At 38.9% G+C, this 53,390-nt stretch overlaps 1 protein-coding gene across 1 annotated transcript; it reads left to right on the top strand.

The window, feature by feature from the left end:
* The first annotated feature begins 7,399 nt into the window (after positions 1-7,399).
* Positions 7,400-37,324, top strand: LRIG2 (leucine-rich repeats and immunoglobulin-like domains 2). The gene is made up of 17 exons (XM_008577969.1): positions 7,400-7,459; positions 9,119-9,193; positions 9,367-9,501; positions 10,074-10,217; positions 10,342-10,485; positions 10,993-11,136; positions 11,342-11,485; positions 13,624-13,704; positions 14,868-14,939; positions 15,074-15,142; positions 28,047-28,210; positions 29,883-30,203; positions 31,289-31,570; positions 33,419-33,868; positions 34,698-34,847; positions 36,921-37,211; positions 37,289-37,324. The coding sequence occupies exons 2-17, from the start codon at positions 9,123-9,125 to the stop codon at positions 37,303-37,305; spliced, it is 2,679 nt and encodes an 892-aa protein (XP_008576191.1). The 5' UTR covers positions 7,400-7,459; positions 9,119-9,122; the 3' UTR covers positions 37,306-37,324.
* The last annotated feature ends 16,066 nt before the right edge of the window (positions 37,325-53,390 follow it).

Here is a 53,390-nt window from a genome sequence, read left to right on the forward strand (position 1 = left end):
GAACCGCGGGAAGAGTGGGACTACAAGCCCCAGGATGCTCTGCGTCAAGGTAAGCAATTAGCTCGTCCCAGCGGGGAGCCACGCCAGACAGAGATGACTGGCCAGCCCTCACTATTCCGGGCTTGCCCGGCTCCACCCTAGAAAATGGAGGCAGCTTTGTTGTGGGCGCCCAGCCTGGTGTAATGGGCGGGGAATAATCGGGCTTCGCCCCGCAAGTGGGATTTTTCTGGGGGTGACTCACGGAGGACGCCGAGTGGGCCTTTTGGCGTGTTTCAGCGTGATTCAGATGCCTCTGCGCTGTTCCTCCGCTGGCTCTCCCGGCCTTTGCCGTGTGGGCTGCCAATATTGTTCCCGCAGCCGGGCCTGGGTACCCCCAGGAGTCCTTCTCCGTGTCGGCCCCAAAACCTCGAACCCGCTGCCGCTTATTTGTCGATGTAGGATCGTTGTTGAAAGATTTATTCGTCCTTTGTTGCTCTTAGAAATGCAGTCAATACTCTGGTATCACAGCACACAGCTCTCAGGATCGCGCTGTTTCCTCACACGGGTGCTCCAGACCCGTCACCATTTTTTCTCTCAAACACCCAGTGTTTTTGCCTGAAAACGTTTTGTAGGAAAAATTCTAATCTCAGAAAACTAACAGAATTAAATATTATTTCCCAGCACATTCTGGGTTAAAGATAAATTTTTTTTTGTGACTTTATTTTTAAATAATACATTCCTGTGGTAAATTATTAAAATTGTATAGAAACATTTGAAGTGGAAACATAACAAGTTTCTTTGTCCCACTGAAGGAAAACCCACTGTTACTTGTTCAGAGTGCTTTTTGAAGATTTATACCTATATCTATTCTTTTTCTTTAAAAACACACACATGCGGGCTGGCCCGGTGGCGCACTGGATAGTGCGCCGCTTGGGAAGTGCGGCGGCGCTCCCGACCGAGGGTTCGGATCCCACATACGGACCGGTTCCCGCTCACTGGCTGAGCGAGGCGCGGGAAGCAACACCGAGGGTTGCGATCCCGTTGCCGGTCCCCGGTCCGGTACGGGGGCAACACTGAGGGTTGCGATCCGTTGCCGGACACGGAAAAAGACAAAAGACAAAAAAAAAAAACAAAAAAAACACACACACACATTCACACACAAATGAAGCCATACATGTGTAAATATATTATTCTTTTTACTGGCTGCTGAGAATTCCATTGTATGGAACTTTCATGAGTATTTAACTGACCTATCTAGATAAGCATATCAGTTTCTGTTTATTTTATAATTTTGCTATCACAGTAACTTCCTGGTAGATTTTTTTTTTTCATAATTATGTGAGTATATATGTAGAGTAGATTCTTAGAAGTCATATCACTGGGTAAGTCTAAAACATCAAATATTGTGATACAAGTATGTACCCAATAATTTGACCATTGGTGATCTGTCTTGTTATTAGCATCTTCCTCATGAAATTGGAATTTAGAAGCAATATTTAGATTGCTATTTTAATAATTTAACGGAGGAAAGTAGTTCCAATTAATTAAGGTTTTACCTTGGGAAGTGGATTATACCTGCATGTCCAATAGATAAATACTCAGAAAAGGAGATAATGCTAGATCATCATCCTATTTCAAATCTGTATTACAGTAACCTACTATTTGTACATTGACCTGTGTGCTAAGCATTTTACTTATTTTTTTGTTTGTTTGTTTGTTTTGTTGGGGTTTTTTGTGGCTGGCTGGTACAGCGATTGAACCCTGGACCTTGGTGTTATCTGCACCATCTCTAACCGCCTGAGCTAATTGGCCAGCCCTGTTGTATTCTTTTAATCTTCCAAACAATTCTGTAAGGTTGGCACTGATATTCTCATTTTGCTGTAGAAGAGACTGAAGTTTAGAGAGATTAAATGACATGCCTAAGATACCAGAACTGGGCATGCAAAGACTATATCCTTTTTTTTCAAACAGAAAGTTTCGCATATTTATTATGGAATCAATCTACTTGTGCAGAGTATAGAAACAAATAATTTCCCCAATAAAACGTGCCCAGATGTTCAGATTTTCAGCTTGATACAGTAAGGTTTCAGTAACATTTGATAAATATGTGTGCTGTCTCATGTGCAATTCTTTATAAACCCAGCTTGGTTCTTCTCCAGTGTCTCCTCTTGGAGTTATACCTGATTTTATTACCAGTTTTCATCTGAATCCACTGGGGAATGGGCCAATTTTGCTTTTGTTTCTTGGCCAAGAATCGCTTGACCCTGAAAGTCTTGTGAGAAGACATGGAGAAGAAGGGAGGCCATCGCAGTTCGATGGCAGAGAAAGGGAGAGAGGGGGCGACTGTGTCCTTAAATGTATCTGTAGAGTTCGTCTTTCCAGTTTTTTTGTTGTTGTATTCCCCAACAAAGCAGTATTTTTAATCATTAAAAATCCAGGGAAAGATAATGGAAGAAAATAAAACATGCTCCTTATTCTTGAAATGAATATTCCCATTTTCCTACCACCCCCAACTTTTTGGATTCACATAAAAAGTATTATACAGTGTATTAAAAATAAGCAGTGCAAATGAAAGATAGGTAATTTAATTTGGAATAGCATTATGCGTAATGCTATAGTAAAATCTTATTTATCCTGAAGATATTTACCCAATATCTCCAGCCATTTCTAGTTCAATCACAAAGCAAAAATGCTTCCAGGAAGCATTTATTCATAGAGGGGACTCTCTCAGATCTCATTTACTCCTGATTCAGACAGTTCAAACAGTCTGTTAACAGTTCTGAGGTTTACTATCCTGTGAAAATTGAATAGAGGCAACAAATTGGAAAAGGGGTAAGAAGCCTATTACAAACAGGGAGGCTGACAGTTCCAAGAATTGAGAGCTTTTAGTGTAAAGCTGTTAGAAGTAGAAGAAAAGCAAACATAAAAGCAGAAAGAATTTTAAGAGTTGTTTTGGAATTCTTGTATTTATTTATTTATTTGTTTATTTTTTATAAAGATGACTGGTAAGGGGATCTTAACACTTGACTTGGTGTCGTCAGCACCACGTTCTCCCAAGTGAGCTAACCAGCCATCCGTATATAGGGATCCAAACCCATGGGCTTGGTGATATTGGCACCACACTCTCCCAAGTGAGCCATGGGCCAGCCCTGGAATTCTTGTATTTAGTTCACTATACTCCAAGAATATGTAAGATTATCAGTATGTTATATCACAGCATGGTAATTGATTTATAATAGTAACCTGAGTATTATTATTTTTTAATTTTATTTTGCAGCTGGCCCGTAGGGGGATCCAAACCCTTGACATTGGTGTTACAACATGGTGCTGTAACCAGCTGAGTTAACTGGCCAGCCCTTGAATATTATTATTATTATTTTTTTGTCTTTTTCCGTGTCCGGCAACGGATCGCAACCCTCAGTGTCGCCCCCGTACCGGACCGGGACGGGCAACGGGATCGCAACCCTCGGTGTTGCTCCCGCGCCTCGCTCAGCCAGTGAGCGGGAACCGGTCTGTATGTGGGATCCGAACCCTCGGGCGGGAGCGCCGCCGCGCTTCCCAAGCGGCGCACTATCCAGTGCGCCACCGGGCCGGCCCTTGAATATTATTTTTAAAAGTAAATTCTACTAGGCAAACTGTAACAAGACAGGGATTTTTATTCACAAAAGAAAGGGCAAATTATGCTGGATAAATAAGGGAAGCATTGTCATACCTTAAATATTAGATATATTTTCTTATCCTTTAACTTTTGCAAAGGGTCTGTTTATCATCAGAGGTTTTGCTGTTGCTGAAGATCACAGGTTGGCTTATTAATGCTGCAGATTCTCAAAAACAAAAAAGATCATTGATGACTCAGAAGCATACATATGTGACTGCAGAAAAAAACCCTTGCATCTCTGTTCTTGCAGGAATTCTTTGCAATTTGCTTGCAGAATTTGATTCTCCTCCTTAAACTGTTGTGATTGCTTTGTACAGCCTGTAAATAATTTACACCCTGATGGTACTAAATGACTACATTAATGGCACCTCTGTCTCCACATGATATCAAAAACTTTAATAATTCATCATTTATTACAGCTACATCCCTGTAGATTAGCATGAATGGGAGATGAGTTTACAATGCTGAAATAAAGCCTCTCTGAGACCTTTACTCTTCAATTATCATATCCCTAAATATTCAGATATTAGTGGTGTTAGAAAATAAAGGAAAGATTGTAGACTATTACAAAGCAAGACTCGTTAGGTTATGGTTATCAAGCATTAGGTTACTTCAAGTTCTGAAGTACTCTTTAGGGATATTTCAAGGAGAAAAAGCTTTGGAAGATCTCTGTTTCAGAACTCTAGCTTTAAAAAAAGCAGACAAACTATCATTAGCTTATGCAAACTAAATGGAATTAATGATTGGACATTGGGAAGAATAGAGGGACTTCAATTTAAAAATTTATCCAAAATCTTCATGTAAGAGCTTTACATTTAATAATTTGAAGTCTTCAAATTTGTCTTCTCCAGCCCTTTTGGAGTACTTTAAAAAAAGAAATAGGAAAGGCATGCTTATGGGGAACAAGAGTGTGTCTGTACACTCCTGTATGCACAAGTCATATAATTAAATTCCAGAGTAAAATTTAGGTATAAAAGTTAATTTACCCATTTCCAGTGAGGGGGAACAGTCTAGTTGATGTTGAATTTGTTTATAGTTTTGGAGTGACTCTACCTCTGAGAACTGTAAGTGTTGTTTTGGAAAAAGAAGGTTACTAAGTTGACAATGTTTGTAACCCTAGCATTTAGCAGAGGTGTCTGGCACATCTTCCAATAAACGTTTATTGTATGAATCCCTGATGATCAGATCAATCCTTGTAATGCTAGTTAGACACCTACTGTTTTGATAACTTAAGCTGTACTGGTTTATACTAGTTGCTTCCTATGATAATATTACTTTGGGAATTTATTTCAGTTCACCTTTAGTAGTTTTTAATTTCATTTGATGCGGATTTGTTTCAGGAGGGTTCAAAGAGCATGATTATGTGGGGTTCTGATCTATGAGACTGTTTCAAAGTATATATCCTTAAGACAGTATCCTGTAGAGAGGCTTCAAAGTATTTCAGGTATTCTTTGGGTTTTCCATTGAAAAGCCAATGGGTTTTCAGACATAAAGAGAAAATAACTTTTTCCCCAAATAGAGACTCTGTATAGTTTTTGCTAATAATACAAAGTTGTTTATGCCATGTATAAATTGAGTTTAATTTTATTGCTTTAGAATTCCTTAATAATGGGTTTTTTAAAAAAATGATTATCTTGTCAGTGATTATCTATGGCAATGATTGACATCTGTGGGAGAACTATAGGGGATGAGTAAAGTCAAGAGTTACACTGCCAGTGATGATTTAGGGTTTGGAAAGGCATTATGAACCCTGTTATGGTTAAAATGAAAGTCTTTAATCTGTAAGGGGGAGAAATGCTAAATCTTAGCAGTCATGAGATGTAAAATTAGATTATACTATGCTAGCCTGCTGTACAGATGATATTAGGTCTTCATTTGTCAGACCAGCCAGCTTGGGGCAGAATATGGAATCAACTTAAAGTAGAGTAGTTGAATTTCTGCTGGAATTGAAACATCACCACAAAACAACAACAAAACACATCTTTTCTCTTGTATGAAATTCTATTTGTTTAGTCACAAGTATGAGTTGGATGAAAGTTTCTGAATATAAGATTTTTATGTGGAGTGAATTCATATTTTTTCTCTCTCTCTCTTTTCTTTTTTTGGTTCCAACCATGACAATTCAGTGTTTTATTACAACCTGGTTTCCCAATGCATATGTTGGGCAATTGGGGTCTGTATTAGTCTGTTTCTGTTGCTTATAACAAAATACCTGAAACTAGGTGATTTATAAAGAAAAATGAAATGTACTGCTTACAGTTTCTGGGAAGTCTAAAGTTCATCTGGTGGTGGCGACAGTGACTCAGGGGTCTCACAGTGCAAAATGGTGGAAATAGAGAGAACAGAGCCATATTTTTATCTCTTGTATTTCCCAACACACTCCTCTACTCATGAGTGCCCTTGAGCTGATACATCATGCCAGACACCTTGAAATAAAGGCTTTAGAACTTCTGAGGAAAAGTGATAGTTTAACCTACTCTTAGTTATATAATGATGTAAATTGAACTCTTAAATGAAAGTGGCCAAGTTTTACAGATGGGCAGGCAAGAATCTAGCTGAGAACAAATTGTTCGTCGGTGATAGAGACATTATTCAAACCTGCATGTATCTGACAGCTGCCTGTGGTGGCACAGTGAGATAAAGTGATCTGTAATGTTTCTCTAGTGTGTCCCTATTGCTAGCATATTGTAATATACCGTACATCTCTTGGGCAGACAGCTTGTATGGGCTGGATTCCACTTTGGCCTTGTAAAGATGCCAGGAAACACTAAAGTGAGTTTTTTAAAGCCTATTTAAATATTTAGATTCATGGCTAATTTTTGTGAAATCCCTATCTAAAAACTACTTGCTAGAGGTAAGATGGGATTTTGACTTTATGGCTTCCCCACTTATTAGTTGTGTGACCTTGAATTGACGAGTTATTAATCTCTGTGCCAGTTTCCATATTAGGAAAGTGAGGATTGTAAAAGTATTTGCCTGGTAAGGTTGTTGTATGGATTTAACCAGTTAATATGTGTAAAGTGCATAGAAGGGTGCCTGGCACTTAATAAATGTTAGCCAAAATTATCATCACCGTCATCATCAACATAATTTGGGGTGAGATTAATTTCCCTCTCCTGAAGCTAGATTGCTTTTTTTAAGGAATACCATATCTCTGTAATGATGTGGTCAACTCCAGTTTTAATATAGAAGCTCATCATCTTGACTTGTGAAATCTATCTTCAAATTTATTTACAGCTAATTATAATATAATATTATATAATTACCACAATTATTATATATATAAACTATGCAATGTTCTAAGATGTATTGTTAAGTGAAAAAAGCAAGGCGCAAAACAGTGTGTAAATTATTCTGCCATTTGTGTAAAAATTTGCTGGTACATACATGAAATATCTGGAAGGCTGCACCAGAAATGGCATATTTTCATTTGTTGCTATTGGGAAGGGGAGTTGGGTGGCTGGGGACAAGGGTTGCAGACTTTTTTTTACAGTATATCCTTTTGTACTTTTTGATTATTGAACCCTGTGAATGTATTCCCTAATTTGTAAAAAATGAAAACAAATTTAATTGTAAAATAGCTATTTTAAAATCTAGATAAATTTTTATTCATCCTTTATAAACATTTCTTTTTGTCTGTACTATTCAAATTCACATTTAATAGGACTTTTAGTATTGCTATTTTAGTTTTGGGTTTTTTCTCTTTGCATCTACTTTCTAGCACTTAACTAAAAATGATATTTTGTCTTCTTTCAGGGATTTGAGTCATAATCGGTTGTCTAACTGGAACATCAGCCTGGAATCACAAACATTACAGGAAGTGTAAGTTATTTTTATTTATATAAAGTTATGTTAAATTCCTTGAGGTGATTTATTAAATTGTGAATTTGTAGATATTCAATCCAAAAATGCTGTCAAAAAGTTGAGGGAAAATTTTTTTTAATTAAAAGCAATTTAAAAAAAACCTGAACTGTTGCCTTTTGCTTTGTTATTATCACAGACTCTCTGGGCATTTGGTTAGTGATTTCAAGTTGCAAACTGTGTAAAAATATTATTCTACTTTCCTGGGGACAAAAGTTAGATTTCTCCCCTCTTGGGGTAAATATATTTTGTTTGGTTTTTTTGGCCAGGTTTTCAGCCAGTGAAACTCTGTGTTGTGTAAACTTTTTAAATGTCTTGACCTGTCATCTAAGATGGAAGCATTTTGTCTAAAGAAGATTAGTATGAAATAGGGTATTTTGGGTATTATTTGAGAATGTGGCAGTTAATATAATTCAATTTTCCTCTTAACTGAGGTTTTTCCTTTAATACTGTAATGTATTATGTAATTTTGGGGGGAATTTTCTAAAATATTATTAATATCAGTTATTTGCATTGTGATATTTCCAGGGGCACAACTATCAAGGTATATAAGCCTGTTTGCCTCTACACTAAAAACCCCCAGGACCCTCAGATTTCTTTTTCTTTTTTTTTTTTTTTTTGTGGCTGGCTGGAAAGGGGATCTGAACCCATGACCTTGGTGTTATGAGGCTGTGCTGTAACCAACTGAGCTAACCGACCAGCCTTATTTTTCTTTTTAATTCTTTGCTAACGGGTAACTTTTTTGTGCTCTCACTGTCCTTACATTCTCTCCTTCCTGCCCCCAAATTTACTTCTTCTAATCTGTTGAGAATAAACTGAATAAATAGTTGACAAGTTTGTTAGCTGGAAGATTAGGTAGGCACTGAGCAAAGGCCTGAAAATGCTTCAGTGGAAGGTGCATGAGCTTTATTACATGAACTTTGTAACTTAAGTTTCTTGAAGGCCTTTTACTTCTTGTATCTTTTCTGTATTATAGATTGCTGAATTGTTCAGTGATTGAAAACCAGGTTAATAAAATGTGATTATATTAGATTTGCTACTAAAACGCTTGAGGCAATCTGTTGAAGAGGCTGTTGAGATCAGATGCGATGTCATGTTATCTATAAAATTAACTATAAGTTCCATCTCGGGGTGGGCAAATTAATTTCATCTGTGGTCTCAGGTGACATTCCTTAACTTTGAATAGTTTAAAAATATATGTGTATATAAGCACATATATATGTATATATATATGGAGAGAGATCTGGATGGCCCAATTTTTCCTTCTGTGTTTAAGGACTCACATTAGCTGTCCTAAATGTAACTATTCACTCTAACGAACTGAGCTAACCGGCCAGCCTCTAATGTAACTATTCAAAGAACCTTGCTGGGACTAACAATATTTAATGTACAAAATGTTTTCTAGCCTTTCTAATATTGATATCAATAATATGTTAACACTATGAAAAGGATTTCTTATTAAAATCTCTAATTTCTCAATAAATATATTTTTATCTCAGTCTAACTCATTCTGAGTTGTAGGTTTTTTCAAACTTGTGTATTAGCCAGTAAAAAAAAACAGAATTCAAAAGATAACATTTCCCTCACTAAACTTTTAAGTCTATTTTCCCCCTTGCCTAGGAAAATGAATTACAACGAGCTAACAGAAATCCCATATTTTGGAGAACCAACATCTAATATTACTCTACTTTCATTGTAAGTAAATAGGATTTCAGATCTTTTACTTAAATTATGAGCAATACACAGTTTTTTTTTTATTTTAAATACCCAAATTAAGTACCCATTTTATTTTGAGTACTCATATTTAACATCCTTTTGGCCTGGGGTAGATAACCGGCAGCAGCTTCAATGTAATCTTTGTTTTGTAGAGTCCATAATATAATCCCAGAAATAAATGCAGAGGTGTTCCAGTTTTACCCTGCTCTTGAGAGTTTAGACCTCAGCTCAAATATTATATCAGAAATCAAGACATCTTCATTTCCGCGAATGCAGCTTAAATACCTGTAAGTAAAGTTTAAATTAGATTTACTTTAAAGTGTGTTTAATAATTTATTGATACCTGTCTTCCCCAAAATGTCTGTTATTTTTATATGCATATGTGAAACAAACCTAGAGTCAGTTTTTTGGTTTGCTGAATTTTTGTCTCCCCCTCATCTACACCCCCCAAAAAGAAAGAGTACACTATTGTCGGAAAATATTGGTAGGCATCCAGGGTAATTTTTGAGATTTAATACAGCAGTTTTTTTTTTTTTTTACCAACAGTTTTGTAAAAGGTAAATAGGAGTGGTTTGTTAAGCAGTGGCTTACCTTATATAATGATGGTAATTAACATGTGTGCCAGTGTTTTCCAGTTTACAAAGCATGTTCACACATACTGCTTCATTAACAATCTAAATGAAGTACGTATCACCCTAGTTTTGTAGATGAAGATACAAAGCACCCAAATGATTTGTGAAGTTGTATATAGTTGTTAAGTGATAGAGCTGGGGCTTAGGCAAGGACTTTGAACAGCTTCACAATGGTAGAATTTATTTTACTTAATTTTTTTCTTTTGCTGTTATCTTGCTCATTTTAGGAATTTGACTAATAACAGGATAACCATCTTGGAGGCTGGTTGTTTTGATAATTTATCGAGTTCCTTATTAGTGGTAAAGTTAAACCGGAACCGAATTAGCATGATTCCCCCTAAGATCTTCAAGCTACCTCACCTTCAGTTCTTGTGAGTAACTAAATAGATGGATTATTAAAAGATAGTTATTCCTTACAGTGTCTTTTTCTTTTTAATTATTGTTGTAAAAATTCAGCAAACCAATATTTTGACTGTAAAACTATTTTTGTTAAAGGGAACTTAAAAGGAACAGGATTAAAATTGTGGAAGGTCTTACATTCCAAGGGCTTGACTCCTTAAGATCTTTGAAAATGCAGCGGAATGGAATTAGCAAACTTAAGGATGGAGCATTTTTTGGCTTGAATAACATGGAAGAACTGTAAGTACAAGGAACTAGAATAGGGGATTATTAGGAAAAGAGTTTGTCAAGTACTTTTCAATGCCGAGTGGCTAGGATAGTTGCTTTAATTACACAGAGGTACATTAGTTATTTCTCCATTCTCTGATGTGAAATAAGTGTACACAAGACTTTTTAAGTTTTGTTAGCTAACTGGTCTTTTTATCACTATTCTTACAAACTCCTCATCTAAAAAGTTTACATTCCCTTAATGTTTTGGCTGATGAAAATTAGCAGAACTTATACAGAATACTATACCACTTAACATGTTGATTTTGTAGACCTGATATTTTAGACAGTCTTACTACCTTGTAGCACTAAATCTTAAATAAGATACAAATATTTTTTGAATAGAATTTGTCAGCTCACTTGTGTTGAACAAAAGTATGTGCCTCTCTGAGAAAGAGTTAATGAAGATTAAAACTGTACTTGTCATTGAAATGCCTTGTTTTGAAACATATTTTTTCCTCTCTTTCCTTAATACTGCAGAGAACTGGAACATAATAATCTTACACGAGTGAACAAGGGGTGGTTATATGGCTTGCGAATGTTACAACAGCTCTATGTGAGCCAGAATGCTATTGAAAGAATCAGCCCTGATGCATGGGAATTCTGCCAAAGACTATCTGAACTGTGAGTGATGGATGGCATTTCATTGGAGGCTGTGAGACTAGAGCAGGTTGGAATAAATCATTCCCACGGCCAATAATGAGATGTAACATCTCTCTTTACTAGAAGTTTGTTGAAAGCTTTGAAATTATCCTGTAAATATAATAAGAATTTGTAAGTTGAACCAAAATACAATGAATTCCTTATCTTCCATGTTTCCTATTTTTAGTGATTTGTCTTATAACCAGCTTACCCGCCTGGATGAATCTGCCTTTGTGGGTCTGAGCTTACTGGAGAGATTGAATTTAGGGGACAACAGAGTCAGTCACATTGCTGATGGTGTGTTTAGGTTTCTTTCCAATCTTCAGACACTGTAAGTACATTCACCCTTTCTGTGTGTGTGTGCATACTAGTTTTTTAATGCAATAAAGCAAATTAAAACAAGTAATCAATCTGCAAGTTTATATATGCTAATATTTTGTGATTGTTTTTGTCCTTTTCCTTGGGGCATAATAATCTTATTCATCTTTATCCCTGTAGATAAATCTTATTTATCTCAAGCCTATAGTAGGCAATTCAGTTTGTAACAAAGCCTCTCTTACTGTGCCAGTTGCTGTGGAATAAAACACAGTTTGCTAGTGTCAAGAATGCAGTCATTTTTTTGTTCCTGTGACCTTGACTATGCACCAGAACTACTAGTTCTCATTCAAAAGGATGCAGGATGCATAGTGGGAAGGACATAGGATTAGATGGTTGATAAAGGTAATTTCTTCTCTAAAATTCTGTGGTTCTGTAAGTTCAATGTTTTATCCTGATTATGGAATATAATTTTATTGAATGAAGAGGTATTTTAATGAAATACTTATAGTAATCTCAAAGATGAACAGAATAAGAGAAAGCTAAGAATAACAAATAGAATTTATAGATTCTTAAGTTCCTGAGTAGGGCACTTTGTGATGATCAGGTTCAGAGTTGATAGGTGGTTTCAGAAAAGAGGCAGACTTCCAACTTTGGGACCTTAGTATCAATGAAAAGGAAAGCATAACGATTTTGAGAAGGTGTATATACATGCACAAGTGTGTGATTTTTTTTTTTTAAACTTCAGATTTGGTCTTGAAAAATTAGAAGTTTTAATTTTTATTTCCTTTTTGTACATTATCAGAGGTGAAACTAGATTAATGCAAATTCAGAAACTTACATCAGGTGCAGCTGCAGCCTTTTAGCAATTGAAGGGATGGCAAACAAGTTCTTTCAGTATACTACTGAATATTACTTTTAGAATTAAATTTTAGGAAAGCAATTGCAGAAGTAAACGGTTGTTTAATGCCACAGAAATAATTAAGACAGAATTAGGATCAGATCTGAGAAACTCTGGCGTTAGCCCAGTGTTCTCTTGCCAGAGTAAATATATTTCTTACTCAATTTGGTGAACGATTTTTATTTGTGCTGTACTGTGAAGGAGGGGGCAAGTCCTGAAGAGTTGAGCCACTGGTTGTTTTCATGTTTATTCCTTAGTGAAATAAAATGAGCTTTGTTAGCTTTTCACTTCAAGTAAAGATAGCTAAGCAGGAAGAAGGATCTTCTATTTGCTTACTGTTAGTCACACAACTTTACCTTTGCCTTATAAAGCAAAAATCTTTGTGCTTTATTTTATTATGAGATAGCTTAGGGAAGCGAAAGTGATTGAATATTTTTAATTGGTATTTCTTCCATCAGCACATGGTGTGGTACAATTGCATTTCCTCTGAGAATGGAACAGTGGATTTTAAAAGATCCATACTTTTCCTTTTAAAGAAAATATAGTGACCACTCTAATACATGGGTATATCATACTTGCTTCCCAGGGGACACATTTAATTGCTCTTGAGCTTTGAAGCTCTGTATTGATATTACTCTTTGTCAGCCATTTTAAGTTTAAGGGCCCAGGGGAAGTCTTAGGTCACCCAGAAATCCCATTAGTCTGAGATCAGATTTGTAGGCCGTATCCCCTACATCTTGAATCCTCCTGTTTTTTACAGGACTCTGTCTATAATTTTTAACATGCTAACACAATTAAGGCTGTGAGCTAGGAAGATTAATATTCTTTTTTTTTTTTTTTTTTTAACTGACTGGTAAACGGGATCGCAACCCTCAGTGTTGTGCCTGTACCGCGCTCAGCCAGTGAGCGGGAACCGGTCTCCACATGGGATCCGAACTCTCGGCGGGAGCGCCGCCACCCTCCCAAGCGGCGCACTCTCCAGTGCGCCACCGGGCCGGCCCGGAAGATTAATATTCTTAGCAGGTTGCTTTATTTATTTATCAAGGCCAGCTCAATTCTTAGCTTATGAGAATCAGTTCTTACATGTTTATCACAGATATTCCTTAAAAAGCAGAATTGTGTCTTCATTATAAATAACTGTTAAAATAAGGACCAAAATTAGTATGTGGACCTTGACATTGCCATGCCAGGATGCTGCCCAATAGTGTGATGGTTGTTGACTAACCTAACCTGTCTCCATGACATTTTTGTAGAGACTTAAGAAACAATGAAATTTCATGGGCCATAGAAGATGCTAGTGAAGCCTTTGTTGGACTCACAAGTCTCAATAAATTGTATGTATTTATAATATTTATGTATGTCTACAAAAGTGTATTTTCAAGAAATAGTTGTAAATGTAATTGGATTATTGTTTATTTGATATGTCTGGAAAGGCTGAGCCTTCTGACCCATCTGCTGGAGGAAAGAGCTTTGTTTTTTATCATGTAGGTTGTTTTGGGTTTTTTTTTGTTGGTGGGGCACCTTTCATTGAAAAAACATTCCTATGGGCACTTAAAGAGAAGCTATTTATGAAAGTAGAATTTCTATTCAAGTAAAATAAATGCATTGAGGGGCTGGCCCATGGCTCACTTGGGAGAGTGTGGTGCTGATAACACCAAGGCCACGGGTTCAGATCCCTGTATAGGGATGGCCGGTTAGCTCACTTGGGAGAGTGTGGTGCTGACAACACCAAGTCAAGGGTTAAGATCCCCTTACTGGTCATCTTTGAAAAAAAAAAAAAAAAAAAGAAATGCATTGAGAAAGTAGAGTTGAACTGGTAATCTGAGTAATTTAGTAGAAGGAGAAGATTATCTCAGTAAGATTTTAGATCTTCTCCCATGAGACGAATTTCTCTAAAGATTGACACTTTTCTGAATTTCTTTGATGTGATGATCTTTTGCTAAGAAGGGAGAGATGGGGAATATAATCCAATTTTAGCATATAAAAACTACCAGTTTATCGTGGTGGGGATGGTTGTTCAGAGGTATGTGATTGAGCTCCAACGTGTTAATGGAACATGCTATGCTTTGCATTGGTTAATAATGAAAGTTTATAACTTTCTTAAAAATGCATGTTCTCATCAAATTTTACACATTACATATGTGTAGTTCTTTTTTTTTTTTTTTTTTTTTAAAGATGACCGGTAAGGGGATCTTAATCCTTGACTTGGTGTTGTCAGCACCATGCTCTCCCAAGTGAGCTAATCAGCTAATCAGCCATCCCCATATAGGATCTGAACCCATGGCCTTGGTGTTAGCAGCACCGCACTCTCCCAAGTGAGCCACGGGCTGGCCCTATGTATAGTTCTTTGTACGTCACTTATATCTCAAAGCTGTTAAAAAATACAAAAAAAATTCATGTTAAGCTTATTTTCACCTTTTTTAGGTAAATGTTCGATTTAATGAATTTAATTTTGCTTAGTGGAGAGCATTATTAGAAAGGTTTGTTTGTATTTCAGAATCTTACAAGGAAACCAGATTAAGTCTATTACAAGGAAAGCATTCATTGGTCTTGAATCCCTTGAGCATCTGTAAGTATTTTACACACATTTTGCTCATTATATAAATAATCTTTGCTATTAGCAGAGGTTTTCATGACCATTTGAAGTGTTTATATAACTTAATGTAGAAACGGTGACTAGTAATGTTTCATTTCTCTTTTCAGAGATTTGGACAACAATGCTATAATGTCTATCCAAGAAAATGCTTTTTCTCAAACTCACTTGAAAGAACTGTAAGTAACTTAAGTCTTTTTTTTTTTTTAATTACCAGTTATATCATTATCCATGCTTGTTGTGCTTAAAAGTGTGGTGAGAGTGACCCAGAATATTTCCAAAAGCATATAATTCAGGGAGTAAAAAAGAAGGTACTAAAACTCAGGTATTTTAGTGGCTGGATATAATTTTAAAATAACCTAACATTGAAAAGTCCATAGTGTGTGGCACCAAGACCTGTTTTGCCTGTGCTGCCAGTGCTTATAATTAGGAAACCTTAGCTCTGCTCCTTGTGCTTTATGTAAACTCCAGTGTCTTTTTTTGGTTTTTTTCTCTATTTCTTTTTGGACTACAAGAAACATGTGTTGCCAATTCTTACCCCTTGGATGGGTACAATTAAGGTATTATGTAATTTTGTTTAGTTTCTGACATAATCTACCACTTTCAGTATAATTGCCAGAGAGGATATCTCTAACCTGTTCAAACTATTAAAATGTTCAAAAACTGTTAAATAGCTGCATTAGAAAAAAACTTATTTTATACCCTCTTTTACTCATGATTTTTACAAATTGCTCTTATTGGTTTAGAGATTTTCCTGGGGGAAGGAGCTTAGCTGGACATTGGTATTAATTTTAAACTCTGGTTATTCAAATATGCAGCCAAGGGTAAGAACCACTGGACCATAACAATTCATCTCACTTTAGCTGGAAGCTACTCAAAGGATGGTATGTGGACCAGAGCTGGTTCATGACCAATAAGGATAGAAATTCAGAATAAACATTTACCTTTTAGAACAATTTGACTTTACTGTGACACTTGTTGTAGTTTATAAAAGTATTGGTCTGAGTGGACTGGAAATTTTAAAAACTGATTCTTACCACATGGTTTGAGATGTACTGGAAATGTGTGTTTTCAAACTGCCTAGGTTCAGATCCTTGCTCCATTCCTTACAGTGGGCAAATTATTTGGCCTAAGAGTTTCTCTTCTCAACAAGGAAATAGTACTTCTCTCAGGGTTATATGAAGATAAAATGAAATAATTTGTTTACCCACATATTTATTCATTGTCTTCTATGTAAGGTACTGTTCTGGATGCTGGAAACAACAGTGAGTAAGACAGAGTCTCTGTTCTCATAGCATATTATGATAAGGTCTAGTAAGGAAGATAGTTAATAAGCCAGCAGACATGTAATATCTTATCAGATAATAAGAGTTCTGAAAAAAAATAAAACTAGGTAAATTAGGTGAAAGGTATGGAGAGTGACAGGGATTGTTATTTTAGATAAAGTGGTGAGGGGATTTCCTGTACTGGCAAGCCACGAAAAAAGAATCTTTAAAAAAACAAACAAAAGAAAGTAGTGAGGGGAAACTCTTCTGAAGATATAGCATTTGAACCAGGACCTTAATGAAATGAAATGGCGAACTGTGTGAATACTGGGTGAAGGACTTTTCAGGCACAGGGAAGAGCAAGTGAAATGGGGTCAGAGTTAAGCAGGATCGTGTGGGGCCTAATAGGCCATGAGGAATTAGGATTTTTTTTTTAAATAAATGATTAGGAAACATTGGAGGGTTTTGAAAAAATGTTCAGCACAGAGCCTGGCACATAGAAAAGATGAATAACTAATATGAACAACGAAAGTAAAACGTTATAAAGATCATTATTAGTTATTTACTGTCAGATTTTTAAAGTGGCTTTGGGTTTCTTTTTCTTCTTCTTTTTCTTTTTTTGTTTTTTGGTCTGTTGAGATATTTTGAGTTATTTCTCATAGGCTTAGTTTAATTTGTAAGGGCACAACTTACTGCAAATCCTTTTTTTTTTTTTTCTTCACAGTTACCTTTTTTTGCCCATGATAATCTGAGGGCCAGCAAGAAAGTTTTAAGTATTGTTATGAGAACCCAGTTTAACATATAGGTAGGTGAAAGCAAATACTGTAGTTTCAGTCTTCAGAGAAACATTTAGTAATTTGGGAGTTGTGACAAAGATTCTTTGCTTGACCAAACTTTAGTCAGGCTCCTGAATTTTCTCTTAGGCCTATCTGTGCACTTTCTTGTAAAATCCAGTTTTAGCAAGAACCCTCGTACCCTTGATACCTGGTAACCCTCAGTATCTTCAGATTCTTCACCCTACACTATTTGCCAGATGATGTATGATCACCCTGGCCTGTCTTCAGCAAGAATTTTGTTAGGTTGATTTAGCCAGAGTCCCTTTCCCCTGATGTTTCTTCTTAGTAATTTTTCATCCACCTACCCCACCCTGCTCCTTGTCTATAAATTCCTGCTTGCTGATGCTGCATGTGGAACTGAACCCAATCTTCTCCCCCACTGCAAAAATCCCATTGCCATGATTCTTTCACTTATTGCTATGGTCTTGAATAAAATCTGCCTTAGCAAGTATCTTTAACAAATATCACTGAGTAATTTAACATGCTTTGCAAGTAACACTTTAACAAGCGATGCTTTAATAATTATCACTGAGTAGTTTTTTCTTTAACAGTTATAGTGCTGTGATTTGCATAGGATCAGATTCATCATTGGACCCCTGGGCCTCTCACCCAGGATCCCAAGTGTGCACTTTTGAAGCCTTTGTCTTCACTTCTGACTGATTGATTGGGGATCCAATGGTGAATTAGACTCATGAACCATTGCTCCGGACAAATGTCTGTTGAAGCTGGTAAGGAAAGATTTTGGTTCTTAAGGTTCCGAGTATGTTCTCCAAAGCTGGGTTAGAGTCCCAGGCTTCTTTTGAAAGATACCTCCTGCACTGGAAGGTCTTCTTCCTGGCTCTCTTTCCTGAGTGGGAATTATTCCCTGACTCCTTGGGCAGGTATTCTTCCTGGCACCTTGTGAGGCCTTTCTGTTCTCTCTATTGGATCCCGCTTCTCGCATGGGAACTTCTCTGTTACCTGAATTCCCACTTCTAGAACTCCTGCTGACTATAAGCTCTGTCAACCCTGTCTATGGCCTTCTTGTTGGAACTTCATTGGCCTCTTTGAGAAACTCAAGATCTTCCAAGCTGGTTCTTCTAAGAACTCTCCCTTCCCATTGCTACTGCTCCTTCTTCTTTCTGTTACTATCTTTAATCTTCCCTCCAGTTCCCTGGAATCCTTTGATATATTCCTCTTCAAATTTCTACCTTCCCTCTCTTCATTCTTGCCAGACTTTTTGTTTCCCACTCCAGTCTCTCTCAGTCACTTGAACTTTAGGTCCCTACTTTCATTGGGGGCTCTCAGGGGACTTGGAGACCCCTAAAAGCAACACCTGAGGCTGAAAAGGAAAAAGGCTAACTGGTACTAGACTAAATATTTACCTAGATACTTTTTACTACATTTACTCAGATGAGGTTTGGAGCTATCCAGATAGCCCCTACATGTCTCTCCAGCCTCCATGAGATAACATATCTCAGCACAAAAGAAAATCTTGAAAGTTTCTTCCACAAATGTTGGTAAATAGGTAACCTTAACTTGTCCCATTTTTGTCAGAAACAAGATTTGGATAAAAATATAGAGTGGAGAAAAGATGAGAGCTGGGCCGGCCCGGTGGCGCACTGCTACAGTGCGCCGTTTGGGAGTGTGGCGGGGCTCCCGCCGAGGGTTCGGATCCCACATGCAGACCGGTTCCCGCTCACTGGCTGAGCGAGGTGCGGGAGCAACACCGAGGGTTGCGATCCCGTTGCTGGTCCCTGTCCGGTACGGGCGCGACACTGAGGGTTGCGATCCGTTGCCGGTCACGAAAAAAGCAAAAAGGAAAAAAAAAAAAAAAAAGATGAGAGCTAAACTGCTTTATATAAACTAGTGAGTTAATGTTACTGTGTTTTTCTGACTCATGGCTGAAGTTTTAGAATGAAAGCTATAAGATCTCTGTGTCATCTGTATGTTTATGTGTGAGCATATATGACGGTACTTCAAAAAGTTTATAGAAAAATAGAATTAAAAGACAATACAAATCTTTCCATGAACTTTTTGAAGTACTCTTGTTTGTATGTATTTATGTATATGTGATTTTTTTTTTACTTCTGGATGGTATTACCAAATTAATTTATAAAATTTCTTAAAGGAGTTTTAGTCAAATTGTCTTAGAGATAAATGAACATTTATATAAATTAAATAATCCTAAAATTCCCAGAAGTATAGAAATTAATCCAAGTTCACACAATTTGGGTAAATCTTTCATAAATAAGGTTAGTTTAATATTCTTAGTCTAGTAAAGACAGCTATGTCTTCAGAATTGTTAACAACTAATGCAGACATGCAGTTTTATTCTACTTGGGTTTACTAGTCAAACAAGCATCTACTAGATGTTTAAGATTATGAAACTATAAATCCAGCCTAAGAACAAAATGTACAATAAAATAAATTGCTTGATCCATGTCTTGTACGGCAGTCAAAAAAAGAGAGAAAAGAGCCATACGTTTAACTTTTTAGGTTTTTTGCATTTGTGATATTTTTGATACTTGCCTAATTATTCAACAAAAAAAATAATTAAGGTGATGGCTAGTTTTAACATCTCGTAAAATTTCCATGAGCAGTTCAAGCATAGTTATGAACAAGTGAATTAAGTAGATATAAGTGGGATAAAAGTTTATAAATGAATTTTTCAACAATAATTACATTTTATGAAAATGTCTACTTAAAAAATAGTTTCAAACATTTTTGGTAATATGAAACTTTTTTACACTGCTACATGATGAATATTCATTGAATATCTTGATCATTTTCAAATAAGATAAAATACTGAAGCATTAATTGTTGAACATAAATTTAAATTTCTTTACTTATGGCTTCCTAAATTTTACAGAAATACAAAGCGTATTTGAATCTGTTAGTAGACATATCCCGTGCCACACTGAAAAATTGTACTATGAGGAAGCATATACTTTTTGAAATTATGAAATGGTATATTTATGACTTTGTGAATCTACAGAATATTGGTATATGACAGTTCACCATTGCTTGCTTCCTGGTTTTTACGAGAAATTAAGATTACTAAGACTTAAGAATTCTTTTTATTTTTGGTACAAGAAGAGTTAAGAATTCTAATTAATATATGTAAATGAAACTGCTAGGAATGATGGCAAAAGAACAATAACAGTTCTGTATGCAAGGAAAGTAGGATGTGTTTGGGTAAGAAAAGGTATGAGGTATGAAAATGTGTTTTTGTTGAGGAAAAAGGAGAGTAATTTTGCCCTAGTTTGGAGGTTATTTAAAGGTTGTTTCAGATGAAAAAGGAAGATGAAGAACAAAAACTGCTTGGATATAGAGACTTGGGAAGAGAGAGAGGGGGAGACTCATGGTCAAGCTGGCTAAAATTGAATGATCGTATTATAAGGGTTTTTAAAATAAGCTTTAATATCAATAATATACCTATGCAAAATTAAAATTTAATTTTCTTTCATATGTTAAAAGCACAAAGTTTTTTGGGGGGTAATTGGGCTGCTCTTAATAAGAGATTGTGAAAGATATTTCTTTACCACTTAAATAATCTGCCTAGAAAACAAAGATCCTTTGTTTTATGAAAATAATTTCCTGTGCTTCATGTAGTCTTTATCAGGTCTTTGATTACTTAGGAAAACTGAGTTTGTTTGATATTAAAAGAGCTAAGTTTTGTTACAACTATGTAACCTTCAGTATTTGCCTTTAAAATCTTTCATTGTCACTTTGGTTAAATAGATAATTAAGTATTGTTTCATAATTATCTGTGATCTTGTTTAATCAAGTATTCATATCCTTTGACATTTTAAAAAAAAATTTTTATCAAATCAAAATTGATTATATGTATTTTTGGGTTTCAACATTGAGATATATTGATCAGATCAGTATTACTAGCATATATATTGTTACAAATTGTAATTATTCTTTATGCCCCTTGTCCAATCTCTCTTCATCCCCCTTTCTCTGCCCCCCACCCCCCTCTAATCACCCTAGATTTCTTCTCACCCTCTGAAAGAATAATGGTTACTCTGTTGATTTGCTGCCCAAATGATCTGTCCAATGCTGAGAGGCGTGATCAGGTCCCCCAATACTATCATAGAGCAGATGTCTCTTCCGTCACTATGAAGTGGGCTCGTGGAGACAGACATCCTCCTCCTTTCTTTATCTCTGCTGGTGACTCTCCTTGTGTCAACTCACTCCAGTGGCTGGCGGACCATCTGCATAGTGGTTGTGGCATCTAGCCACCTTTGTAGCAGCCATGGTTATCATGGTAGCTATGGTGGGCCACCCACATGGAGGAGATGTTTTTGGCCCTCTCTGTGGTGCTAGCAGTGTGCCTGGTTGTGGAGAGTGTGTGATCTCCAGTTCTATGCCCTGGGTCGCCGAGTGGGTCCCAAGGCACTGGCACAGTGTGCCTGGTTGTGGGAGGAGGGTCCAGTCCCCTTCCCCATGCCCCAGATCCCTGGGTGGGCCCCAAAGTGCTGGCACAGGGTAACTGGTTGTGGGAGGGGGGCTCCGGTCCCAGGCTCCATACCCCAGGTCCCCGGGTGGGCCCTGAGGCATTGGACGGGGTGCCTGGTTGTGGGAGGGAAGTCTGGTCCCCTTCTCCATGCCTCAGGTCCACAGGCAGACCCGAGGCACTGGTGCAGTGTGCCTGGTTGTGGGAGGGGGATCCGATCCCCTTCTCCATGCCTTGGGGCCCTGGACAGGGCCCTGATGCACTGTCCCAGAGTGCCTGGTTGTATGTGGGGGGTCCGGTCCCCAGCTCCTTACCCCAGGTCTCTAGGCAGGCCCTGAGGTGCTGGCATGGGGTGCCTGGTTTGTGGGAGGAGGGGGGTCCAGTGTCTGGCTCCATACCCCAGGTCTCTGTGCAGGCCCTGGGGTGCCTGGTTGTGGGAGGTGGGGGTCCAGTCCCCAGCTCCATACCCCAGGCTCCCTTGTGGGCCTCGGGGCACTGGCACGGGGTGCCTGGTTGTGGGATGGGGTCTGGTCCCCTTCTCCAGGTCCCAGGTCCCAGGGCAGGCCCTGAGGAGCTGGCACAGGGTGCCTGGTTGTGGGAGGGGGATACGGTCCCCAGCTCCTTACCCCATGTCCCTGGTTGGGCCCCAAGGTGCTGGCGTGGTGAGCCTGGTTGTGGGATGGGGGTCCAGTCCCCTTCTCCATGCCCCGGGACCCCTGGCAGGTCCCAAAGTGTTGGTGTGGTGAGCCTGGTAGTGGGAGGTGGGTCTAGTCCCCTTCTTCATGCCCCAGGTCCCTGGGCAGGCCCTGAGGCGCTAGCATGGTGTGCCTGGTTGTGGGAGGGGCGTCCAGTCCCATTTTCCATGCTGCGGGTCCCTGGGTGGTCCCCAAGGCGCTGGCGCAGGGTGCCTGGTTGTGGGAGGGGTTCCGGTCCCCTTCTCCATGCCTTGGGCCCACAGGTGGGGCCCTGAGGCACTGTCACAGCATGCCTGGTTGTGGGAAGGATGTCCGGTCCCTGGCTTGCTAGCCCTTGGTCCCCGGGCAGGCCTTTAGGCATTGGTGGGGTGCCTGTGTGTGGGAGTGGGGTCCGGTCCTTGGCTTCAAACCTCGTGTTCCCAGGTGGGGCCCCAAGGTGCTGGCGGTATGAGTGGTTGTGGGCGGGGGTCCTGCTCCTGGCTCCATGCTTCATGTCCCCTGGTGGCATTCATGGTGTGCCTGGGCCAGAACTAAGTTTTTGTCCTTTGATAGCTTCTAAAATGGGGGGACTTCCTATGGGAACCAGTACTTGAGCTGTGTGGTTGAGGTAAATTGCCGCTTTGCTACTGTTTCTCTAGGGAAGACTTTTTGTGCAGCTCAGGGTTTAATGGTTGACCTTATAGGTACTTCCAGCTCTGATACTTCCAGCACCTGGGTTGTGTAGAAACTGATCTTGGCCTGAATCTTTTCATCAAACTGCACCCCATGCAATTCTGCATTCCCGACCAGTCTCCTCTGAGTGGTCCTGCACTGGTTGGGGGGCGGGTTCGCTGTCCTTGCTGTGTCCCAGTGTTCTCCTGGTGGGCCCATCTCCCCCACTGCCCGTGCTCCAAACCCTTCCCATGGGATGGGCCCTGTGCTGGTCCCTTGTGATGACTCACTGGCCTCTGAGTGGCTCCCCTTTTTCAGCTGTTCTGGCTCCTCACTCCTGTGTGGGTCTATGGGAACCCTGTTAGTGGTCATGCTGTCCTGGGGGCCAGCAAAGTCCTCTTCTCCCCTGCCGCCTCCAAGTAACTCCATCTAAAGGGCACAGCTGCTTCTGCCGGCTTCTGCTCCATGTGCTCCAGCATTAAAGTGGCTGCAGCCCGAAATGCTGAGAGCAGTTTTTTCTTTCTCTCTTCGTGGTTTCTCACACCTTCATGAGTTCCATAGGTCTCTCCTCCTCTTCACCTGAGCTCTAGAGGCCCCAGCTTGGCTGATGTTACATTTTTATAGTTGTAAATTCATTGATTTGTGGGAGAGAGTGATACTGGGGACTGTCTATTCTGCCATCTTGACTGGAAACTCCTTTGACATTTTTGACAAATCCCGAAATTAAATTCTAAATTAAGTATTTTTGACCTCACATTAACTTTGAGACTTTCCAGAGATCTCCTTGAAAATCCTAAAGGATTTGTCCCTCATTTTATAAAAAGAGAGAATAATTGGGTTTATGTGATACATTATGTGGGAAACATTGTCAAATAAAAAGTGATGCTAAATCTTCTGTAGATGTATTTGTATGGATTTACGTCATTATTATAGGTATTTGAGAAGTTGTATGAAGTTCATAGAAATTTGCCAGTCCCATCGCTGTTTGCGATATGTCTGGTGTAGTGTTATCAGTCATAATTTCAGTCACTATGTTAAATGCCACAGAAATAACTAAATTTACGTACCAAATGAACTTTTATCAGATCTTTAACCATGGCCATTTTAAGTCCTTTGTCATTCACAGACGGTTATTGTTTTACTCTGATCCTTTTCTGGAAGCTTTTACAAGCAGCTGTTACCAAAAAGTGCTTTATCTTCAGAGAGATTCATGGAAAAGACTCTGACAATTGCAGGTTTCTGATAACTTTACAATCGTACCATTGGACTGAGTAAGAATTTCCAGAACTCTAATGAAGAAACTGATGGGTTCATGAAACTGTTAACTCAAGATCAAGCAGAACAAGAATTAGTAACATGGAACTGAATGAACTGATAAAGGATGATTCGAGGTTTTGTTTTGGATCACTGCTGGTTCTTTAATGTTTTATTTCTAGATTTAAGGAACCCCTTTCTATTTTCTCTTAAGCTGTCTATAACGTACAGTAATTTGGTAAAATATACCTTTGTGAACAAAAATGATATATTTACTTTTTCTCCCTGCCTAATCCCTCCAGAATTCAGAAACTTAGTATTTTTATTTTTATAGCAATACAGTTATTTGCATAAGTTCAATAGGAATCTGTTCTCCTTATAACAGGACACAATTGGAAACATTGGTTATATTACCAAGGCTTTGACTGGAATGTTATATTTGAGAATGATGCATAAAATCAGATATGACCAGACAGATTTAAGGAACTAAGGTTGACTTTAAGGCACCAGTGCTTATAAAGCCACCTTGGAAAACTGGCCTGATACCTTGCTTAGAGGGTTCCCAGCCTTACAGGTGAGTAAGGAAGGTCACTTCCTGGCAGTCCTGGGAATATTTTAGGAACCTCAGAAAGAGAGGAATTCATTCATATCTATAGGTACTGAAAGTGAAATCTGGTGGTGAGTTTCTGGCTTGGCTTCCTAGCGTTGACAGGTTTTAAAAGTGTAATCTGATATTTCTTTGAAAAGTTCCAGCAAAGCAAATTTTAAAAGGCCTCTGAATGGTCAGTTACCATTCTTGCTGTACTTATCAGACCAAATCTGAGACCAGACTAACTTTGTAAAGCAGAATGGAAAGGGGCATGACTGTGGAAATTTTTTTGTTTTAATGAAAAACAGTAGTACACCCTGGAGGGTTCTTCTTGCACATTTTGCCAGCCCTTACCAAATTCTCAGTTCTTCTAGTTTCCTCCAATATCTGGCTCTAACTCTCCATATGGATGTTTCCAATTTTTTTCCTGCTCTCCTGACTTGGCATAACTAAAACTGCCCTTTTCTTGAAGCCCTGCAAGCTGAACCTGGATGACTTAATAAACTTCATAGAAATCATAACAGATAATGTATGGACAATCTTCATGTCTGTTGCTGTGTGAGCCGCTCAAGAAGTTCATCTTAACGCCCGATGACATTACCAGAGACATTCAAACTGCAAACCAAGAAAGTCTGTCAGATTGCCATGACCTGTCCTCCCTCCATCTGAAGATGCTTCTAGCCCAACACCTAGAAATCTTCTCAACTGACTGCCCTCCGGACTCGAAAACTGAGTTTATAGTTTCTTCTAACCATTAACCTTTGTTTTTCTTCTATTTTCATAGAAATTCCCCTTTTGTAATGCCTTATTGCTCACACCATCTAGCATATATCCTCTAATACCAAGTCCCAACAGATGATTCAGCTGTTCCTTAATGAACAAAAGGCGACAGAATGAGAAAATGGACTTATATTGTTTAAAGGAAGGGAGAGACAGATCTCTTCTTTCCTTGAACAAGAGGGAAAGATTGACAAAGATTACCTTGCTTACAGAGCTTTAACAAGTATTATTGAATACTTTTTTCTTCAACAGATTGTTTGAACAAATTGCTATTGCAGAAACTAATGCAACTTTTTTACTGAGAAGTTTGTTTACTTTTGGTTACTTTAAATCTAATTCATATTTATAATACTTTTTAGGTCAACATGTAGTAAAATCTCTCTTTATACTTTTTTGGTATTTCTCACAGTGCTTTGCGTCAATATTTGGAGGTAGATAAAAGAGTTGCATATAAATTAAAAATGTACTTTCCACTAAAATTATACATAGTAGAAAAATTAGAAAATAGTTATACGAAGAGGGAGAGAAATACCCCTGAATCACCACTACTCAAAGACAACCACTGTTAATGTTTTGGCATATATCTACCCACACACTGGTGGAGAGAATGCAGTGTCTTCTGTTCGGCACTTGTGGGCAGAGTTGGTTAGTGTGTGAAGGATGGAAAGAAGTAAAAGAAATAGAAGTGAAGGGAACTACCATGAATTAAGTATTGTCTATGGCCGGGCACTGTGCTTTATTTAAAACTTTTTTGGAGGTAGGTGTTCTCCATCTCATTTTCCAGAAATGGAAACTGAGATTTTTGGAGGCATTCAGATCTTGTCTATGGTAAGTAGTAGAGTTAGGACATGGGTCCAGGTCTCATGACTTCAGCTCCTGTTATAACTAAGAAAACATAGATCATGTCAGTCCTTTATTCTTAACCTGCTAGTGGCTTCCCATTACACTTGGGGAAAAAAACTCAAGTCCTTTCTTTACTTTATAAAGCACCTGGTCCTCTCTGCCCAGCTCTCTTGATTAATTCCTGTCACTATCCTTGCTCACTGTGCTCTAGCCTCAGTGGCTTCCTCACTTTTGCTCGAGCACAGTATGCATGTCTGCCTCAAGGCCTTTGCACATAGTTTCCTCTGTCTGGGACACTCTTAGGTCAGATCTTCACATGATTTGCCCTTTCAGCTCTTCCAGGACTTTGCCCAACTGCCATCTCTTCCAAAAGCTTTCCCTGACTACTTTACCTAAACTAGCAGCAGATGTCTCGGTGTCTTCACCTAGCTTTATTTTTCTTCATAGCACTTACCATTTTCTGATATTATATTTTGCATTTATTTATTTATTGCTTGGCTCTAAATACACTTGAGGGCTATGTCCCCACTGCCTAGAACAGTGCCTGGCATATAGTAGACTCTCAAATATTTCTCTATAAATGAATGAAAAGAACTTAAGAATTCTTAAGTGCAAAAGGTAACTTTTGGCTTGTTTAATTAAAATTACCCTTAATAAAATATGCCTTTTGGGATATCCTTAATGACTGAAACTTTTATGCAATTAGGTCTTAGGTACTTGATACCAAACTTTAAAACTGAGTGGGGATTTTGATCATGCACACAAAGTAAGTTATAATGTTCTCCAAATCATGTGCTTTCCCTGCTTTTTAAGGGGACAGGACATTTAAGAGGTCATAGAGAGAAAATGCTGATTTTTCAGATATGTTTTATAGGTCTATTATAGACCTCAAATAGTTTTCCAGTGGTTCTTAGTTTAAGTTGCAGTACACATTGCCACAGGGCTGAAATGTTTTTAGTCTTGATGAAATAATTTAAAAATAATTATATAACGTATACAACAAAAATCTCTGAAGGCTCCAAATGTGTATATCATAAGCTTTTCCCCAGACTTTTCTAAGGAAAAATTTTGAACTTCAGAACTTGAAAGGAAGGTATAATGAACACCCATATACCCTTTACCTAGATTGACCAATTGTTAACTTTTTGCTAAATTTGTTATCTGCTTTGCTTCTTCCCTCCCTCTCTCTCTCTACACACACACATATGTGTATACACACATACCGGTTTTTTTGTTGGCTGTTTAAAAGTTGCAGAGTTTCAGACATCATGACACTTTACCCCTAAATATCTCAGTGTGTATTTTTAAGAATAAAGACATTTTCCTACATTAGTACATCACTATTATCACACCAAAGGAAGTTAACATTGTTAAAATAAAAATACCTAATGTACAGTCCATACTCAAATTTTCCCTAGGGTCAAAAAATGTCCTTTGTAGATTTTTTTTCCCAGTCAGGAATCACACATGTGGCTGTAATGGCTCTTTAAGTCACTTTTAATCTAAAATAGACCCCTCACCCTTGTCCTACCCCCCTTTTTGTGTCTTTATGACATTCACATATTTGAAGAATTGAGATTGATATTCTGAATTTGTTTTCTCCTTATTAGATTCAGATTAAGCATTTTTGGCAAGAAAAATGCATAGGTATATATAAGGTTTTAATGTTTAAGAGATTTGGAGCGAAAAGTAAAACAAAGGATACTTTTCCCCTTTTTCTCTGCAGGATTCTGAACACAAGCAGTTTGCTGTGTGACTGCCATTTGAAGTGGTTTCTTCAATGGCTGGTTGATAATAACTTTGAACATTCTGTGAATGTAAGCTGTGCACACCCCGAATGGCTAGCAGGGCAAAGCATCCTGAATGTGGATCTGAAAGATTTTGTCTGTGGTTTGTATTATTGTTTTAAAATTTTATGTATTAATACTTACTATCTTAACAACAGAATTTTAAAAAATTAAACTAGAATGCTTTCCCACTAACACATCTATTTTTATTTTTCTGTGTTGTTCTTCAATCCATGTTTCAATGATGAGATCTTTACATTTTTGTAATCATAGGTTAAATTTTATATTCTTTGACTTAATATTTATATTTTTCTTTTATGATAATATTTCATAAGCAGTTTTTTCTCTGTGTTCTTAATTGATCATCTTTAATGATAGTATAATAGCATCTTTATGAATGTAGGCCTTTCCGTTTTAGGGAGATTGTTAACTTTAGGATAAATATCCAGTAGTAAGATTACTGAATCAAAAGCATGATTTTTTTTTTTTTGCATGAACATTTTTAGTAGGTCTTGAAAAGTGCCGCCACGTGTTTTCCAGAAAGATAGTTTATGTTGTCACCAGCAGTGTGTGAATGTACCAATTTATTGTGGTTTGTATTTTTGATACAATTTCTTAAAACTAAAGTCGCAAGGTTTTGGTTTTTCCTTGAGGACAGGGGAACAGTTATAGACAAATTGTCTTGACTCTATCACTAGTAATTTCAAGTATACATCTATATTGTTCTTTCTCAACTTGGAAATTTTTCCTTTACACTTAAATTTCCTTTAAAGTGGAATGACTTCTTCTTAGCTTTACGTAGTAGAGCTTTTAGGTCAGTTTATCTGTGTTGCATATCATTTGGGCACCTGTGTATTGCCAGATCTGTTTTATAATCTACTTATAGATGCTTGGGGTACTTGGACATTCAGGCCCACAAAGTACTTCCATTGTTTCCACATATTTTAAAGAAGAAAACAGACTTAAATAAATATTAAATTCTGCTTACATTTCCACGCATTCCATTTTGATTTTACTTAGTTTTAAATGTAGACATACTATGTATTTTATCCTCCTTTTCCACTTACCACTTTTATGACAGTGAAATGTTATCCAGTGAAGATATTGGTTAGCAATTTATATACCTGCTTTGCTGAATCAGTTCAATAACACTATAATTTTTGAATCTATAGTTTATTAGCCAATTCTAAGCCAGTCTTTGGTTGGACATTTGACATGTTTGGAATTTTTCACTATTTAGATGAAATCTATGTACATACAAAGTGCTTTTGAATAATTTGCTTTATTAATAGGTATTCCCTGTGAAATAGAATAGGTTCATAATCCCCATTTTCTATATTGGCAAAGGACAATGGTTATTATATACATGTTTACATATGTAGCATGTACATATATACAAGTGGTAATAGCATTAGAACTTGTCTTGAAATTCTAATATAAGATTTCTCTTTTTCCCTAGTAATTGGTAATGCTTAATGAATACATTCTAAGCACACAAGTAACAGTAAGAGATAATGGAAAGAGTACTGGGTTCAAAAGTCAGGAAACCTGCATTCCAGTACAGGCCTTGTGTTTGACTTACAAGTCATTTGACTTCTCTGGGCCTCATTTTTTCTGTTTAAGCAAGGGAATTAGATTGTAGCTCTGTAGTGTCAACTTTAAAATGCTACTTGGTCAACAGAACACACAATTTTACAGTATTTGTTTTAAAATTGAATCTAAAGAAGCAAAAATAAATAACTGTCTTGGTTACTGCTGCATTTTCTTCCTCTTAGATGATTTTCTCAAGCCACAGATAAGGATGCATCCTGAAACCATAGTTGCTCTAAAAGGCATGAACGTGACTCTGACATGCACTGCAGTAAGCAGTAGTGATTCACCCATGTCCGCTATGTGGCGCAAAGACAGTGAAATCCTGTATGATGTGGATATTGAGAATTTTGTTCGTTATCGGCAGCAAGCTGGAGAAGCTCTGGAATATACTAGCATCTTACACCTTTTCAGTGTGAATTTCACTGATGAAGGAAAATATCAGTGTATTGTTACTAATCACTTTGGTTCTAATTATTCCCAGAAAGCCAGACTGACTGTGAATGGTAAGGAATGATGCTCCTTGATATTTTTTTAGTTTAGAAGGATTTTTCATGTTCAGTTTTGAACTACTTAACCAAGAAATTAGGTTAACCCTGACATTTGAGGGGGGAGTCTTACTTTTGTCTTTTGGATTGAGACAATAGAGTGGGAGGGGTTTTTTGATTAGCTGCTCTACTCATTTGCTGTCCCTAATTGGTCTTTGGTTGAGGGGTCAACTCCATGGCCCTAGGAGATACACTACTTTCCCTGCTGTTTATGCTTTTGAAAACATTCTTTTGAAATTCTCAATTTTCTTTCCAAAACCATAATTCTCTTCTAAAAACTAGGAAATTTATTCCTGTTGTTGTTCAGAGGCCTCCTAATAACTGGGAATTATTAGGATCCAGTGATCATTATCATTGTCTGAATGTAGTCACATAGAATCAGTGAAATTAATGCTCTTCCCTTGGCTGTGAAAAACTTCTCCAAGACAGCTATTGCCTCTCACTGAATAACTACAACATTTTAGTCCTTTTGCAACCAAAAAATGTACTTGGGTCTTGCTTCTGTGCTTTTTTAATGAGATTTTTCAAAGAATGAATTTTTTTGAACATAAGCAGTTCCCTTGACAGTTTGTAGATGCTAGCTTGGGAAGTACAGTTTAGCTTTGTAAGTAAGGAAGTCATAGTAAATATCAGGTTCTAAAATATGGGATTCAGAAAGATTTGTGGCCTTCTGCTTTCCTTGTTCCTATCAAGATGATTGGATAGGTGTGTCATGTATCCTAGAAGAGTCAGTTGTCACTATGCTGCAAATATTCTGAGGTTCTGTGAGAAAAGATGGCTGCTAGAGCTGTATTCACTATCAGTCCAGAGAACATGTCTTCTCAAAGAAGTGGAGCATTACAACAGTTTGTATTTTGTCTACTAGATTCGTTCATGTGTTTGTGTGTGTGTGTATGTGTATGAGGTATATATGAGGGCACTTCAGAAAGTTCATGGAAAAATATAACATAAAGATACTATGAATCTTTCCGTGAACTTCTTGAAGACCTCTCATACATATTATCCCCATGCCTACTTTCTCTCTATGATCTTTCTTGTAACAGAGATGCCATCTTTCCTGAAAACTCCAATGGATCTAACTATTCGCACTGGTGCCATGGCCAGATTAGAATGTGCTGCAGAGGGGCACCCTGCACCTCAGATTTCCTGGCAGAAAGATGGTGGTACTGACTTTCCCGCAGCTCGAGAAAGACGTATGCATGTCATGCCCGAGGATGATGTGTTCTTCATTGCCAACGTGAAAATAGAAGACATGGGAATCTATAGCTGCATGGCACAAAATATAGCAGGAGGCCTCTCAGCAAATGCCTCCCTAACAGTGTTAGGTATGTTTAGTGTTCTATGGGTCCCTGCTTTTGTTGGAGCCTTTCAGGAGCTACTCTTGGTCTCAGTGAGCAAGAAAATAGTTTTGAGATTCAGTTGTGATTCTTATATCATCATCTCTCATTTTGCTGCTTTATATAGGGTTATGTCAGACTAGGATATTAGTGGGTCAGATAACTGAAATCTGGGAAAACTCTGGGTGCAAAATTAGGGATCTTTTTATTAGTATATGTGCTGCTGAAGCAAGCAAAAAATTAGGAATCTTAATGAATTGGAAATTCAGATCCCTTTATCAGTTTATGCTTTATGTTTCCCTCTGGAAGGTTTCTACTTCATATGTTTTTTCTGCTACTGGGTTTGCATTGAGGGTTCCACTATTTTTAGTATTAGTATCCCAGATATTTGATACTGCTTCACAGAGAACCTAAGATAGTTTAACTGCTTTCTCCCCAGTTCATTTTTTAAAATTTTATTATTTATTTATTTACGTATTTTCAGTTTTGTAACTTTATTTGACAATCAGCAGTTAGTTCTTATCCATATTGATTACAGAGTTTTGAAAGTGGTATCCAGGCTCAACAAAGCTTTCTGGACAAAGGAATAAGGAATGTCCCATGTCATATCCATGTGCAGTTGGCCAGAAAATGTAATGAGAATGAAAATTCACCAAATAAGCTCTCTGCTTTGGTTACCTATATACCTATTACCACTTTCAAAAATCTGCCGACAATCAAAGAGGTGCAGAAATTTGCCATGATGGAGATGGGACTCCAGATGTGGCAAATTTCCAGATTTTTGTGTGCCCAAGGGGCACGCTTCTTGAAACCCACACCATGGATATGCTGGTGAATGTTGATGGTGTGTTCTCTGCTTACCACCTTGTTTATGGCTGAACAGCCCTTCTTCTTGTCACCCTCCTTTACCGGAGTCGTTCTGCCAGACCCAAGTTAGAAAGGAAGAGCGTAAGGGATTGTGGGAGAGGGAAAGCAGCAGTCACAAGTACAGTTTCTGGGCCCTAAAAAATTTTAATGTAAATAAAATACCTGTTTTCTGGCTAGATTTCATGTTTTCCCTTTACTGTGCTCCTCTATGTTCTGGTAAAATGTCTTTTCCCTAAAAATTTCCCCGGACTAGCCTTTTTTTTTCTTATTGGAATACTTTTATTCATGGAATTCACCCAAGGCAAATTCTACTTTCCAGTTCTCTCTTTCACTGTATAGCAGGATTTTTTTTTTTAATGTTTGTTCATTTGTGTTTACTTGTATAATCAAAAAAATAAGTTGTTTATTGTTTTAAAAGTTTAAGTGGTGGTGCTGATAACACCAAGGTTAAGGGTTCGGATCCCCTTACTGGCCAGCCACCAAAAAAAAAACAATTTAAGATATACAGAAAATAGGAAGAGGGAGGGAAAGATATTCAAACACTGTTAAAGATTTTAATGTATTTTCTCTAGATTTTTTTTTTTTTTACTCATTTTTATGTAGTTAACTTTACCTATTTTTTTCCCATTTAATATTGTATCATAAGGGTTACCCTATCGTTTAAAAAAAAGTCTTCATAAAACATTATGTGGCTGTTCTGTAATTTACTTAATCATTTTCCTGCTGGATTTTTAGTCATTTTTCTTTATTTTTCTAGATTACAAATAATTTTGTAATAACATCTTTATGTATAAATCTTTGAATTCTTTCCTTAGGTTTTTTAAAGCTTTTGTTTTTCTGAAACATTAATGTCTTTTCCTCCCATGAATATGTGAAGGTGCTTATTTCACCATACCCTCATTAGTCTAATTCAGTAGGATTTAGGGAATAAAATTGCCTCACACATTTTTTTTAACATTCTCCTGGTAGAGACGCCCTCATTTATTAGACCCCTGGAGGACAAGACAGTAACCCGAGGTGAAACAGCGGTTTTACAGTGCATAGCTGGAGGGAGTCCTGCCCCTCGCCTCAACTGGACTAAAGATGATGGACCACTGCTGGTGACGGAACGACATTTCTTTGCTGCAGCCAACCAGCTTCTCATCATTGTAGATGCTGGGCTAGAAGATGCTGGGAAATATACCTGCATTATGTCTAACACCCTTGGGACAGAACGTGGCCATATTTACCTTAATGTCATTTCATCCCCCAATTGTGACTCTTCCCAGAGTAGCATTGGGCATGAAGATGATGGCTGGACCACTGTTGGCATTGTCATCATTGTTGTGGTCTGCTGTGTCGTGGGTACCTCTTTGATCTGGGTCATTGTTATTTACCACATGAGAAGGAAAAATGAAGACTATAGTATCACGAACACAGGTAAGTGGTACCCAGATGACAACTATGCTTGTATTTGAGTTTAGAATATAGGATTTATTATAAAGTTTTAAAAACTGAGGAGCTGTGATATGTTACCTGATATGTGGTATTAGGAGGTTTTTCTGTTAAAATTTTTATATATTCCTTGATATAATAGAAATTCTTTGAGGAATAATTTTAAGTAGTTATAAATACTCCCTCAGAACTTTGCTCTTATAAATGCATTATAAATGCACTTTTTTTTTTTAATGCCTGAGGTTCATTTCCTTATTTCTGCTGTAGGGCAGAATGGAGCCCTCATGAGTGAGGTCAGTCTTTTACACCTTTTACCCTGAAATCCTGCAATAGAAAAGATCCAACCAGATAAATTGTGAAAGTGTAGTTACAGATAAGATTTTAATCTTTAGGTTTTGTTTCTTTTGGTAATACTTTAAAAATGAAGCTTTGAGGAGAATTCTAGTGAGAAATAGTTTTAGGGTAAATATCAAAAGCTGTTGGGTTCCTAAGTACATACCATTTTCCTGGCCAATATAGGTTGAGTATCCTTTTTCTGAAATGCTTGGGATGAGAAGTGTTTTGGATTTTAGATTTTTTTGGATTTTGGAATATTTGCACTAATACTTAACAGTTCAGCATCCCTAATCCAAAATCCAAAATGCTCCAATGAGCATTTCATTTGAGCACCTTGTTGGTGCTTACTATAAGTTTCAGATTTTTGGATTAGGGGTACTCAACTCATAGAATCAAAATGGAATAAACTTGCAAAATAGTCTTTTGAGTTTTGGCTTCAGGTGCCTAACTTTGAGAGTTACAGATGTCTCTTTTACAGAGGAGCTCAATCTGCCTGCAGATATTCCCAGCTACTTGTCTTCCCAGGGAACACTGTCTGAGCCACAGGAAGGCTACAGCAACTCTGAGGCAGGCAGTCATCAGCAACTTATGCCTCCTGCCAATGGATATATACACAAAGGCACTGACGGTAATGACTGTTTGTTGTTTATGATTATTCAGCCTGACCTGTTGAGTTTATTTTTCAGTTTGTAGTTTCCCCCATTAACCTGAAGCAATATTTTAAAGTAAGGTACTCAGGGAAAGCATTTATTCCCATGCAAAATAAGATGAAAATTGACTATAGAGAAGAAAATCATCTTACAGAAAGGAGAAAGACATCACCTTTAAACGAGGGATTGGGCATACACAGCAGAGACTCCCAAACCTGTATTATTATAGGAAGAGGATGTTCTAGAAACTTTTTTCCAGTGTGTCTTACCCTTTTCAGGAATGAGCATCCTTCAGACCAAGGGATGTTTGTTTCTGCTGCTGTCAGGTAGATGTTCAGTTAAGTTTAAAGGGCAGTGACAGTTCTCAGCATATATTGGAGAGCATCAGAGAGATGTTAAAATGTTCTCTAATTAAATGAACTTGACTTCTCAACATTCTCTACCCCCTTCTCCCCTTCCCACACTCTCATTGCCACAGAGAGCAACAGAACATCGGAAGGCGAATTAAGGGATAGAAAAATTGGGTTTGATTTGTACTTGTTCTTTCCAGCTCTGTGAACACAAACAAGTTAGTTAAGATCTAGGCCTTAGTTTCCTCATGTTTAATAAATAATACTTTATAAAGCACTTCCCTCAAAAAAAATTTTTTTTTTTTTTTTTTTGCGGCTCTCAGTACGGAGACCTTGGTACGGAGACTGCACTCTAACCAACTGAGCTAACCGTCCAGCCCCCATCTCCCCCGCCCCAAGATTTTCACAGATTCTGTCAACAAGTCTGTGCGGTACTTCAGGTACCATACAAATGAAAAATTTATTTCTTCAGAGATTTTTTAGACTGGTGTCAACAGAACTTCTATATCTAATTCATGAATTGGATTTTATTTTGGCTTTTCATGGAAAGCAGGGTATTTATTTCTTTTTAAAGAATACTTAAAAGTCTTTATTCTTTGAAATTTGTGGGAAGTAACACTGCTTTCTGGTTTAAACGGAGCTACTTCTAGATCTCTTTCAGTTTTTTTTTTTGTCTTTTTCCGTGTCCGGCAACGGATCGCAACCCTCAGTGTTTGCCCCCGTACCGGACCAGGGACCGGCAACGGGATCGCAACCCTCAGTGCTGCTCCCGCGCCTCGCTCAGCCAGTGAGCGGGAACCGGTCTGTATGTGGGATCCGAACCCTCGGGCGGGAGCGCCGCCGCGCTTCCCAAGCGGCGCACTATCCAGTGTGCCACCGGGCCGGCCCCTCTTTCAGTTTTAATATTCTGTTGCTTGATTGTGAATAAATAACTCACTTTATTTCTCTCTCTTTTTCCTCTCCTTCATCCATTCAGTTTTCAAAGCACATTAACAATCAGGGAGCTTCACTTCTGCCAACCATACACTTGTCAGGCAAGATTCTTGACTGTCAGAGGCTTTTAGCAATTGGTGTTGCTTAACCTTTTGACTCATAAAAGTACCATGGGCTTTCATGAAGTGAAGTCATCATAACTGTGTTCTTTTCTTTAGTTTGCTTAAGCCAAGCATGTATCTTGCAGCACAGTGCCAGCTTTGTCTTGGCTTCCTTTATTTGATCAAGGACCTATTCAGGCTGGCCAGAGATGATTTAATGTAGTATTCAAGAGCTTGGGCTCAAAGCCAGAGTGCTTGGGTTCAAATTTCACTTTATCATTCTGGTAGTATGACTTTGGTCAAGTTCCTTTACTTTTTTGTGCTGTAGTTACCCTATCTGTAAAGTGGAGATGATAATAGTCCCTACCTCGTAGAAATGTCACAAGGATTAAGTGAGTTAATTCACAGAAAGACCTTGAAAACTTCACCTGGTTTATAAAGTATGTACCCAGTAAATGATAGTGATGATGATGATCATCATGTCAATAAATGACACCAGTGATGAAGATGATGTCAGTAAGTGACAGCAACTATGATGATGATGATGTCAATAAATGACAGCAGTCATGATCATGACGATGACCACAGCTATTGAAGAAAACTGATGATTGGCAAAAGTAATTCCTTAACAGAAGGATGTTTGGGTTCTTTCCCATGTTGTCGTTAGGTGGCACTGGTACTCGGGTGATCTGCTCAGATTGTTATGACAATGCCAACATCTACTCCAGGACCCGAGAATACTGTCCATACACCTATATTGCTGAGGAGGATGTTCTAGATCAGACACTGTCCAGCCTCATGATCCAGATGCCCAAAGAGACTTATTTGGTACACCCTCCCCAAGATGCTGCTGTCCTGGAGAGCCTAATATCATCAGCAGACAGAGAGCTATCTGCCTTTCCTACCAACCATGAGAGGATAAATGAGAAGAAGCTTTCCTGTACACAGATGAGCAGTGGTAAGGGGTGCATTTTTTGTTTGTTTGTTTATTTTGTTTTCACTTGCACCTAATTCATTTTTCCTTTTATCATATAGGTAGTGCTCTCATTTGACAGGAAGCAAACAAACTGGTATACTGGAGTAATTGGCCACTGTTAACTGGCGTAAACTAGAGCTAGAGACTTTTACATATTAGAGTTACAAAGAGGTCTTCATCTGTAGGATGAAAATAGCTTTTGTGGAGGTTACAAGATCATACTACTGAAAATTCAGAGGCCATACAGAAAAAGCTTTAAAAAAGTTTCACATAAGGTATTAATTTTTTCTCCCATCTTTATTAAATAATGGAGATTTGAAATACTAAGAATATAATTTGGGCATAATTTCATGAAGGTTTTTACTGAGATTTTTTTTTTTTTTTTAGTAAAAGATGACCAGTAAGGGGATCTTAACCCTTGTCTTGGTGTTGTCAGCACCACACTCTCCCAAGTGAGCTAACCGGCCATCCCTATATAGGGATGGCCGGTTAGCTCACTTGGGAGAGTGTGGTGCTGACAACACCAAGACAAGGGTTAAGATCCCCTTTCTGGTCATCTTTTTCTAAAAAAAAAAAAAAATCTCAGTAAAAGGGCCGACCCGCTGCTCACTGGGAGAGTGTGGTGCTGACAACACCAAGACAAGGGTTAAGATCCCCTTTCTGGTCATCTTTTTCTAAAAAAAAAAAAAAATCTCAGTAAAAGGGCCGACGTGAGCTAACCGGCCATCCCTATATAGGGATCCAAACCCGTGGCCTTGGTGTTATCAGCACCACACTCTCCCAGTGAGCAACGGGTCGGCCCTTTTACTGAGATTTTAAAATATTTAATTTGGTTGCCATTTTGTCAGGTAAATATTTAATCTCAACCTCACTTGGCAAGTGTTTTCTTTATCCTGTGAGGTATGATCAGGGCCAGAAGTGGGAAAGTAGTTTTGGGATCATATCTTCTGTCCCAGGAAAAGAAATACACATTATATTGCATAGATCAGGCATTTGATAACAACTTGGTCAGTAAAACAAAACTCACTCTAGACTACGAAGGGTACTACTGAGTATGTGTTCTTGTCCATCCAGGGTTTTCATTAGCTGTTACTCATGTCAGCCTGAAATGGAAGAGCACTGGAAATGGAGTAGAGGTTGAGAACTACAGTTTTTTAGAGGAAGGTAGTGTATAGTGGTACTTTCAGGGATGAGTCTGGCAGGAGTAAATGATCTAATGTGGGACTTAAGATGTGCTCTGTTTTTCTTAGAGACCAACTCTAAAGATTTCTAAAGAAGGTACAAATCAGAGGAAAGTACTGTTTTTGCAGTTAGCCTCTTATCTTTACATTCATTTTCTACAAAAGAAATGCACCAACACTCAATCTATTTTTCCATGTCCTTGAAGAGTTACACAAGAAAGGTTTAAGAACCAAAAATGCAGTGCATCTTTTTCTTAACCTTGAGGATGCCCTAGTTTTTAATCTAGTCTGTGAGAAAATCAGCAAATGAGAGTGCTTTGGTGCATTGCCCATTCTTTTCCTAGAGTACTCTAGCTTCTTACTGCTCATAGTGTGGTCTCTAGACTATCAGCATCGGCATTACCTAGAAGCTTGTTAAAAATGCAGAATCATGGTTTCGCCCTAGTGAATCAGAATCTACATTTTAATGAGATTCTCAGATTATTCGTATGCATATTAAAGCTTGAGAAACCCTGCTCTAGCTTACTTTTTACATGGATTTTAATTTTATTTCTGGGTGTTTGTTTCCAGAATGTTTAGCTAGCTTTTTCCAAAATGCACCCCATGAAGTTAATATTAAACTTGTAGTAAACAGTCTTTGGGGAAAAGCTCACCACTGTAGTAAATAAGAAGAATGAGAAATGCATCTTTTTGAAGCCAAAGTACAGACAGTGTGGTTTAATATAGCTGCTTTTGGTTATTATTTGTTGTTAGAATTATTTGCGTGCTAGAAGTTGGAAGGGAATGATTTTTAAAAGAATTTTTAACATTTAAAGATGTAATGGCTGCACTGAATCAATGATTATTATCTTTGCAACACGAAACTTTCATTGCCATGTGGGCATTTTTAAGCCTCTTTTAGTCCTTTTCCATGTGTCTAAAGAATTTTATTTAAAAATTTATATAGCAGGGCCGACCCCGTGTCTCACTCCAGAGAGTGCGGCGCTGGGAGCGCCGAGGCCTCAGGTTCAGATCCTATATAGGGATGGCCAGTGCGCTCACTGGCTGAGTGTGGTGCAGGCGACACCAAGCCAAGGGTTATCCCCTTACCGGTCACAAAAAAAAATTTATATAGCAGGGCCGACCCCGTGTCTCACTCCAGAGAGTGCGGCGCTGGGAGCGCCGAGGCCTCAGGTTCAGATCCTATATAGGGATGGCCAGTGCGCTCACTGGCTGAGTGTGGTGCAGGCGACACCAAGCCAAGGGTTATCCCCTTACCGGTCACAAAAAAAAATTTATATAGCAGCAGAACCACTAAAATAGCAGGCAAAAGTGCATAATATAAAGCAGGGACTTAGTAAGTAATTGGTTAGGTTTGTTGAATAGAAGGATTTGAAAGACCATGGTTCCAGTTTTTATTTTGTTTTGTTGTTTTAGTTGTGGCTAAGAAGATGGCAAGTATACATTTGACCTTAATGTCCTTTTTCAGGAATATTGGGCATCTTTATTTCTTTGAGGATTTGCTTAAAAAGATTAAGTTTTAGAAAATTAATTTTGAACTTCCAGTTGCATCTGATCATTTTTGTCTTTCACTCTCAGAAACGTTGCAGCAGCCTCTGTGGAATTCAAACAGAGAATTAGGCCTGCCTCATCCTTCCTTTTCTCAGCAGCCAGTCCTTGAGTCACCACCACTTCATCAAAAGGAGGTCTTGGCCGAGAGAGATCCAGACTTCTCAGCTTCCCCCATGTCATGCCACAGGTTACAGGACCACGCTTTTGATTTTAGTAGGACTCGGAACATTCAAGACGGTAGTGAGGGCACATGAAACTCACTTCAGGATGAAATCTGGGCAGAGACTCAAATTAATTAATTTTGTATTTACTACCTCAGAGTTCAGAAGAAACCCCAAAGTCAGCATGTGTTTTACTCTGTTTACAATTACATCTGACCACACCAAGATGGGCCAGGCATCTGTTTGGGCTTTTACTTGGCAAAGAAAGGGTAACAGCTGACAGAAATGGGTACATCTACTTGAAAATGTACAGCACTGGTAGTGGAAGATATGGGGGAGATGTGTTTCCTGATGGTTACATGGGGGAGTGCCTGTCAGGAAGAGCCTCATTGCTGTTTAACAGAGCTGGATTGTCCCAATCCTCAGAATGATCCTGAGAAAACATCACTACTTTGATGTCCTACTTTGCCTTCTAAGGAGCAAAAATATCTTTGGAGCCCTCTGGAAAGTGTGCATGAGATTCTTCGGTGGTTTTAAGCAGATAGTTGAGACTGGAGCTTTGATATTCAAGGTCTTTGGAAAGAATCCTAGGCTTGACCAGCTGGTTACCAGGTCAAAGATTTTTGTATTCTTGTGAATTTTCTTTTTGTCCCTATTCCCTGGGGACCTCATTGTAAATATATGTGCATTTATAAATAATTTTCTATCCATTGGCTATAAGTGTTGGCTGCAATGTAAATATTTTTGATATGCCAAATTATGTGTAATATCATTATAATATTGACAGTAGCTTCTCATATCACGGACAGATTTTGTATAACTTGGTTTAGTGAGATCTAAAAACTTTGTTTACAGTTTTAAAATCTTAATCGTTAAGAATTATATGTATGGGGCAGGGTAACTGGTGAGTGTGTACACACAAACACAGTGTTGGTGTAATTAACTGCTTTCTTCATGCCTAGAGGTTCATACGTCTAGTCTAATCATTTGCCATCTGTTTACAAGTGCCCGGTGATAATCCCTTTCTAGCATAAAAAGCCTTGTCTTACAGAGCCTGGCAGTCTCATCACAGCTACATACGCACATAGGTAGAGAAAAACTTGTTTTAGGAATATCTTCTTTCAGCACAGTACTTCATTGACAGGGAAACCAAAGATTGCTTCTTTTCTTTTTTTGTTTTGTTTTTAATTTCTCTTTTTAACAGAGCACAGTATATCTTAAGAAGGGAAGAGTGCTCTTGGGAATAGAAGAACATGCAGAAATTCCTATACTACAAAGCTTTGGAGTGGTCCTTGTTTTGTACAAGTGATTAAGCCAAAAAGTTTTCCTAAATTTTTGATAGCAATGAGCTTTATGTAAACAAAGAATTTAACACTCTAATGTAATATATTGGACTAAAATTCTTTCTTTGTGCTTTCAGATTTCCTTTCACAGACTTTTCGATTCTGTCCTCTAAATTAAGTATTACTAAATAACTTTAATCACTTAAATAAAAATATCTATTTCTAAGTTGTGGTGCATTTTAAGGGTTCTGAACTCCTGTAATTTCTCAGCTTTTTGACAGAGAGTTTGGCTGAATTTCATACTTGTTTTCATTCCTAAATTTTTCTCCCACCACTTCTTTAGCTGTTTAGTACTGCCACACGTTTCCTTTTCTTCCTTGAACATCAGCCTCTGTTCATTTTCACTTTGAACTTCTTAAATATCACTATTTTCCTGTCCTTTCACTAGTGGTTTTTCTCTCACTAGTGTAGTTTGTGCTGGACTGACTTGGAATTAAAAGACCTTGTTCACTTTCTGGCTCTGCTCCTTATTAGCTGTGTGATCAAGGGTGAGTCCCTTTATTTCTCGAGGCCTGATTTTCTCATTTTTGAAATGAGGGCATTTTAGTAGATGCTCTAAAGCTCTTTCTAGCTGTAACATTCTATGAATCTGTAATTTCCTCCAGGAACCAAAGGAGGATTATACTACTTTAATAAAAAGCTGCTTTCATGAAATGTTTGTTAGAGTAGAACAAGATTGATGCCGCTTGCGCTGGCTTGAACCAGATTTATTTCTTGTATAGCAGGAGTAATGGTCTAGGAAAGACTCATGAAGAGAAAAAAAATATTCTGCTTCTAAACAGTAAACATTAAAAATCTTGGCTTGTTTGAAAAACCACCTATTGTTCTCTAGAGCAATGTAGAGCATTGTTTTCTGTAGAGCAGACTAGTATTAGGTCTGAATACTAGTGTTATAGCACACCAAAGTATCAGAGTCAGTTGAGAGGTGTGCCACAACTAATTTGTAACTCACTTACCTTTCTAATGTATTCAAAATTATCCCCATAATTATAGTGGTCTCAGTCAAATTCTGATAGACTTTCTTAAGTGGAAGAGGTGGAGTTTAGGGGTAGGCTACTAGAGGTTGTGCAAGTGAACATCAGCTGTCACAGGTGAGGGGGCAGAAAACAGGCTGTGAGCCAGTGCTCTAGAAAACTTTTCCTGTAGGAGCACTGCCTCTGTGCTTTAGCAATGTGGTGTTAGAATCTGGTCTCTTGAAGGGCTAGCCAGGTTATTCTCTATTATCTCAACTCAAATGGTTGAGACATCCACCTAGATATTCCTAGCTTGCCTAAATAACTAGTCAAGAATCTGTTTAAATGAAAAGAAGCTACCTCTGGTCTTAATTAATAAATTCTAATTCTAGGAAAAGGAATTCCTGAAACTTTTTATTATTGCATGTTTTTGACCAAGCAGCTTTAACCCTCTAATGTAAACAGGATTATTGGCTCATCAGTGTTTCTTCCTAGTGGCATAGCATCTGTCTAATGCTAATTTAATCAGGAATATTATAAACCAAGGCAAACTGAAGTGCTGAGAGAAATAATCCCAGTTTCCACACCATTTCAGTAGGGATACATAAATTCTCAGTTGGTTTGTGCCTCTCTGAGGAAGAAAAAATAGCATTTTCTTTGAACTCCACGCCTTACGGGCACAGGATCTGCACCTAAGCTGTTGGCTTTCTGTCATTCAGCAGCTTCTGAAGTACTTTCTCTAGTGCGCAAGCTACTCTCCAGAATAGAAATATCAGAAACCCAGCCCAATGTACACTTGCTCTGATAGTGCCACCTTAGAATGCTTTAAATGTGTGTTTTTCTGTAAGGTAACCATGTTTAAAAACAGTTGCCTTCACATTGCCCGTTGGGGGGTTGTAAAAGGAGCACTAAAATGTCAAGGAGTTTATACTCTGTTACCCATTTTCCTATGAAAAGGGGTATGTGATAGAAGTGTTTAACTACTTAGAGGTTTGTCATATGAAGTAAGAATTTTATTTTTCCTGGGATTGAATGTCTTTATTAAATGAGTAGATGGCAGCAAATTCAGCAGCAATAATTTTGGAAGGAGTCGGGACAAGGTGTCGGGTCAGAATGTAATTCTTCATTTCCTGGTCTCAAGGTAGCTGAAGAACTGCCCGAGGCCTATTGATCAATATTTATTGCAAATGCAGGAGGGCAAGACTGAAATACTGAGGACTTTGGTCCTGATGCCTTTTAGAAGTCTGAATCAAAACCTGACAAATTATTGTAATAGCAAGATTGTCTCAAGATTTGAAGTCTAACTTTCCTCAGCTAGAGTTTTCAACCCACAGTTAGAAGCACAGCTGTAAGGTGAGTAGGCTTGAAGAAGGAACACCCTTTTGAAAAAGAAAATTTAGTTACTTTTGAAATGATTCAATGCTTTTTCCTATTTTCATTTTCCATGATGTATTATTTCCTCTTGTTTTATAATATCTTTAACTACCCCCCATTTCTCTGAGAAAAAGTGTATTACAGGAAGGAGGAGGATCAAAAGAGCCAAAAAATCACGTCTTATTACCTTAGCCTTTTAGAAACACGACCGTCTTGTAACAGATAATCTTATTGAAACTTCCAAAGTTTTCATTGACTCTTGAAGAATGCTTGTGTTTACTGGGCTGGAGCAGGAAATTAGGAAGATTTCAGCAATCTCTGAAGCTGATTAAAATGGAGTAAAAAAATCAGTCTCCCATTTTGCAGTACTGTACTGGTAGGGCCATCAGGCCTGTTTTCTGGAATAAGTATTTAGAGGGAAAAAGAAATCCCTGTGGTCCAATACTCCACTGCTAGAACCCTTTACTTTGTGGCTTGAGGGCTTTTGAGTGAAATGGAGTAGATGATAGGTAGGTAGGTAGGTAGGTAGGTAGGTAGGTAGGTAGGTAGATAGATAGATAGATAGATAGATAGATAGATAGATAGATAGATAGATAGATAGATAGATAGATAGATAGATAGATAGATAGATAGATAGATAGATAGATAGATAGATAGATAGATAGATAGATAGATAGATAGATAGATAGATAGATAGATAGATAGATAGATAGATAGATAGATAGATAGATAGATAGATAGATAGATAGATAGATAGATAGATAGATAGATAGATAGATAGATAGATAGATAGATAGATAGATAGATAGATAGATAGATAGATAGATAGATAGATAGATAGATAGATAGATAGATAGATAGATAGATAGGTGATAGATAGATAGGTAAACTCAACTCTCGCAGATTCATCAGCACCACCAACACAATAGAGGAGAGAGAACAAGATCAAAATGGGAAATGGGTGGAAAGGAAGGGGTTTGAAATGGAAGGCAATGAAGGCAAGGTGGTGGGAGAGAGAAGTCTTGGCCTTAGGGCAAGTCCAATTCAAAGGAGCAGATGCTGGCAATGGGAGTTCTGCAGAAGTTGAAGGTGCTGTACTCAAAGAGGGCATCATCTTCAGGGTTATTCCACTCTGCTCCAGTTGCTTGCCCAGACATTTTGCCAACAATGCTATCCTTGATATTTTAGGTAGATGCATCTGACAAACCCAAGCCTTCCAGCTGTGACATCCAGTTCAGGGAGGGTATCCTCCAATCCTCCAGAAAAGAAAGCAGAACTGGCTACTCACAGGGTCCATAATAGATTCCTGTTATCAGTGAATTCTAGTGTATTCCAAAGATGGAGGGAGTGCCTCCAGGGTGTTCTCTGAGCTAGAGAGAAAGAAAGTTGTTAGGGCTTTGCCTGCTTTGTCTTCTCACTCCTTCTTCCTCTTCAGTGATTGAATGTCTGCCCTTAAATAAGAATTTTATTCCAAAGGACAGGAATCATAAGCAGAGAGGTGCAGTATACACTTGCTAATAATGCTGTGTAAGCTAACTTGCTTAACAATTAAATTTATCTGGCAATTGGAATAGTCAGCCTTTTAGGGAAAGATACATGCAGAAGCTAGATAATCATGTTAAAAGTGTTGAAATTTCTGCATTGAGTTGTAATATGGGCAAGATGGTTTTTAAGGTCTCTTTCAATTTTATCGTTGGAAATCCCCAAAAGCAATCAGATAGTCTTGAAACTTTATCTTTCAAAATCCTTTGTATTCACTTTACAGAACTTTTTTTTTTTTTTTTTTTTTTTAAAGATGACCGGTAAGGGGATCTTAACCCTTGACTTGGTGTTCTCAGCACCACACTCACCCAGTGAGCGAACTGCCATCCCTATATGGGATCCGAACCCGTGGCCTTGGTGTTATCAGCACCACACTCTCCCAAGTGAGCCACGGGCCGGCCCTAGAATATTTTTTAAACTAAAGAATTTTGGACTTTTGTTGACAAAGTTGTGGGTCTGACCTGTGTTCATGGCCGAAAACATGAAATTCTGGGCTTATTCTTCTGAGGAAATCTCTAAGTAGTTACTAACACAAATGACATCACCATAATAAAAAGTTTTAAAGTCTGTAATGTTTTATAACTCTCTTTTACTTTTTGATTAATTTTTATTATTTCTTATCTGTGGGATCCCATTTGGAATGTGATTGAAATTGTAGTATTCAGTTTTATACCCAATATTTTAAGCAAGTGTGTTATGGCCTTCCTTTTCTTTTTTAATATCCACAGAAATGCCAGAAGGGTAATGGAGCAACAGAGGTAAATTTGCTGTCATTTTATGCAACATCTTTCTTTGCTGCTTGATGCAGATTATAGAGGTAATTGTGAAAACAGTTGGACCTTAGAAGGTTGAGCTAAGATTTTTTTTGGTAACATGCAAGTAATGTTACATTTTTCTATTACGTGGTCTCTGTCCCAGTCCAGCTTGGCAGATGTTTCCCCTTCTTTTACCTTAAACTTTTTTGTTTGTAGTACTATCTAACCTAACACTAGTTAGCCTTGATTTTCTTTCTTTTCTGGACAACCGCCTGGTTTGTTACAAAAGTAACAAGTTCTGATTTGAGGTATGTTACAAGCTGCATTTATCAAAACACCTGAAAACCAGAGAATCATCTGGAGGTTTTGTGGGTAGTGAGGTAGTTGTGTGTGTGTGTGTTTTAAGAGTTAAGATTTGGACCTGCTCCCCTAAGGTTGTATATTGAGTGATTCTTAGCAGTCCTAATAATCCCCACGGGGTGGGGTGAAAGGCCCGTTTTCAGATGTCAGGAGTAAAGTGATCTTTTGGCAACTGTAACCGTCTCGAAAGAGAAATGATCATCAGGTGGTCAAGTGCTCTTGGAATATGTCTTGGCTGCTTAATGTGGCCTCTTGCTCTGTAGAGAGACTTATTTCTACCCCATACTTTCCCCTGTTCTCTCTTTTTTCCCCTATCAGAATATGTCATTCAGAGCAGCCCTGGTATTAGATGTATCTAAAAAGAGGTATAAACCAAGTTGTTGTTCAGTGTGGCCCCTTCCTAGTATCTATTTATATTTTCTCACACATAAGAATGAATATTTTATAGAGCATGTGTTTGTCTACTTGTTTGTCTACTATAATATGTCTTCAATAAAGCTAAAATACACTATGATTTCCTAGTCTTTTCTTACCGAAAGCACAGGAGTAAAATGGTGCATTTTTGAGTTTGTGTCCTCTTGAGGTGGATCTTCAAATGGCGGTACACGTTAAAACAGGGAAGAGTTGCTCTTCTATAGTTCTTGCCAAGTCACACACTGCCTTGAGCCTGCCATTGTACAAGGGCAGGCACCATGTGCTCTCCCTCATGGTGTCCACCATGGTGCTAGATGCCTGGCAGGGATGGAAACAAATACACTTAATAGTTCATTAGAAAATAAGAGTACTTTCTGCACAGGGAAGAATTTGAAGGCAGCATTTTTTAATTTGGTAAATCTTTGATTAACAATATTTGAAAAATGTCAGTATTCTGGTCAACTTTGTTACTGCGCCATTTTGGGGGCCATTTCTGTTGAGACTCAACTTTTTGGAGGCCGGACTCATGGTATTGATCCCGTCGTGTACTTGTACTGTGCTTTATTCTTTATGAAGCACTTTCTACAGACGTCCTCTGATTTGAATCTCACAACACTCTCATGATGTAGATCAGGCAGATAATTTTAATCTCCACATTTTGTAATTAAGGAAACTGGCTCAGTGACATTATCACTTACCCAATGTCAAAAGCCTTAGACAGTAAAGCCAGGATTTGAATCCAGATTTTCTGACTAAAATTCAGGGTTTTACCCACTATGATACCTTCCAGTTCTGAGCAGAGTATCTTGTCTGTAATCACTTGAGTAAAACCCTCTGGACATTGATCACTTCCAGTGTGAAAATTTGGACTGGAATGTACCCTGCAAGCTGATCTTTACTAAACTTTCGATAGCAAAACAAGACTATCATTTTTTTTCTCTTGTAAGGTGAAATGCAAAAAAAATCCATGTTTTTTTTCTATTTTTCATTTTGGAGTGGGATGTGCTACAGCCTAAGTAGTAGCACCCTGCTGAGTTACGGAAGATATTTATTCACACTCATAGATATTTAGAAGCTTGTAACCAAGCGCTTAAGCTATCTGTGCTGCAGGACTACTTGGCATGGATCAATACTTTTGTAAAATACAGTAAGAATGAATTTGTAGAAAAATGAAATAAGGAGACAAAATACAAGAATAAAATTGTTATTATAGATTCAGTAGACATAAAATTACTCCGTCAAACTGCTATTAAAATTTCTAAGTGCTTACTTTTGATTTCTATACTTTATCATGGACAAGTAACAAGTAGTTTGTGGATTGACATAGATCTGCAGACCACTTTTGGAATAGTAGTGCTGTCTGTAACGTAACAACACAGGTACGTGTCATGATGGGGATTGGTTTTACTCATTTCTGGAGGTGCTTTTCAATCTTGCTAGTATGGAATAGTTGAAACTGAGGACTAAGCTGCTTTCTGGAGGCCTCCCTGACTAGAAGCAACAATTAAAACAACTTTTCAGCTCAGCCACCTCCCCCTGCACTGTAGCTCCTGACTTGCTGGGTAGAGTCCTTTGTAGCAGGCTGTTTGCTTTCTAGCCCTGATGTCCTTCTAGCCAGTGCTCTCTGGGGTGGGCTGCCTGTGGCTTTTTTTTTTATAAGGGAAATCCTATCACAGGGTATGCTAAGGGAAGAAGAAGACATGGTCCATCATACTGGGAGGGAGATGGGCTGATGCTGTGGAGTCTGATGTGGACTTGTGAAGAGTTGCTAGAGGAAGGCTCCGTTGGGGCTATCTCATCTGCCACCTCTGCTGCTTTCTTCAGCCAGTCAAGAAATGTTTCTTGAAATCTCTAGGATAGAGATTTGTCACTGTTCATTTAGTTTTCAGATCATCACCAAGGCTAGTTGTCAGAGCACTTTGACAAAAAGAACAAACAATCACAATTATTGCTGGGAAAAAGTAATGCAATTAATAGCGAATACATTCTGCCCACCCTTTCCAGACGTACTTAACATATTTAGCATTTTATATCACACAACCCTTTTAAGGGAGATATTCTTATCCCCATTTCACAGATGATGAAATAGGTTAAGCAAATTGCCCATCTTTGTATATCTAGCCAGCAATAGAACCAGCAGCTGAAATTATGTCTTCATGATTTCAAAGCACAAGTTCTTTCCCTATGGCAAAGTAAGGGAAAAAGTGAGCTCTTGTCAAGCCCCTACTTTCTCACTTAGTGTTTGTTATCAACTGAATTGTGTCCCCCCCAAATTCATATGTTGAAGCTCTTTCCTCAGTACTTCAGAACAGAACGGTACTTGCAGATAAGGTCTTTAAGGAGGTAATTGAGTTATAATAGGTCTTTAGAGTGGGCCCTACCCCAATCCGATCTGACTGATGTCCTCATAAACAGAAAATTTAGACACCGGATATGTGGGAGCACAGAAGAAAGATCATATGTGAACTAATCAAGGGGGCCATCTGCAAACCAAGGAGAGAGCCCTCAGAAGAAACCAATCCTTGCTGACACATTGAGAACTGTCAAAAAATGAATTATTTAAGCCACCCAATCTGGAATTTTGTTTTGGCAGCCCTGGCAAACGAACAGTTTTCCAACAACCCATCCAGTTGGTAGATATTTTTTTGAATTTTACAAATATGGGAATTGACTCAGCTAATGTGATTTGCCTAAGGTCACATGCTCCAAAGCCCCTGCTCTTTATACTGAGCCACACTGTCCTCTGACCCCAGTCGGTTCTTTGTATAACGAAATGGACTGTGTGTACTTGATATTCTTATAGACACCCTGAGTAAAAACTGGAAATGAAACCAGTGAACATGCTGGCTAGCTGCTTGCAGTTCTCACAGAAGTTCACACAAAAGGTATCCGTAGCATTGAACGATGCTTGCCAGAAAGCGCCATAAATGAGTGCATCTGGGAATAAAGAAGCAAGTTATTTGGAGCATTCATGAGTAAGTGCTTTTAAGCTCCTATTGTTTTCTCTCTCAAGGAGAAAACAGATTTTTAAAAAATCAGTATGTAGAATTCCATATGTGAAATGATTGGCTGATCTTGAGTTAGACTTGTATGTAAGATCAAGTAGTTTAATTTTTTTTTTTTTTTTTTATCTAAATGCTCCATCAAAGCCAGCATGAATTCCTCTGTCTTGAAAACAGTAAGTAGGTGGTTAAGGTTGGCAGTGATAGAGGCTACTTAGAAATATTTATTATTTTGGGCAAGCTCCAGAGACAAGCACACGGGTATATATTCCATGGCAGAAACAGCTAGTGCAGAGAAGAAATACAATTGCTGTCAAACAGTGAATTACCACTGCCCCCATGGCCTTGTTCTTTATACATGTAACCTGAGGGTGGCCCAGGGACTACACAGATATATTTACTAAAAAGGAATTTAAGGTTAACATTCAAGTGTGTGGTGTGGAGAACTTTTTGAGTTCTGGAGAAGTACAAAACCGTAATAAATTGCAAGGCTGGGGGGAAAGCCATGCATCGTGCATGGCAGGGGTGCTGCCTCCCGGGCCCCGCTCCTCCACCAGCACCAGCTTTCTCTCGCACACTCTCGAGACCTTAGTTATCTGTCCCATCAGCCAAATGTGTATCATTTCCTGAAATTCCTTTGAGTGCAAAAGACTTTAAAACCCAGGAAGGTAAGGAGGAGTTTGAAAACTGCCTCGTGTCTTCCTCTGTTGTAAGTTTCAGTATTCCTGCCATTGGGCAGCCTTACTTTAGAGAAGGCCCTGAGAGCTGGCCGTGCTCATTACTTTCCTCAGTTCAGGAAAGGGATTTTGTAGAGAGAAATCCCAATTTACAGAGGTGACTGGTTCATTTTGCCCAGAAATCCTTTCTTGTGTCAAATTTAAGTTCTATCTAATGCAAGAGTTGTTAGTGAAATGGTTGCTGAGAGCTCACTTGGGAGATCGTGGTGCTGACAACACCAGGTCAAGGTTTAGGATCGCCTTGCTGGTCATCTTTAAAAAAAAAAAGAAAGGGGCCGGCCCGCTGGCGCACTGGAGAGTGCGCCGCTTGGGAGCGCGGCGGCGCTCCCGCCGAGGGTTCGGATCCCATGTGGTGACCAGTTCCCGCTCACTGGCTGAGCACGGCGCGGGCACAACACTGAGGGTTGCGATCCCGTTACCGGTCAGTAAAAAAAAAGAAAGAAAGAAATGGTTGCTGAGGGTGGTGCAAGAATTTAAGAACAGCATAGAATTTCTTTGGTAGCTCTTGAAGGGTGTGGCTTTTAGAATCTTTGGTTAAGAAAACCAATCCGTTCTGTTTTCTTTCTCTCCTCATTAAACTCAAATGTTTCCTTTCTCATTGCTCTTTTTGCCCCAACCCCCAGTAAAAGGATTTGGGCAAAAGAAGCTAGAAACTAAACTCCTAAGTTCTCAATTTGCCACCCATGGTGGGAGTGTAAGGATACCGTAGGCACTCGAATGTAAGGACACCATGGGCATTCAAGTGGAGGGGGAGGGGAAAAGCACTCCCTAGCAATATGGTGCCCTTCCGGGTTCTTCTCCGCAGTAAACAAAGCCCATCGGCGCCAACACCCAAGCCCACCCGTGCCAAACCTCAGCCAGTCACAAGTCAAGGCTCACCTCCTGCCCAGCCCCGTCCAATCAGTTACCGCCCCGTCCACCCCCTATCCAAACCCAGAACACAGCTCCCTATAAATATATGCACAGTCCTTGAATAAAGTGGAACTTCTCTGGCGAACTGTTAGCCTGGGTCTCGCGTGATTCCTTCGTCCGTGCGCCCCTTCATTCGGTGCCGAAACCCGGGAAGGAGTTCACCCTGCGCCAGGGGACTCCTTCCTCGGACCTCCTTGGACTCCTCCGTGACCCCCGGGGATTGACGGTCCGCCCCCGTCTATTTTCTCCGGCTCTGACTTCCTTCACCCACCACCGGCTCATCTGTTAGGTAAGCCTCCTTTTCCTTTTGTCAGCCTTGTAGATTATTTAGACCTCACCCTAATCATATTCCCCTGGGCCCCAGAGGCTAAGCCCCCATTCCTCTCTCTTTCTCTCACTCCTTTTAACCTTCCTCCTACCGGGTCCAGGACCCCCGCCGTCCAGTAAACCCTAGCGCACTAGGTCCCTCCAGCTTCCGGCACAGTTGCCTCTGGGAAGCGAGGGCCTAGGTGACGACCTACACCCCCTTCCCTCCTGGGTTCATTCTTGAACCCACCTCCTGGGAACGGCATGACTCATTGGGGATGCCCTCTGAGTTCTGTCCTTCTCATCCGCCGGAGGGCTCATTCTATCCTCCTTTTAAACCTTCTCTCTCTCTCTCTCTCTCTCTCTCTCTCTAATCCTCTTCGGAATGGGAGCTTCTGCCTCCTCCCTCCGGGGTGATTCACCCTTACAATGTCTCTTAAACAACCTTACCACCCTATCCCTCAAGTCTGACATTAAGCCCAAACTCCTCACCAAATTTTACACACAAGATTGGCCTTATTATCCCCTAGATAACCAAAATAAGTGGCCCCCTGAGGGCACACTCGATCCCAACATTCTCCAGGACTTTGTTAACTACTGCCAGCACCTGAGAAAGTGGAAAGAGATTCCATATGTGGAGGCTTTCTGCCTACTTGCTCAAAATCCCTCTCTCTGTCTCACCTGCTCTCCTTCCCAGGTTCTCTTTGCTTCCAAACCCCCTTCATCCTCACTGCCTTCACTACCCCCTACTTCTGATAATTTTGACCCTGCAGACGAAACCCCCCCTTTCAGGTCTCCTTCTCCTGTAACTCTCTCTGCTCCCCAACCCCCCTCAGTTAACTCCCCTCCATCCACCTCCTGCGCCCAGCCAGCCGGCCAGTAAACAGCCCTGCTCTCCAGGGCAACCGCCGCGGGGTGAGGGGCCACCTAGTCAGCCTGTTCTCCCTCCTGCCTCCTCCTCCCTTGTTTCTTGTAGCCCCACCTTGCCGCTATCTTGTTCCCTGCTGACTCCCATTTCACCTGCCCTGGCGCCTTCCTTTAGCCCCCCTGTAACTCATTCCCGAGGACTCCTCCCCTCCTCCACCATGGCTCCTCTCCATGAGGTGGCTGGAGCTGAGGGGGTTGTTAGGGTACATGTTCCCTTTTCATTAGCCGATCTCGCCCAGCTGGAAAAGAGATTAGGGTCCTTCACCACTGACCCCTCTACTTACATTAAAAAATTCCAATGGGTCCTTCATGCATACAGTCTCACACATCATGACATACTTTTTGGCTCAATCCTACCCCAACATCAAGGCTAAGCTTAAAAAAACTGGAACAGGGCCCTGTTACTCCCCAGACTGAAATTTTATCAGTGGCCTTCAAGGTCTTTCATAATAGGGAGGAGGAACGAGAACTGGAAAAGGAACAGCACAAACAAAAGGCTGGTCTGGCCAACCTCCAAATGCTGGCCAAAGTAATTACTCAGCCTTCTAAGTGCCCTTCCGGGCCCTCCGCCTCCAAAACTCCCCCCGGTGCTTGCTTCAAGTGTGACAAAGAAGGTCATTGGTCAAAAAAAAAAAAAAAAAAA

Source organism: Galeopterus variegatus, unplaced genomic scaffold (assembly GCF_000696425.1).
Source record: "Galeopterus variegatus unplaced genomic scaffold, G_variegatus-3.0.2 Scaffold1611, whole genome shotgun sequence".
NCBI classification, from domain to species: domain Eukaryota; kingdom Metazoa; phylum Chordata; class Mammalia; order Dermoptera; family Cynocephalidae; genus Galeopterus; species Galeopterus variegatus.

Coding starts and splice junctions, on each gene's coding strand:
- LRIG2 (XM_008577969.1), top strand. CDS start 9,123: ATGAATTACAACGAGCTAACAGAAATCCCATATTTTGGAGAACCAACA. Junction 11,486..13,623: donor CTTTCCAATCTTCAGACACT/GTAAGTACATTC, acceptor ACATTTTTGTAG/AGACTTAAGAAACAATGAAA. Junction 30,204..31,288: donor AGCCAGACTGACTGTGAATG/GTAAGGAATGAT, acceptor TTCTTGTAACAG/AGATGCCATCTTTCCTGAAA.